General features: G+C 45.1%; 1 long non-coding RNA gene across 1 annotated transcript; it reads right to left on the bottom strand.

The window, feature by feature from the left end:
* Nucleotides 1–30,077: 30,077 nt before the first annotated feature.
* On the bottom strand, nt 30,078–55,421 carry LOC142835490 (uncharacterized). Its single transcript, XR_012907897.1, has 3 exons — nt 55,341–55,421; nt 35,583–35,798; nt 30,078–30,166 (listed from the first exon to the last, which is right to left on the bottom strand). It is a non-coding gene; the product is annotated as an uncharacterized LOC142835490 (long non-coding RNA).
* Between the last annotated feature and the right edge of the window lie 16,668 nt (nt 55,422–72,089).

Genomic DNA, 72,089 nt, shown 5'->3' with positions numbered 1-72,089 from the left:
GGTCTAGGCCCAGCAAGTAGCACAACTTGGCAGCTTCAGGCACATGGTTATGACTTTAGAGTCAAAGATAAAAGAAAAGCATTATGGAAACGTTCTCCATGACTAAGGAAAGGCACTGAAGGCAGGCATATGTCAGAGGTGTCCCTGAATGGAGACCCAGAGAGTCCATTGTGTGAAGCTGTGACGTTGAAACCGGAATTGTGTTGGAGACCCCAAAATGTCAAAGATCTCAAAGCTGGGATACTTCAGAGGAAAGTTGCTAACAGGCCTGGAAACAGCCCAAGAGAAAGAAGTGTGCTGCAGTTAACAGAGCTGAAAGGAGTTGGAGATTTGAAGAGCATTTTGACATCAGGCACAGAGATACAGAGTTTGGAGTTTGCCCAGCTGGTTTTTGGTCTTGCTTTGGTCCACTATTTCCTCACTGTGCTCCCTTCCCTATGTTTTGGGACAGTAATGTACATCCCATGCCATTATATGTTGGAAGAATGTGATCTGTTTTGTTTATTTTGATTTTATAGAGGATTAGACTTAATCTCAGACCATGTCCCACCATGATGATAATGGACTGAATCTCAGAAGCTTTAAGTCATCACCTCAGTTAAATATTTCCCTTATAAGAGTTGCCTTGGTCATAGTGTCTCTTCACAGCAGTAGAAACCCTAAGTAAGACACACATTATATCATTATATGGGGAAAATGTGCAAGAGATAGGTAAATAAAAATATAAAATGTGTATGTATATACATACAGTCTACATATACAGATATGTCAAATACACCTGGAAGGAATCATTTGTAATGAATGATTTGGAGTGGGGTAAACCCTTCACTGCTTTTTACAAGGGGTTATCAGAACTTAATGCTAGATTAGAGTTTTCCGGAAACTCTAAATTTTCCATTGGTAGATGGTTTAATGGGTATTTTAAATGTCAATCCCCAGGACATTGATTCTGCCCACTTGACAATATGGCTGAAGTCAGGAGAAAAAGGGATGTGATGTTTCTGTACCAACCAGAAGAGGGCAGTGTTAAGTCGCTAATCTCATTTGAACTAATAAGTTAGCAGGGCAGTAGACAGCCTTCCACCTCCTCCCCCATAAAAACAAGACAGAAAGAGGCTTACACAAAGATGAAATACAGGCTTATGGCCACAATGCTGAAGAGTGACAGCCTGGAATTCTGTGACATTTGGAGTAGGAACGGGGACATGGATGGAAGGGAGATGCTGGTGCAGAAAGGGCCCTGCATGCTCGTCTCTTCATTAGCTATAGGGGCTGGTTTTAAATTTGTTTTTACATTTTATTTATTTATTTATTTAGCGACGTGTGTGTGTGTGCGTGTGCGTGTGCCTGTGCCTGTGTCTGAGTACTGAAGTCTGAAGACAGCTATCTGAGTAAGGGCTTTCTTTCTGTCATGTGAGTTGAAGGAGCTGAGGGGGTTGACTGCAGATCATCAGGCTTATCACCAGGCTCCTTTACCCACAGAGTCATCTGGCTGGTCCAGCGGTGAGAGTTTTAAAAAAGCGAGGGTAAAAGCAGGTGATACATATCTCAGAGTCAGAATCTGTGATAGCTAGTCCTCATTGTCAACTTGACTACATCTGGAAGTGGCCCAAACTCACGCTGCTAGGTACATATGTGAGGCATTTATTTGATTGGCTCATTTGAAGCCAGAAGACCCACCCTAACTCTGGGTCACACCTTCTGCTGGCAACCTATATAAAGAACATGGAAGAAGAAAGCTCTCGTTCTTTGCCTCCTTGCCCTTGCCTTGGCTGGCAAGTTCATTCCTTCATTGACATTAGGCCCTGCTTCTTCAGGACTCAGGTGAATACTGAGACATCCAGCTTTGTGGACTGAACAACTATTGTGTTCTTGGATAGCTGTTGATGGAACAGTCGGACCCCAGCTTACATGCCGCTCTAATAAATTCTGTTTATATACTTATTCATTCTCTCAGCTCTGCTTCTCAATAGAATCCTGACTAATACAGATTTTAGTACCAGGAGTAGTTTTTGAGTAACAAGCATTATACGGATGAATTTTTAAAGCATCTGAGACAGGCTTTCCAATTTGCTGACACTTACAGTTACTAAGGCCTCTCCCCTAAGCTTGGACAGTACTAAACGCCTGTGCTGTGAACTGCAGCGCAAATTCTCATTGGTCTTATTAATAAAAACCCAGAGTCAGACATCGAGGTAAATGTTAAAATATCAGATAAGTAACGGAGCCAGCCACTAGAGAGACATTTTACCTTCACTGACTCCTTGCACCAAAGAGGGCAAGATTCTGTCTCCATGACTCCTCAGACTGAATGCAGTATCCTGTCTCTACAAACCCTCAGACTGAACGTCTTTAGCGCTTGTATCTTCCTGCCTTATATTTCTCTCTCTGCCCAGCCCTATCCCTTTCTGTCTCTACCTCCCTAGTATTGGGATTAAAGGCATGTGACTCCCAAGTACTGGGATTAAAGGTATGAGCCACCACCACCTGGCTCTGCTTCTCTTTGAGCCAGGGAAGCCGTGAACTCACATCTATCTGCCTCTACCTCCCGAGTGCTGGGATTAAAGGTGTGAGCCACCACCACCTGGCCTCTATGACTAACTAGTGGCTCACTCCACACTCTGACCCTCAGGCAAGCTTTATTTGTTATAGCACAAACAAAATATCACCATACTTAATAAACTCATTGAGACAAATGCATTTGATTATCATGATTCACCTATTGTGAGAAGCAGGGGATTTGTTGACTCTCTGTATAAACTTTTGATAATTTGTGAAAGATATCAATGCTGTTTGGCTGCTCCTGGCATCTCTGAATAAGTTGACAAAGGGAAAGAATGAGCTCGTGATAAAAATTAGCCAATTTCTAGCATCTCAGAATACAGTGATAAAGGAAATGAACTCGGTGATAAAATTTGACCAGCTTCAGGTTTGCATAAACAGTTCCAGGTTTCTAAGTGTGCCCTAGAATCTCCTCTTGAGCAGCCTTAGAGCTCCAGTTGGGGAAAATAGAAGGAAAGCCCTCATTATAAGCTTGACTGAATTACAGCTAAAATTCAAGCCTCAGCCTCAGCTGGCAGTTAAAGTAAGCATAAAAAATGCTATCTACCCTATAGCTTGAGATGGAGCTGTGTGGGAGGACCCCACTATTGACAAGAACTTTGAACCCTCAGATTCTCAAGGGTTTATCTCACCTGAGGAAATAGTCTCCCCAGCCTCAGCAAAAGATATACCCCCAGCCCTACAGTCTAAAATGTTGCCTTTTCTGCCTTTGTCTCATTGTCTGCTAGACTAGAAGCGACTTTCCCTGAAGGAGCTACCTGGGAAGACAATACTGATGTCCCCTAGAGCCCACCAGTAGTTGCCTCTAGACCAGACTTAAGGTTAAGCAGGCTCCTAGAGGGGAGATAAAAGGTGTGGTCCATGAGGAGGTGATGCTGCACCACTTAGGGGCTTAATGAGTTTACCTAGCAGATGTCTGGGGGAATATGTGGGAATGGATTTTAAGGCACAGGATAATGGAAGAAACATAAAACTGGATCAGGCTGAGTTTATAGATCCAGGCCCACTGAGTGAAGATTCTAGGCTTAATATGGAAGTTCACATGGTTTTCTTTAAAGATGTACAGTTATCGTCTTGGGCGGCATAAGCAATGCAATGTCCATAATGTAGGCAACACAATTAAAATGACCCTTATGTTGGTATGACTCGTATGGATCTTTGGTACTAGCTAATCAATCATGGTGTTCCCAACCATGAAATAGATAAGATGCCTACTGAATTTTTGTTTGCTCTGTATAAGTGGGAAAATTAAAAAAAAAGATAAGCATATTGGATCATGGCAAGAGGGAATCTCAGCTCGTGAATCAATTTCCAAACTTGGGCTAGTTTGCAGACCTAGAACCCCTTGAATGAAGGGGCAGCAAGATTCCCCTGAGAAAGAACACCCAAGAATTTTATTCTTTGCCTTTCTCCGGTCCTTTCCCAGGTAACTTTTGCAAGGGTAACTGCACAACGGGGAAAGGAAGCAATGAGCCTTTCCCGAGTCTATTGAATACTGGTTCAGAACTCACACTGACTCCAGGAGGTCCCAAGAAGCACGGTGGCCCTCTAGTTAAAACAGGTGCTCACGGAGGCCAGGTGGTTACTGAATTTTTGCTGAGGTCCAACTCACAGTAGGTCCACTGGGTGCCAGAGAAAGGCAAATAATAAAACTCTTAGGGATTTTGTCAAGGTCCTTCCTCAGTGGAACCTGGGCATCCCTTCATTCAAGGGACTCTGGGTCTGCAAACCCGAACTCTGCCTGTGATTATTTCCACAGTTCCAAAATGTGTAAGTGTGGTAGATACACAGACTTGGAAGTTGACAAAACTCCCGTACTGATTCCCTGACCTGTGGAGTGAGGGTTATTATGGCTGAAATGCCAAATGCAAGCCGTTGAGTTACCAGGGAAAACGGTGAGTAAAATCTAATGTTGCAGCCACTGAGGAACTCTGGAAATTAGTAGCCCCACCAAGGTCTTGAGAGATGCAGGGGTGGTGGCTCCCACCGCATCTCATTTGCCACTCTCCTAGCTCCCCCATCTGGCCAGGGCAGAAGGCAGATGGATGGTGGAAAATGACAGTTGACCTCTGGAGACTTAATCAAGTTGTGACTCCAGTTGCAGCTGCTGTACCAGATGCGGTGTCCTTACTCGATCAGATTAACACATCTTCTCGTACATGGTTCCAGCTATTGATCTAGAAAATGTCTTTTCCTCGGTATCTGTCCATAAGGACTGCCAGAAGCAATTTTTGCTTTTTTTACAGTTTTACATGAAGAATATATCAATTTTTCAACCTTATGTCATAACTTAGTTTGAAGGATCTTGATCGTCTCTCTCTTCCACAACATATCACCCTGGTCCACTATATTGATGACTTTATGCTTATTGGACTGAGTAGGGAATAGCAATCACTTTGTTGGTAATGTATGTCACACCAGAGGATGGGAAATAAATCCGACCAAATTCAAGGACCTCGGTGAAACTTGTGGAGCTCAGTGGTGTGGGGACTTGAAAAGAGCGTGGTTGGGAAACTGGCAGAGAAGTATGTGGATAGATCTCTACCAATGGGCAAAAGATGTGAAGATACTTGTGTTCCATTAAAGGTAACATCAGCTGAAGAGAAGCTCAGTAACCAAGTACATAGGATGACCCATTCCTGTCATTGCCCAGTGGGTCCATGAGCCAAGTGGCCATGGTGGCAGAGATGGAGGATGTGCATGAGCTCATCAACGTAAACTTCTACTCGCTAAGGCTGACCTGGCTACAGCTGCTGCTGAGTGCCAGCTCTATGAACAGCAGAGATGAACCCTGAGGCCCCCATGTGGCACCATTCCCTGGGGTGACCAGCCAGCAACCCTGATAACACTGGACCACTTCTGCTGTGGTAAGGACAAGACTTTATCCTCACTGAAGCATGGTTGAGTTTTTTCATTTCCTGCATATAATGTCTCTGCCCAGACCACCATTGTGGACTTACCTTATCCACTGTTATGGTAGTCCACATAGTGTTGCTTCTGACCAAGGAACTCACCTCACAACTAGAAAAGTGCCATACTGGGCCACGGTCATGAAATCCACTGGACTTACCTTGTTTTTCACCATCTTGAAGCAGCTAGCTCAAGAGGACAATGGAGTGGCCTTTTGAAGGCACAGTTTTAGGGTCAAAGTGTCCGCATGAAGGGCTGGGGCAGGTTCTCCAGAAGGCAGTATATGCTGTGAATCAAGATCCCATATATGCTATGATTTCTCCCACAGTGAGGAATCGAGGGGTGGACAAGAGAGTAGATCCACTTGCAATCGCCCCTTAGTGACCCACTAGGAAAGTTTTCTTCTGGTCCTGTGACCTGAAGTTCTAGTGGACTAGAAGTTTTCATTCCAGAGTGGCACACACTCCTGCTTGGAGTGACAACAAACATTTCATTAGACTGGAAACTTAGACTTCCTCCTGGCCACTTTAGGCATGTGATGCCAGCAGGTTAAGGAAGGAGTAACAATGATTGATCCAGATTGCCAAGTGGAAAATGAATTGCTTCTCCATAATGGAGGCAAGAAAGGTTATGTCTGGAGGGCAGGAGACCCTTTAGGGGGTCTCTTGGTGCTACTGCTATGTCCTGCAATTAAAAGTGGACCTATTTAATCAATGGGAAACTACAACCTAATCCAGGCGGGGTAACAAAGGGCACAGACCCTTCAGGAATGAAGGTATGGGTCACTACACCATGGAGGGAGCTGAAACCTGATGATGGCTTGCTGAGGGTGGACGAAATGCAGGCTGGGCACTAGAGGAAGGCAGTCAGCAGCCCCAGCTAATGGGACCAGGTGCAGAAACAAGGCTTATAATCGGCATGAGTGTTTCTGTCATGTTTTGTTAAGAATGTGTTTGTCCAGACGTTTGCATTTTCTTTCCTCGAGTTCTTTACCATGTACTATAACATCAATTAAGATAATATCAGTGGTTATCATAGTAAGTTTTATAATATTAAAGAATGTCCCTCAAGGGATATTGCCACTCTTTCTAAAACATATAATGTGTTTGTAGTTGTACAAGGGATAGTTATGCCGTGGTAGGCATAATTATGAGCTGGTTAAACATATAATGCGTTTGTGATAATATTTGGGGTTGTTGTATCATGTTATGTATAATTATGACCTAGCAATTGTTTTCTTTCTTTTTTATTGTTTTTATTTAGTTACATGATTTTTTTTGCTCCTTTCTTCTCCTTCCCTTCCTCTTCTACCCTCTCTCATGACCCCCCCCATGCTCCCAATTTACTCAGATCTTGTCTTTTTTTCCTTTCTATGTAGATCTATGTATGTCTCTCTTAAGGTCCTCTTTGTTTTCTAGGTTCTCCAGGGTTGTGGACTGTAGGTTGGTTTTTCTTTGCTTTATTTCTAAAAACCACTTATGAGTGAGTACATAATTTTATCTTTCTTTCTGGGTCAGGGTTACCTCACTCAATATGGTTCTTTCTAGATCCATCCATTCCCCTGCAGATTTCAAGCTGTCATTATTTTTTACGGCTGTGTAGTGCTCCATTATGTAAATGCACATCATTTTCTTTATCCATTCTTCAGTTGGGGAGCATCTAGGTTGTTTCCAGGTTCTGGCTATTATGAATAATGCTGTTATGAACATAGTTGAGCATATGTCCTTGTGGTATGATTGAGCATCCTTTGGGTAATTCCATCTTATACCAATCAGAATGGCCAAGTTCAAAAACACTGATGACAGCTTATGCTGGAGATGATGTGGAGTAAGGGGAACATTCATCCATTGCTGTTGGGAGAGCAAACTTGTACAGCCACTTTGGAAATCAGTATGGCAATTTCTCAGAAAATTGGGAAACAATCTACCTCAGGATCCAGCTGTTGGGTATATACCCAAAAGTTACTAACTATTGTTTTCCTTTTGAAATGAACTAAGACACAAGGAGATATTATCATGTGTCAGCTTGATAAGGGGTGGATTTGTAATGGCTGTTTTTGGTTGTCAGTTCGACTGCATCTGGAATCAACCAAAACACAACCTGCTAGGTACACCTGTGAGATATTTTCTTAATTGAAAGTGGGAAGACCTGCCCTAAATCTTGGCCACACCCTCTGGTGGTAGCCTATAAAATAAAGGTTGTGAAAGAAGGGTGCTACTTTTGCCCTTTGCTGGTTTGCTCTCACTCTTGCTGGCGAGTTCATCCCTTTATTTCGAGCCTTCAGGATTGTGGTATATTCTGAACACCAGCTGAGATATCCAGCTTCGTGGACTGAACAATCATTGGATTCTCGGACTTCCTGTTGGGAGACAGCCATTGATGGAACAGTCAGATCCAGTCTCCAAGCTATTCTAATAAATCCCATATCTGTCTCTATTATCTATTTGTCTATCTGTCTGTCTGTTTCATTCATTCATTCATTCATTCATTCAATCAGTTCCGTTTCTCTAGAGAACCCTGACTAAATCAGAATCTTTATTCCTATTATTGGTTGAAATGGTCTCCCAAATATTCATTTTAAATTGAGCATCACCCTCCACTGCTTAGCTTGCTAGTGGTCATTCTCTGGGCTTTCTCCTGCTGATCTCACACATGCATGGGACTGCAGGGCCCAGGCTTCATGCTGCACAATTATCCACTGGGTTATTAGGAGAATCTCAGGAGGTAGGGAACACAGAGGTATCGACACCACTGATAGCCCTCTCCTCATCTCCTCAAGGGCCATGCGCCTGCTCTCCATAATTCAAGGATTTGAGGGTACAAAGGCAGAGTGGAGTGTTTGTCCAAATCAAATACTTAACGCTCCAGGCGGTTTTATCCAGCTCTGCAGCTTTATTGCTCATTACCAAAGTGCTTTGTCTGCAGGGGAGGAAGGGTTTGGTTTGCCCCGCGGGAAAGGTTTTCACGTCCTTCTGCTGGTGGACGAGTCCTTCAGACTTAATGCTCTTTCTTCATCAAAGAACACTTTAAAAGGAGTGGGCTGCACTCAGTACCTTAAAATTACACTTAATGAGAAGGGCTCCCTGTTCTCCAGAGTGTACGGTCTCTTTTCACAGCCCCTGTAAAAGGAAGGAGGAGGCACACAGACCTGGTTTCTAAATTCCCTTTCCAGCCTCTCCTGTGTGTTCTGAAGGGTTTCCATTTCTTTTTCTCCCTCTCAGCCACTCAGCTAAGCACTGCTCATGGGAACTCCTCTCGCATGTGAGTGCCGCCTGCTGCAGCTTCAGATGTTACTTCTGTCCTTTTCGTACCACAGGCTCTCCTCCCAGACTGCCCCTCCCCCCCGTCCTCCCTTCTCTTTCTCACGCATTCCCCCTGTGTGCTCCCTACAGTGTGCCAACCCCAGGATAGGCATCTTCCCCATCTGGTAAAGTTTAATTGGTTTTTCAAACCTAGTCCCTCTCTCCCTCAGAAACCAAACCAAACCATTCACCTTTCCGCCCTCAGAGCTCTGCATGGTTTGATAATTCTTCCTCACATGTGGGAGCGATCAACCAATGGAAGAGCAGAGCTTCAGCAGCGCAGGCATGGGTCGTCTGTGACACCATCGTTGCCTTGGCAGGATGACGATAGCATCGCACAGGCAGCTGCCACGGGGGGAAAGACAACGAGTCCAGCAGAGAGGAGGCTTTTCTGCACAGCTTCTGAGGATGACATTGCTCAGCTACTGCCCCCGAGTAAGGGGGCCTATATAAAATATGTTAATTCCCTTTACAATAATATCAAGAGAAGAGCAGCTGTAGCCGTCATTTTAGAGCTCGTCTTCAATCAGTCAGCCAATCAATTGCTTTTCTTAGGTGGGGGTCTTGCTATAGAACCCTCGTTGGCCTGGAACGCATTAGGTAGGCCAGGCTGGCCTTGAACTCGGTGTGATCCTTCAGTTCCTGCCTCTCCCCACGTGCTGGGACTGCAGATGTGTGAGCTCACATCTGGTTCACAGAGCCTGTTTTAGACAGGACCCCAAGTGTCTCACATTTCTGTACTCAGTTCCATCGGTGTGGTAGTCATTAAGGGATGGGAAGAGCTAGTGTTCAAGAAACCTAGAGGTTCGCGTAGGAACTTTACGACTGCAGAGACAGATCTCTGCAGTTAATAAAACCACTCCCAGGCAAGGTAGCCTCTAATTTGACCAATCTACTGGGGGAAGAGGCTGGGGCATGGGCCAAACTAGACAAGTGGGCCTGCCAATAGCAAAAGCTGGCGCGAGTGAATCTGAGTGGCTCCCACCTTTGAGTTTCAAGACAGAAAGGCAGAGGGGCAGTGGGCATGGAGGACCATGGGATACAGCTTCGGGGGTCCAGCCCGCTCAGCTGGGAAGAGCCAGAGGAGAAGGGAGGACTTGAGAGTGAGGGTCTCTCTTCAGAGGGTGAGTGGGCACGGCAGCACAGGCGGAATCGTGGAGTAGGGGCTCTCGAGAAACAACTGGGGGGAGATGGGAGTGAGGCCAGCAGAGCTGAGGTACCTGGAAGTCTTAGTGTGGCTGGAATGGAGGTGGCAGGAAGAGCCTGCTCCTTGGCTGCCTTGAAGCTCCACTCCAGGCAGGTGGGCTGTTAGCTGCGGCTCCACCAACCATAGCAGAGCATGGCTTGGAGAAAGCCTCCCCCCTCCCCAGCACTTCACGTTTAGCTTTCAATGGTGAAACTTTCAGTGACATTTGTGACACTGTGCAACCCAAGTTATGCACGTTGTATCACCGGCACTAGTGTTATTTCAGATGAACTGGGAGAGCAAGAGTTCCTCCACATGGATTAGGCCTTCCTTTCCAGTCACATTCCGCTACGATTACTATTGGTGAGCGCTGGGCAAACTGATGTCTGTCGCCTTCCAAATGGCACGTGAGAAGACCATTCGGTGTGGTCGCCTGTAATAAGGGCACTTTGAAATTTGCCCTGTCCTACAGTGGCTAGACCACGAACGCCCTTTAGTAAGGTCTCCCTGAGCACACGTTCTGACCCAGGGGAGGGCTCAGTAGACATTTCATAAAGGTGCAGAGCACTGTCCATTGTGCTGGAGCCAATGCGCCGTGGTGAGGCTGTGATTTCTCAGGCCACGTACTTTGTCCTCCCTTCAGGCTCCAGCTGATGTGGGGGCACAGAATCCACCTCAGTGCTGGCATGGATGAACAAATCACAAGCTTGAAAGAGTAGGATCAAACAGGTATTCCATGTCCCTAAGGAAGTGACCCTGTGCCTCTGTTTTATTGAGTTAAAATAATAATAATTATAACCCTCTTGTCTTTTTTTCCTCTTTCCAGTCCCAACAGAGAGCCATAGCCATTGAACTAAAGTCCTAACAAAACACAGAAAGTCCATCTTTTTTTGTTTTTATTATTTTTTTTTGAATTTTCGAGACAGGGTTTCTCCGTAGTTTTTGGTTCCTGTCCTGGAACTAGCTCTGTAGCCCAGACTGGCCTAGAACTCACAGAGATCCACCTGCCTCTGCCTCCCGAGTGCTGGGATTAAAGGCGTGTGCCACCACCGCCCGGCTATTTTTGTTTTTTTAAGACAGGTTTGTGATGTGTAACAGCCCTAGCTGTCCTGGAATTAGCTCTTGTGGTCCAGGCTGGCCTCAAACTCACAGAGATCTGCCTTCCTCTGCCTCCTGAGTACTGGGCTTAAAGGTGTATCCCACCACCGCTCAGCAGGAAGTCCATCTTTAAGTATGACAAAAATTGCCATTTATTCTTTTCCCATTGGTCATTCCCAGTTCACAGACACCTTTGATTCTTTTGGAAGCATGAGTGTGGAGAGGTCAGCATCTCGCCTGGGCTTCTGGCTTCTTTAGCAGGCTCCACACAAGGACTGGATGTCGCAGGATGCCTTGGGCTGAAGTGGTCCTGAAGCTGGACTCTTCCAGTGACTGTACTACGTGCCCGGGTTCAGGCTGCTGCTCTCAGAGCGGAAGCCTCCTTTCAGGGACTGCGCCCCTTAGAGCCCCTCTTTCTCATGCCAGCCCCTTAGAACCCCTCTTTCCCATGCCATCCACATAGCGCCCCTCTTTCTCATGCCAGCCCCTTAGAGCCCCTCTTTCTCATGCCAGCCAACTCCCTTGGGTTCTAGCTCTGCTTTCCCAACTTGCATTCCTGTGGTTCGCTCAGCCTTATCTGGTGTGCCCACCCTCAACTATTCCATCACCGCAAAGCCATCTTCGAGGTTGGTAGCAAGCCCATACTTGCTGAGCCATCTTGCCAATCCACATATATATTTTAGCTACAAGGACAGTCAAATGAGTGAGTAGCTGTTATTTGGTGATAGCTGAATGAGTGAGTCGAACACGTATGTGTGATGATAATTACACCACCCTTCTCCCTCCTCCAGGCTTTGTGCTGAGCCTCAGTTCTGCAGATAACTTCAGAAACAATCTCAGTGTGAATTAACACTTCAGACGACTTGCGAAAATACTTAAATACACTCACTGTTTACTGATAAGTTTAATAGAAACACAGCAATGTGTAACACCTTTGCCAGTGAAAACGCCAAGGTGGGCTATTTTCATATTTTAACACCCTGAAGGGCAGTTTGACAATAAACAAAATCAGGCCAGTGTCATGCTCCTGCAATGGCATACATGGTCTTTACGCGTGTAATCTTGACCCAGCTCTGTTGCTTTAACTCGATTGCTGTTTTCCAAGGAACATGGCTAGCCAGGCTGGGAGAACACGGGTGAACTCCATGTTCATGATTCCCTTTTCCTTCGCAGCTGCAGTGTTGGCTGACAGCAAATGGGAGTAAACACCAGACCATGGTGGTGAACATGTTGGCAAGAACCTGGGTTCAAGGTCAATTTTCTCCTCCCTGTCACTGGAGCTTCTTCTCTCCCAGTCAAGTGTCTGCAATGGGGGTCATTAGAGTCCAGGAGAAACTAAGAAACAGCTAACCTGGAATAGAAGTAGGGTTTCTAAGGTAGGGTCTTCTCCAGGACAGTGCTGACAAACTTTCTGCACTGCTATAGGTAGCACACATGTAGCTTTCTGTTAGTAATGGCAATTCCCTAAACAAACCAAAGACTCCACACCATGGGGCCATTTTGTGGTGCATGCATCCATATGTGTGTGTATGTGTATGTGTGTGTGTGGTATGTAAGTGGTATGTGTGAATAAGTCTATGTGTGTGTGTACATGTGGGGTGTGTATGTATGTGTGTGTGGTGTGTGTATGTATTGTGTGTATGTGTGTGTGTGTTGCTGTGCTGGTGATTGAACATGTACACGCTAAGCAAGCACTTTCCCCACTTAGCTTTATCCCGGCCTCTCCTGCGGTGTTTGACGTCAACCTTCATTTGGGGACTACTTCATTCTTAATTAAATGGGATCACATGTCAAACTAACCATTCTGTGATAGTAATAGAGTTTTTGTATGTATAGTTTTATATAGAATCATGTCTATTGTAATTTTATCATGTCTTATAACCTAGCACGCTTGATATTCGAGCTTGTCCATCAGCTTCCAGATGCACACCTTTGATCTCAATGCCGTGTGTGAGAGAATCAACTGAGGGCAGATCCAAGTTCGTGTGCCAGCTTTATTGCTGTTCTGACTGTCCGTAAATGATCTTGCGCTTCAGTTCAACGGAACTTCTCAATACTGCTTACACTGATGTTATGAAGCTGTCCGGGAGCATGCGGAGCAGCTGGCTACCTTTCTGTTTGGATCTCAAATTCAGCACTTTCCATATTTTGCATCTAAGAATATGAAGCAAGTTGGCCACCCGCTTACTGTAAGAGCTTACCACTGTCGGCAGATGTCAAGGGCCATCTAGCTACCTGATGTAGTGTATGGGGCACAGCAGGAGTGCTCAGAGAGTCCTGGCCTCCATCCCCAACTGAGCTCCAGTTTGGCTATGGCTTTGGGCAAACCAGCCCTTCAGCCTCGTCACTTGTGGAACAGAAACTCTACTGCAATCAGAGTCAAGCATTTACAGCTAAACTGGACCCTCATACAGCACTTCCTAAAAGGTTCAAACTTGGCACAAGATGAGTGACATCCACTTGGCATGTAGCTCATGACCCATACTATGCCAGGCAAAGAGCGTCTCAAGGTGCCAGGTGTGTGGCTGAAAAATGCCAGCAGTCTTGGGCGTGCCAGACTCCACTCGGACTTGCACACTGCTCAGAGCAGAGCCCAGCCAAGCCAGGGAGACATATCTGTGCAGCCCTGAAGCCTGGTGGCATTTGTCTGTCAATTTCATGTGTGAGCTACATATTGACTCTGTGCCTTGTAAACCTGAGTGCTGAAATACAGAACCAGGGTTTTCCTGCTTCTTCCTCTGTGTCTTCATCCGGCCCCAACTCCATGTCCAGAGTCCCCTCAATCCAGTGAGAACGAGGTAGGACTGCCCCTTCCCTACCTTCCTGCTTTCTTGGGGGCATAGCTCAAGTATGTTTCTTTAGATTGGTGAACAACCCTCTAAGCATTTTTTCTACCTTGAAGGGGAGAGAACTGTTTTTCAAATGAGTACAATGGCACTCTATGGCTACTTTCTCCAGGAATTAGGACACCAATAGAATAGCATCCATGACGGGTCTTGGGAGAGGCTCTGACTTGCACGCTCCGTCACTAACGCTGGTTGATGTCATGTAGAAATGTTTGGGTTGAGAAGTAGACAGAGTTCCTCTCACAGCTAGCAAGACTCCACCTCCTTCCCCAGCCCTCGCCACCACAGCTTGGCTGTCCGGACTCCCTGCCATTCTGAATTTTCCCAGCCTGCTTCCTCTCTGTCAGTGTGTGAGAGAGGGGCCAAAGGTTTCTCAGGGCTGTCCTGAACGTGGATGATAGTAAGACTCTGTGGCCAGTCTTGAAAGATTACAAGAAAAAGCACCAGGGGGCCTGGGAAACTGGGAACATCCTTGAGATTCACACGAGATCCCTGTGGGTGTAAGAGGACACCTCAAAGTCCACAGTGTTACAGACAGAACCTAAGAAGGTTGGAGGAGAAAAACAAACCTCACTCCCACGCAGCTCCAACTCTCCCCTTCAGATCTTGTCGTTTTATTTCTGAAATAAAAGCAATATTAATGGTGACAGATACATAAACAGGGATGTAAAGTAGACATCTTTGGGGCACCAAGACTCGCGGAAATACTTGCTAGTCTGTCCTGAGATGTTTCCATTTCCTTAGGAGTCCTTTAACTCCATTAAAAATACTCAGAGTGGGCAGTTTAGTTAACGCAGTGTGGAATTAAGATAAAACCATTCAGAGGTTCATTTTGGTGCTAATTCTAGGAGTCCTTGTTAGTGTCTGTCTTGCTTCTTTGGTATTTTGCTGTTTTTAAGTCTAGTTCAAAGGCATTATGATTAATCACTTTTAAGAAGAAGTACTAGATGCTGTCCCTATATCTGCCCGGTCCCAACCTGAGAACCTGGATGTCCAAGCACACCAGTATAGTAGATGTCATTCTTGGGGACACCTGACAGCCCTAGGGAACATTCATGTGAACAGACAAGCTATTGAATGCCGTTTTCATATCATGATGAGGTTCTGCGTTTTTGGCTGCAGGGTGACACTCTGGATGTATGTTCTCTGAAATTGAAGCTGTCTATTTACAGACATAAAGGAAAGCCAAGCATCACTTCACGGCAGCCTTCCCAGCAGCTCTGTTCTCTTATCAACTAGTCCAGGTGCCACCCAGCACCCCGCACTTAGCTGAGGGTTGAAATGAAGACCCAGCTGGGAGAGTGACTGCTATATCCTGGGGGGATTGTGCCCAGGAGAACCTGGAGATTTTGCCCCCCTATTCTCAGCAAGTCCCCCAGTAAACAAATGGGAACAAGTCACATTGCCTGCGGGAGTCCTCAGTAGAGGCTTCAGCGAGCATCATTTGTCATGGTCACCTGCATATCTGTCAGGCAGCCGGAAGGAAGACTGAGAGACTTCCTCCAACAAGGTCACACCTTCTCCAAAATGGCCACAACTCCTAATAGTGCCACTCCCTGTGGACCTTTGGGGGCTCTTCTTACTCAAACCACCACAAGGGCAAACAAAAGAAAGCACTGGGGAGGAGAGGCAAGATGGCATATTGAGAATAGATGGCGAGGAGTCTAGGATGTAATCTAGCTCTGTCTAGAATCTGCCCTGTTAACCAGACTGGCAGCCCTCCAGTGTTATCCTTCCAAGTGTTAGGGTTACAGACAATAGCTTTCTGATCTCTGCGCTGAATCCCTAATGTGGGGTTATTAAGTAGACAGACTATCCTGGAAAAGGTCGGAAGAACTTTAATGGCCTTTCCTGAGCCAATAGTAGGTAGTCTCTTAAACACTTCATATACAACACTCCATTTAATCCTCAGGATAGCTAAGATGCTGGCAGAAAAGGATATAAAACTTGGCATGACAGCAAAATGTGGTTCCCTCTTCTTGCAGTAACATCAGGGAGCAAAGGTCACCCAAACCCTTCCTTGAGAAATTTCTTTGGTTCACCTCATTGCTTAATGTTGACTAATGTTCTCAGACATAGAGGAGTCGTGACCTAGTTTGAGTACTTTAGCCCAGAAAATTTACAGCTATTTTCTCTTCATTAAAATAGATAAGCCCAGAAGTTTGTAGTCATTTGGATACTATAAAAAATTGTATCTCACAGAACAATCTTTTCCTATAATTTCTTTTTTTTAAAAAATGTCTGCATGTTCCCTAACTTCCAGACTCTTCTTTGAGGGGTCTGTGCTGGTTGATTTTATGACAGCTTTTATAAACTCCAATCATCTGGGAAGATCAGCTTGCCACTGAGAAAATGCCTCCTCAGATTGGCCTAGGAGCAAGTCTGAAGGGCGTTGTCTTGATTGATGACTGACATGGCAGGGCCTAGCTCACTGTGGGTGGAGCTATCCCTGGACAGGTGGTCCTGGGGTATGTAAGAAAACAGGTTGAGTAAATGATGAGGGGCAAGCCAGGAAGCAGCATTCCTTCATGGCCTCTGCCTTGAATTTCTGTTCTGACTTCCTTTGATGATAGCCTGTTACCTGGAAGCGTAAGAGGAAATAAACCCTTTCCTCCTCAGCTTGCTTTTGGCCATGGTGTTTTATGACAATGTCAGGAACCCTAACTAAGACTGGGAGATACCTAATGAGTTAAAAATAATTAATTTTACATTTCCTCAAATTTACCTTGTGAACATTATCATCTACATTTTAAAAACGAACCAGTCAAGGCCTAGAAAGCTAAGGGACCTACCTGTCCAAAGTTATGGGGACCCCTATGTCCTAGAGTGGGAATTTGAACTCAAGGAATCTGATTTTAGATAACTCTCCCTACCCTTTCAGCATGCATTTATTAAATACATCTCTGTTCTTGATTTTTCTAGATCTCTCATTTATATGAATCCAACATATTTAACAATTATTTACTGAGCTGCCGAGATGTCACAGTTTCAAATTAGTCTGAATGGCAAACTGTATTAATGCTGCACAATTCCAGTTTTAAAATAAACTCTCATTCATATGTCTGGGATTCAGGAAAATACCTTCATATAATTTACTGTGTCCTTTCTTTGGTGTATTACGGTTGTCTGTTCTTATGGGGATCAAATGTATTTGATACAGGTAATTGGACCAGCCAGGCACTCTAACAATCAAGTTCTCTGATGAATGGCTTAGGGCTGCCACTAAATCCCAACGCTGTTTCTCCCCAGAGCCGTGATCCCATGCCTATCTTATTTGCAAAGCTGGACAGGTAAAATGGTGCCTGGGAAGGCTTCCTTTGGCCAAATCCACACTGTGTTTCAGAATGTTTGCTCTCCACCTCGCTCTCCACCCTGTTCTCAAGGAGCGTTGGTTCTTTGTGGCAGGATCTATCCAAGCAGGTGTAATTCTCAAGGCTGGATCCCTTCTCTGTTTATTTCAGTTGCCAGAAGGTTCTGAGGTTCCCACTGTATCTGCTTAAGATCAGGAAAATGTAGAAATATAGCCTGATGGACCTGCGACTACCTTCAAGCAAGAGGTGTGGATCAATGCTCTGCTCTTGGAGAAGCCGCTTCTCACGACTGTACTCTGAGGTGTTTGCCTCCATCCCGTGGGTGGTGACTCCAGCTCCTAGTTAGGAAATTCTGCTGCAGGCCAGGGAGGAAGGAAGTGAGATTGCAGAAGAGCCGACCCCAGGCCTGCCCCACAAGAACAGGAGTGGGTGGAGGTGCTTAGTTTATTGTTTTATATGGTAGCCCCTCAAATCACATGGCAGCCAGCCACTGACACTTTCTTAGGCTGGAACTGGGGCTGGAAGAAATGTCTAGCAGCCTGATTTCCAGATTTCAGTTTCTAGTGGGTAATGTTTACTACAGGAGCAATGGTTGTATTTATTTCCAATGCAGCAAAAGGCTAGGGGAGAGTTTTCATAGTTGCTATGACCTCCTGCAAAAAAAAAAAAAATCCAACTTTGGAAATGAGAGCAATACAATATGCAAAGCTATTTTTTAATTTAATTTATTTTTAGCGTATATATATGTGGTGTACATGTTTAAATGTGTGTTTGTGTATGTGGGAAAGTGTGTGCTTGCCTGTGTGTGCGTGCATGCGCATTTGTGTGTGTAGGCCAGATTGATATCTGGCATCTCCTTTGATTATTTATTGAGGTTGGGGGGGGTCTCTCATTGGACCTGGCACTCACAGGTTGAGTAGTCTGGCTGAGTAGATGGCCCAGAAGACGCCTCATCTCTGCTCCCTGAGGGCTGGGGCAACAGACTGACTACCATGACTACCAAACTTTTATGTGGGTTCTGTTAATCTGAACTCAAATCCTCATGTTTACACAGTCAGCACTTTACCCCCGAGCCCTCTTTCTATTCCTAGACACTGGTATTTTTAGCTCTGACCTCTTTTAGTTTTAGCCGAAATTCCTCTAAATTGGTGAAGACGTGAAGTGTCAGTGTCTGGTCCAGTTCCTGCTTCCTAGTGTTACCTGTGTGACCCCAGGTGACCTTGGGTCTCTTCCCAGTGATGCACTGTCATGGCTGGGTGGGTAGGGATGGCGTCTTTCAGAGGGACTGGGAAGAAGAATCTTAGCCCAAGCCACACTGTAGGTCACCCCTTGACAAACTGGCTGCAGAGAACCAGATTGTGTCTCAGTGACACAAGAGTATGGGGCTTCCAAAGGGCCTGATAGACCACTGACTGGTCATTCTTTCTCTGACTGCCTCTGGCTCGATGTCCCCATGGTCCCCAGACTCTCCTCCATTGTGGTGCTCACCCTTCAGTTTGCCTTCCGGCTTCAGGCTTGGGACTGACAGATCTATTGAACAGTGACTGACCTAGAGCCTCAGGACTTTTATGTGAGTTCAAACACGGAACATAACTTCATTGGCAGCACAGATGCAGAAAAGAAGGTGGGTCACCCTACAGCAAGTGAGAGAGAGATCTTCAAGATGCCTGGAGAATTCATGTTGCTTCTCTAAGATTACTGCTAGTATTTTTTTTAAAGTAGATAAAGAACAAGGCCCTACTGTCAAAGCAATGGCCATTTATTCTCTCTGTGATGACCTCCAGGCTGGGCCTGTGTTGGGGCATGGTAAGAAGCACTGGAACGCTGAGTTTCTCCTTAAGGGTGTGTCTGTTAAGAATATGGGACAGCTTCACTTTCTGCAGATTCCCCTCCTTCTCCTTGAAGGTGGTGTCAAGCTAACGGCAAAGAGGTCCCCAGGCACTCCGGGAGCAGCAGTAACTCTAGGGAATCCCAGCAGAAGGCAGAGGCAACTCCTGTAGCTTTGGATTTCACATAGGTGCCGGTTACATTTTCCCATTCATCTTTATGGGTCTCCAAGAAGCTGTAAAAAGCCCCTGGTCTCCATAGACTGATATTCGGAGGCAAGCAGCTAGAAAAATCCTTCTTTAAATGCTCTGAAATGAATTCACGATGGCGAGGGAAATGTGTCTTCTAGCACGAGCTAAAGTAAATAATAAAGCAAACAGTGAGGCTCTCAAGGCACCTCCAGTGGGGGTTTGATCAGCATCTCCCAGCCCAGAACACATTGGGACATTCTCGGAATCCAGGTGGCACAGAAATCCACCCACAATGGGTGTCTGGACTGAAGTTTTGCGAGGACACTTTACAACAGGGCTTGGTACGCTCTTAGAGACTAGGAATGCTAGGGCTGGATCGGTGAACAGAATGTGTGCTGCACAAGGGCATGAGTTCAAATCTCCAGAACTCACATAAAACCAAACACACTAACGCAATGCTAGATTCCCTACAGTAAGACAGGAGATGGAGCCAGGGAAAAGCCAGTCATCCCAGCAAGTCCAAAACACCAAGCAACCATCCCCTAGATCAGGGTGTGGAGTTACACTTGCTGAAATTCTCTTACCTTCAGACCAGGTGAAAATAGCCTCACGTTTTTGAGCCTCCACAGTTGTCTTTTAGGCTGCCCCGTGGGCATGTTCTGTGAGTGTCTTGGTTGTTAATGACCTTAGCCAACTATGGGGGATACCATTCCCTGGGCAGATGGTTCTGTACTGCAGAAGGAAGCTAGTTAATTGTGAGCCTGAGTAAGTCAAGGAGTGGGCCAGCGAGCAGAATTTCTCCTTGACTCCTGCCTCCAGGTTCATGCTTTCGGTTTCTGCTCCACCTTTCCTTCATGACGGATTGTGACTTGGAAGTAAAAGCCAAGTAAACCCTTCTCTCCCCTAAGTTGTCTTGTTTGGAGTGTTTTATCTTAGCAGAGGAAAGCAGACTAAAGCAGGCAGTAAAAGGAAGAGGCAGGGGATATGGAAGAGGAAGAGAAAGAAGAGGAGCTCTAGGGTTGCCATCTTACTACGCCCTGAGAAACCAAAGGGGGAAAGGTGCTTTAGAACATTTGGATGGACAGACAAGGATGTTCGGTCAACAATTCCCAGCCTTAGCTGAGATTTTTCCACCTAGAGAAGGCACCAGGGAGCATAAAGAAGCAGGGAACATCCTTACCAACCTCTACCCTCCCAGAGTTCTTTCTGCATGGTTACAGGTTCCATCTCCGTGAGATCAGTCACATGCCTCCTCGTCTTGCTCTGCCCTGGGTTTGATCTATGAGGCAATCCTTCTGGGTAAGGACCAATGCTGACTCTACTTTTCTGGGCTGGTTTTATTTCATCCCAGCAGGCACACAGCATCAGGATAGTGTTCCTTCCCCAGCACCCACATCCCACATGTGTGTCTATGACTACATCTCACAGAGGCAAACAATGCACACATTTCTACAGAGGTTCAGTAAACATTAGAGCTTGTTTTATGAGGAGGCTCCTTAGTTATCCTTTGATTCCCACACAATGATGTGCTGCCAATTACTTGTCAATGCTCTTTTCCAATAACCTGCAAGTAGAAGTTTGCTCTTAACAAGTGAGTCACCAGTAGAAAACAAGTGACCCTTCACATTTGGGAATGCTGATAAAGTCCGAGTTTGAATAAAAAAGTACATGTTGTAAGACCACTGTGTTAATCTACTTGAAGCAGTGGCATGTGGTGTGCAGGAACTGCTGCCTAGGAGGGATGCAGACAGAGGAACACAATGAGATCATGCCATCCGCATAGCCCAGATTGGCTCAGAGTCTCCACCAGGGCTATGCATATAAATTTGCAGTCTGGAAGATTCAGACCACATGCCTCTGCCAGCTCTCCTCTGGGTTTAGCACAACCGTGTGCTTTGCAGGAAAAGCCTTGCTACTAGTAGCTAACAGTTGACAGATTAACGGTCTAGTGTGGCTTTTTTTTTTATACTGTGCTCAAAAGCACATACTAGCTCTATGAGGTAAGGGTGGAGGTATGTCGTGGTCAGAAAATAATTGTCCTAAGATTCTGTTGCAGAATCAGAATCATATCAACATTTAAGTAGCTCTGAAAAGCCTTCCAGTAAAGACCCCACTTACATCAAACTAAGCTGGTTCTAGGCATCAGATACTAGTACACATAATTCTAAAAGTTTCCATTAGTCAGGATTCCCCAGGAGACGGCATGCACTAGACGAGATCAACTAGGAAGACCTGAAAGAACAAGACAGCACATGGAAGGAAGATATTGTCCCTACTAAGCACAGAGCCACAGGGTTCTCTAGAGTGACCGTGGCGGCATGTCTGTGTTCACACATAAGTGTGACCATTGCTAAGGGACATGTGATGGCAGCAGAAACAGTGCCTCTTCTGTAAATGTATACCAGTGTGTCTGGGCATCACTTCCCACCTTCCTGCTTCATTTTGGTCCTGGCTGCATCATTCCTGGCTGTGCTCCCAGGGAATGGCAACAATTATTATTACTAACATGTTGTTATTATGGTTTCTTTGTCACTTAAGCTACATAGACTGAGTTCAGACCATAACTAAGACTTGACTGATCCAACCATGCAGAGTTATTCAATACTTATAGATAGCCCATGAACCACATGTGGTGTGGGAAGTCCTTCTGTCTATGTGTTGCTTTTATTGGTTAATAAATAAAGAAACTGCTTTGAGCCTAAAGCAGAGCAGGGCATAACAGAGCTAGGCGGGGAAAACTAAACTGAATGCTGGGAGAAGGGAGGCAGGGTGAGAGAAAAGCCATGTAGACCCACTGGAGCCTGGTGGAACTTTACCTGATAAGCCACAACCATGTGGCAACACACAGATTACTAGAAATGGGTTAAATTAAGATCTAAGAGTTAGCCAATAAGAAGTTAGAGCTAATGGACCAAACAGTGATTTAATTAATACAGTTTCTGTGTGGTTATTTCAGGAGTCATAGCAGCCAGGAAACAAATAAGCAGTCTCCCACTACATACATAGGTTATAGATAGAAATGCTTCTCTTCAAAAATAGCACTTGGGGGCCTGCTAGGTGAGCTCAAGGCTACCTAGTATTCACATAAAAAAAGCTGGGCATGTCTGTTCATATCTATAACCCCAGCACTGAGAAATAGGGGAGTGGTGCCCAGTAACCATCTAGGCAAACCAATTATGTGCTCCAAGTTCAGTGAGAGACACTTCTCAAAATTAAGTTGGAACATGACTGAGGAAGATACTTGATATCAACTCCTGGCCTTCATCCATACATGCATACCCATATGCACCTGCCTTCATAAACAAATGCATCTCTGTCTCTCTCTGTCTCTCTCTCTGTCTCTCTCTCTGTCTCTCTCTCTCTCTGTCTCTCTCTCTCTCTGTCTCTCTCTCTCTCTCTCTCTCTCTCTCACACACACACACACACACACACACACACACACCAGGGCTTGGGGGAAGATTCCAACTCTTGACTCAATGGAATATGGGCTCTGAAGAGCACAATTCTAGACATTATACCAGGCAGTATCTGTCAGATGGATGTGGGACCCTATCCGGGCATGCACCCTGTCATTTACCATCTCTGAATTGGAAGGTCATGGGGAACTTTCTAGATGTACAACTCCATGAAAACATTAGCTAGAATAAACATCTGTTCTTTATTTCACACCGTGCTAGGACTTCATGAGAAAATAACAATGAGTAAATGGTTTGATTGCCCACTGGGACTAAGGAGAACTGGAGATTTACACAGGAAATCATTAGGGAATGCGAAGGATGTAAACTTAAGTGCAGCCGTTCAGAATTTAATATATCCAACTTATTAAACACATAAATCAAAACCAGCTCTTCCCTTTATCGAAGATTTCTTCCTCTAAATTAGTGTCTTAAATTGGGTCCAAAGACATGTTTTATTTTGCCCACACAAGATTTTGTTTAAGTTTCCAAAACTGGTAAAATTGGGGCTCTTTTTCTTTAAAAATTAAGAGATGGGACTATGGGCAGAGGTAATGATGTACATTATTTCTTGGTTTTGTTTTGTTATTCTCCACAATGAGCAGGGTGATCTTAGAAAGCTTTTCCTGAATTGTAAAATTTTCAAAATGCAGTTGTTGCCTTGAAAGCAGCTCACTGGCTCAGTGGAAGAGAACCATGGAGTTTCTTCCTATCTCACTGCGGTAGCAGCAGCGTGGATGGCAGCTGGTGTCTGAGAAGGAGATGCAGACATGACCTTTCTGGGGATGGTAGATGTGGCCAGTAAAAGCCAGGTCTGCTGACAGAACACGGGTCTGGTTCTGCCCACTGTGTCCCCCAAGGTTTCCATCTAAAGAGAACAAATGCCTGGCTTGGTGTTGGAGTATGTATGCACACCTGTGTGTGTGTGATTTTTGTTGTTTTGTTTTGCCTAGATAGGATCTCACTATGTGGTCCAGATGAGCCTCAAGCTTATGATCATCCTACCTCAGCCCATCAAGAGTTGGAATGATAGGTGAGGGCCACATCTGAGACCACACTTTAATGCACAGAGGAAGAAGCCTCAAAGGCTAAAAGGTCTGCTGAAAGGCTAAAAGGTTGCAGTCATCTCTATCCATCCTAAATGTCCAGCAGTTTGTTGCTTTTTAAAGACAGCCTCTGTCAAACAAATAATTCAGACATCAAGAGGAAGCTATCATGTTAAAGAGAAGATAATGAGGAAGATGAAAAACACTCTTAAAGAAGAGCTGGTTTAGTGAGAAGTTAAGCATGAAAGTCCAGCCAAATGCCTAATGGATACAAACATTTACTCTTTCAGTAGCCAGCAAGGGAAAGTAGGCCTGGGCCTCTATAGGGTGCCCCAGTGATCCTGGATGTCCTGGAGTGGTATCTCATTCCCAAAGCCATCACTGCATTTCTGGGAATCACCGCTGCATGAAGGTGCAGCTAAGCATTGCCTAAAAGTCACAATTCTAGAGAGGATTAATAACTTAGGTTTGAGCCCAGGAGATGGTGGCACATGCCTTTAATCCCAGCACTTGGGAGGCAGAGGCAGGTGGATCTCTGTGAGTTCGAGACCAGCCTGGACTACAAGAGCTAGTCCCAGGATAGGCTCCAAAGCTACAGGGAAACCCTTTCTTGAAAAACAACAAACAAACAAACAAACAACAACAACAACAACAAAAACAGAAAAAAACCCTTAGGTTTGTATGTGAAGTGTGTGTGTGGGGAAACCCACCAGTTTGTAGTCTCTTTGTAAAACACTCACTTGATCAGGCTCCTTACAAGTTTTATTAATAGGGGATCTGTGTTTTACAATACAGTATGGCAGAGAGAGAGAGAGAGAGAGAGAGAGAGAGAGAGAGAGAGAGAGAGAGAGAGAGAGAGAGAGAGAGAGAGAGAGAGAGAGAGAGAGAGAGAGAGAGAAACACCTACCTTTAACAGAATGTGCAGTAATTGTAAATAATAAGTTTAAAAATGCATAGTTAAGCACTCTGAGGAGAGAGATAAAGTCCTTCACAGTGACCCGTGAGCTGGTGCTATGACTACCTGCATTTGAGGAAAAAGGCCTTTCCCATTTTGGTAGCTGAGAAGTTTAGGTTTTAATGACTATTTTTAAAGAAAAGTAAGATATCAAACATGCGGAGGCTCAAAAAACATGTATAGACCCGGGACTCCCTAACTCTTAAATATTTAACTCTTATTAAAAGGAAAAGCTACACACACCTACACCCCCCCACAATCCCTACCCATTGACATAAACATACATCAAAGAAATGACTATTTTAGCACAGATGTTGGTTGGAAAAATATTAATGTATAGGAACTGTTCTGCTTTCCTTTCTGGTTCTGTGGTAAAACACTAACCGCAAGCAACTTAGAGGAGGACATGTTTACTTAGCTTATACTTCCAAGTCATAGCCCACCATTGACAGAAATTGGGTCAGGAACATGAAGCAGAAGCTCTAGAGAAATGTTGCTTGTATATACATAGGCTTTCTTATACAGCCCAGAACCATTTGTTCAGGGAATAGTGTGACCCATAGTGGGCTACATCAACTAAGACAATCATGACACCCTCATGGATCCACCCACAGATCAACCCGATGAAGACAATTCGCTGTTGAAGGAGCTGTGGGCTGCATTCCTGCCACCCAGCTCCCGGCCGCCTGGCTAGCTTATGCCCTAAAATAACAACACACAAATTGTATTCTTTTAAACACTGCTTGGCCCATTAGTTCTAGCCTCTTAATGGCTAATTCTCACAATCTTGCCTAACCCATATTTAGTAATCTGTGTAGCACCAGTCTTACCAGGAAAGATTCAGCATGTATGACCTGGTGGCTGGTGGCATCGCGTCTGCCCTGGAGAGGAGTGTGCGTCTGCTTCACATCCTCTTCCTCCCAGCATTCTGTTCTGTTTACTCCGCCTACCTAATTTTCTGTCCTATCAGGGCCAAGGCAGTTTCTTTATTTAACCAATGACCTTCCTCCATCAATTTGCCAACTGACACTTTGGTGAAGTTTTTTCTCAGAAGACTCTAGGTTGTGTCAAGCGGACAATCAAAGCTGATGAGACCAGAAATCCTGGAGCTTAGAAATTTTTGAAGACTATCCAGGCAGTGATAGCACAAGACTCCTGGTAATTTAACATAAAACTTGTCTGAAGGGCTGTGCCCTTCACCAAGGACAGTAGATCGCCTTCTCAGACAAAACATTACTGTGTATAAATTCAGATTCCAAAGTCTAGTAGAAAACTGAAGCACACACTGTCACAAGCCACCATGAGTAGAGGCCAAGTTGTGTTGACCCTCCAAGATACAAAGGTCATAAAAGTGTCAGACAGAGACTGAAAGACAGGTATCATTGACATGACAAGATAGTTCAAAGGAGAATTGGAAACGCAAGACAAGAATAATACCCTTGTGTAGTGGCAGCTCATAAGCCTCACACAAATTCTTCACAGAATTCTAGAAGTAGAAGGTATGGCCACTGAAATGAAAACTCCATCAACAGATTCAAGTCAATGAAACAAACCTCAGAAGAGAGCTACCCTATGGAAAGACATATGGGATGGAACTGTCCAGAATATACCCGAGAGAAAACAGATGGGAATTATCAAAATGGGTAACAGAGGAGAATCTTTGGATGTTAAGTATCATAAGCTTTGAGAATGAACATAAATAGAATATGAGCCAATCTCCCCCAGTTGGTACAGATTTGACCCTCCTGTGCTCACATCAGTCTGAGGGTCACAGCACTGGAGCAAAAGGTGGCAAATCCATGGAGGTTAGGAAATGGAAGATGGAATTTGGGTCTGTCAAAGAGACTTAAACTGGATGTCACACGCCTTTAATCTCAACACGATGGATGCAGAAGCAGGTAGATCTCTATGGGTTCAAGATAAGCCTGGCCAATACAGTGAGTTCCAGACTAGCTAAAGCTACATACCAAGACTTTGCCTAAAAAGAAAGAAAAAGAAAACAAAAATACAATTTTCCTAATACTGAAAAAACAAGCATTTTCCTGAGATTTATTATATTAAAAATGATAAAACCAAAAACGGAGTAGAGATTCTGAAGACAGGACAGTAGGAATGAACCTAAACTGAGTGACAGAGAATTTTAATAAGAAGACTGCCATTGAGCTTTGGGATTCTCTCCAGGTTTTTATTACACGTAAGAAGGTGAAGATAGTAGAAATTATGTGGGAAGCATACAACTGTGTTAGCTGAAATTCCTCTAAATTTGACCCCAAACCGCCACCACACATCCGTGAAGCCCAGTCAAACCCAAGCAGACACTTCGAACATCAGGAGCAAGCGAGGCACTTGCGGCTGAATTGCCGTCAACCTGTTGGAAACCAGAAGAGCAGCAGAGGAAAGCACCAAAAGAAAAGACAAAGACAGGGGAGAGAGGTGGGGGAAGCAACAGCTGGCTTTCAAGGGAGGAAAAGGCCTTTCGGAGTAACACAAGTGGAAAGAAACTTGTTACCAGATGACAAACAGTCCAAGAATTTTCACAGATGTTCAGGCTACCCACAAACAGATGGGAGCCAGGGCAGGGCAAGGAAGGACACGTATTAACAACTTGGTCAAAATTAGCATTTGTGCTGTGAAACCCACAGCTAGGGGAGTCAAAACAGATTCTAAAAGAAGAAAGTGTTTGTCCCCTGTGACCTCTGCCACCACCCTGGTCTGGGGCTGGCCAGGAAAAGAGGGAAGAGAATGGCAATGGAGGGTGGAGGCTAGCTCCCCTGTCTGGATCTCCCTCCCAAGTTGGCCTGAGAGGAATCTGCAGGCGTCTGAGCTCTTCCTGGCATCCATTGCCAGGCTTCAGCTCTCATTGCACACAGGCTGGGAACCTGGGGGAAAGGTGGAGCTTATCGGCTGTCCAGTGGCTCTTTGATTCCCAGTTTTTATTCCTTCTCTTTAACCCACCTGGTAGACAGAGCTCTTCAACTCTTAGGGCAAGTGTGAGAAAGGTTGTCCTCTAATAGCTGGCTCAGTAGCTGGTTCAGGTAGCTCACCACAATGAAAGACAGATTCTTTGATTCCCTGGTCTCTGTCTTATGAATTGCATTCTCTGAATTCCACTTCAGACGTGTTAAGGCTGAGGAACCTCTAGGGGGAAATATGTGTCTGAAGCCTTGATGTAAACCAAGGACAAGAGACAAACATCTCAGTCTTCAATGAACAGTTATTATTATTATTATGCATAGTACTGACAAGAGCCAATAGGGAGACTCTACAGAGTCTTGGGACCATCAGAATCCAAGTGGTGGGTCAGGTAAAGAAGATCAGATGTGCAGGTGAAAATCAGACTCCCGTTCTAGTTCTTCCCTAATGACATGCACCATGCTTTGGTGTGTTTGGCTGGTGCCTTCTCTCTGCATCGCTTATAGCAGGACTGTGGGGGGAGAGGAGTGTTTAAAATGCTGGTGATCAGACTCAGCCTGGCTCTTAAAGCAGCTTTCATTGGTGTGATGTGTATCTACGTGTCAGCTTCACAGAATTTCGGATCACCTAGGAGACCCCTCCGGGTTGTGTTTCCAGAGAAGGAGTCACCATGAATGTGAGCATCCAGTGCGGATCCTGGCCTGAATAGAAGGGGAGGAGCTGAGCACCGCCACCCCTCATCTCCTTGTGCTTCCTGTCTGTGAAAGCAATGTGACCAGCTGCGGCATGTGCTCTGTTTGCAAGGCTTACCCACCATGATCGACTGTACCCTTTCTTTACAAGTGATGAATCAGGATAACTCCTCCCTTCCTCCTTTCCTCCCTCCTTACCTCCCTCCATTCCTCCTTCCTTCCCTCCGTCCCTAAGTTCCCTTTGCTAGATGGTTTTGTCTTCAATGGCAAGAGAAGTAACTGATACCCATGAGTTTTGCTCCAAAGGTTGAAGAATCACTGTTTAGACCAAGGGAGGATGTAGCTGAGCCTGTTACCAGAATAAAGAGAAAGAGATAGTACCTAACACACACACACACACACACACACACACACACACACACAGAGAGAGAGAGAGAGAGATTCCCAGGATTTGGGAAGTGACATTGAAAGAAGAGGAGGAAGAAGAAGAAGGAAACCCTTTGGTTTTATCATTTCATATCCCAAGTGGCCACACTTTGAGAAGCTGATCTCTCATGTCTGCAGCTTCTCAGGAGCCACAGGGCTGTTGGTTGACTGGGGGATGTTGAGCTGAGGGTAGACAGCAACTCCTCCCGCTATCCTAACCACAGCGGGGGCAGGGAAGCAAGATGTAGACTAAGCAATTCTGTTTGATATTTTCTCTAAAGCAATGAAAAATCCTTTACTGCTCTTGTATGACTAAGTCAACATAGGTTCATTGGTGAATTTTATACTAAATCCAGTGGTCATGTTTTATGTAGCTCTGCTATAGCCAAACAATACTTGTTTGGGTGGGACATGAAAGTGACTAAGATGCCAAGTGTGGTGGTTTGAATAAGAATGGCCCCCATAGGCTCATCTATTTGATTGCTTGAGCTTCAGGAAGTGCCACTACTTAACAGGGTTTGGAGATGTGGCCTTGTTGGAGGAAATATGTCACTGAGGGTGGGCTTTAAGATTTCAAAAACCCAAGCCAGACCCAGTGACTCTCTCTGTCTCTCTGTCTCTGTCTCTGTCTCTCTCTCTCTCTCTCTCTCTCTCTCTCTCTCTCTCTCTCTCTCTCTCCTGCCCATAGATCTGGAGTAGAACTCTCAGCTCTCTCAGCTACTTTTCCAGCACTATGTCTCCTTGCATGCTGCCATGCTCCTCACCAGGATGACATTGGACCTCTGAAACTGTAAGCAAGCCCCAGTTAAATGCTTTCTTCTATAGGAGTTGCTGTGGTCATGGTGTCTCATCCTCTCTCATGCCCCATGCCGGAGTTACTGCTTTGTACCATCATGGCTAGTTCTTTATTGGTATGAGGCAGACTGGTACCCTGAGGTCACAAAAGATGTGATCAAGTCCTCCTGGCAATTTCAAAGAGAATAGTACTCCACATGGCTTCCAGTCATACAACCATCCACTGAGAGTCTCTGCTGCATCGTGTATGGAGAGTATACAATGGATAGGGCATGAACCAGAAAGGGAGGGGGAGATGTTGGGTTCACAGGCATGCATCTTAACATCAGTGCCTTAACGCGAGAGGAGATGCCTAGCCTCACTGCAGTTTGATATAGTATGGCAGGCTGATATCCATGGGAGGTCCACCCTTCTCTGAAGAGAAGCAGAGGAGGAGTAGATTGGGGGGGGGGAGAGAAGGACTAGGAGGAGAGGAAGGAAGGAAGGGAAAGAATGGATGGAATATAAAAACAAACAAACAGACAAAAAACATTGTACTTATTTGAATCCACCATTACTTTGAATCTTTGAATTCTTTGTAGTTCACAGGTTTCTGAATAATGCAGGCTCTTGGACCATTTGGAGAATCCGCTGGTGAATATTTAACTATTTCTGCAAATGAAAGGGAGAGGGTGAGAATTAGACCAGCATATTTTCCTTTCTGAAGACAGTCTTGGAAAAGCTGGGCTCCTGGGGGAACCGGGTTGCTTTTCAGGAGGAAAAAACACAAGGTGGAGCCCATGTTGCTGAACCTCTTCTCTGAGCACCCATCGTCTGAGTACAGTACTCATGTGTAAAATTCTCAAAAAGATTAATGCTTGTAGGTTCATCTGTCAAAGAGCTAAAACAGACCACTGCCCCAGAAAGGTATGAGCTTAAGATGCTGACTAATGGCTCAAAAAAAGAAGTATTTCTTTTCTCTATTCCCAGCCTCTATCATCAGCGCCCACCCCCCCACCAGATCCTTTTTCTGTTCCATAATGAAGGAGAAAAAAATCTCTTAAAAGGTGGGTGGGGACCCAAGGAAAGACTGTCCCAAGAGATTCTATGAATCTCTTCTTGTTTTTCTTTCCTCTTTAGCTGCACCAAAACCCACAATTCATCTTTCAATTTTTTTTAACCTTTAGAGTCTCATTCCAGGCAGGCACAGAGTTTTAAAAGTTTATTTTCCTCTCTAACAGTACTAAGCCACGAGCCCCATGCCTTTCATCATGAAGAGACAGAATGCATCTGTTTTCCACAAGTGCAGTTTACCAACAAGCCGAGAACACTTAAAAATACAAAAGTCCTACCGAGCGGCAGGAAGGAAAAGGCAAGACTCCTGTGTTGGCCAGCGTCGGAACCCACGACCGAGTTCCTGAAAACCTATACGAGAGAAAGAAAGAGAGGGAAAAGGGGAGGAGGGGCAGAGATGAAATGATGGTGAGGAAGGAAAGGCAGATTTTCCACACACGTGCAGCTGTTTGAATATTCTCTGTGCTGCCTCAAGACACAGCTGTATATAAAACACTCCCCTTTCTCCTTCCTAATGGACCCCTATTCATTTCTATTTAATGAACCACAAATGTTATTCCGAGGCTGCTTGATTTTGAAGAACACTGACTAGTTGGGTGCTTGTTAGGCGCTAGTTGGCATGGCCGTGCCCGCCTCATATAAATGTCTGTGGCCTTTCAAAGGTCTTAACAGGACATCTTTGAAGCACGCCAGTTGCCATGGTCACCGGTGTACCCATTTGCAAGGAAAATTGGAAGCCATGCTCATTACGTCAGAAACGACATCGGGTGATAAAGAGAGCAGGTTTGCTTCAGAGTTGGCAACTGACTGTTTGTTAGCCTCCCCGCCCACACGGTTCCATCGAACAATGTCCCATTCAACTGCTGAAGTCAAAGTGTACAGCTCCCATCTTTCCAAATGGAGCAGGGGTGTGTGTGTGAATACAAAACCATCACTAGCAGACACCCAGCTCAGGCGAAGGGTGACCTATTCTGGTGACTGTAAGAGCGACGGAGGCAATCATATGAGGGATGGAGCAAAGCCACAAAAGCACACATTCTTTTAAAAGATTTATTCTTTTACGTGTGTATACATTTGCTTGTGTGTATTTATGTGCACTATAGGCAAGCAGGTGGCTTTGGAGGCAAGGTGAGGCCGTCAGATTCTTGGGAACTGGAGTTACAGCTGTTAATTGCTCGCCGAGTTACAGCTGTTAATTGCTCGCGTGGGAACACAACTCAGGTCCTCTGGCAGCTGAGCTATCTCTCCAGCTAAAATAGCCTGTGTTCTAGAACTATCTAGCATGAACTAGATGGTTGTGTTGGGCTCTAACACTTTTCAATTTCTTTAGCCATAAACTGAGGTGGGTGAGAGAGAATACCCTGTAAAATATCTTAATCTAAGTCAGGCATAGTGACCGGCACTTTAATCTTGGCATTTGGGAGGCAGAAGCACACAGATCTCTATGAGTTCAAGACCAGACTGGTCCACACAGTGAGTTCCAGGCCAGCAAGGGCTGTATAATGAGAACCTGACTAAAAAATAAAACCCCATAATTTCCCAAGTTCTGTGATTCTAAAGCACCCTGAGTTCATGCTTTCATGTCTTGAGTTCAAACACATGTACACTTGTGCGCGCACACACACAGACAGAAATAGAGAGGACCTGCAGAGAATGCTTTCTTTCTTCTAAAAAAATCTGAAGTTGAGAGTGTCATTAACATAACTGACATTTTTATATAAAGTATCACCCCTTCTGCACACCACCCTTATCTGTAATACAGATGCTCAACTTGAAAACAAGTTACATAGTTCCCCAACCTCCGACTTGAGAGTCCTCGTGAAAACACATGACTTAATTATTTTAGGTGCGGTAACTTAGGGCCAGAAAGACAAACATTGCGCATTCTCTTATATGTGGCTCTTGGGTTTAGCTCCGTGTTTAATTTGGAGTCTCTGTCGAACCCGGAAAACTAGAAAGGGGCCACTGTGGGAGGAGGAGGAACAAACTGTCGAGAGACTGATCATAGCACACAGTGATGTGGGGAATAACGGGGAGGGAGCCTAAGTGGGGAGAGGGGGGGAGGAGAGGGAGGCAGGGGGAGTGAAGGAGAGACCCAGGGTAGGGCTAACTACCGCCGAGGATGTTTGGAAATACACATGGAAACCCACAATTTTATCAACTCTCTATCTCCCTATCTAATATGTTTTAATTTACATAGGGACTATGGTCCTGTCAGAAATCACAGATCAGAAACACAGTGTCAGATGTGGAATGCTTCCCCTAGAGTATACCTCTGGGGTCTGTCTTAGGTAGGGTTTCTATTGCTGTGAAGAGACACCATGACCATGGCAACTCTTGTAAAGTAAAAACATTTCATTAGGTTGGCTAACATCTTCAGAGGTTTAGTCCATTATCATGGTGTGACATGGTGGCGTGCAGGCAGATATGGTGCTGGAGCTGAGAGTCCTACATCTTGATAGGCAGGTAACAGGAAATGGTCTGAGACACTGAGGGGTATCTTGAGCATAACATAAAACCTCAAAAACCACCTCCACAGTGACACACTTCTTCCAACAAGGCCATACCTCCAAATAGTGCCACTCTCTTTGGGGGCCATTTTCTTTCAAACCACCCTAGGGTTCCACAGGACCTCCCACCTCCCAAATTCAGGGTACCACCATGGAGCTCTTGGTTGCCCACTGGAACTTGATGGTAAGACCCTACTGCCAAAGACATCAGTCAGAGAACATGGAGAAATCAATTCGGTACTGACTGACCAAGAATTTCTGCTTCTGGTTAGCGTTCATAGGACTGTAAGACCCTTTATGGGATGCTGAGGGAGAATATTTGGTAGTAGTCTTACCTAGCTGTGAACTCTGGGAACGGCAATAATATGCCCATGGGTGTAATACTGGAACGAATATTAGGGGGTAACTAACCAATTTCTGAGGAAATGCATACCTGGTACTATAAATCTGGCCAATAACTGGTAGCTGGGGTGTTCATAGGCTCTAGGAGTGAGGCTATTACTATTTTTTTTTGCTAACTGGACATAGAATTAAACTATCTTCTAAATTCTGAGTATGTACACTCTACCCATAGGATAATGTTCCAAGATCTCATCAGGGAAGTTTCTTTGTACAGTAGACGGTGTTTGATGTAGACTCATATCTAGCCAAAGTGCAGAAGGACAAGTATCTGTGGAGTGCTTGACTATCAATGTGACATCTGTATCACCCCTCTTCTCCCAAGGTTCAGGATCACCATGGGAGAGGGGATTTAAAGAGTGAAAGAGCCAGAGGTCCCAAAGAATCTATCTATAGAAAATAGTGGTTTCTGGACATGATGGAAGTGCGGCACTCCCGAACTCAGAGCAGCTGTGGTTGGGTACACAAGACCTGTGCAAAGTCAAGCCAGTCAACAACTCATGAGCACCCACCCCTAGATGGTGGCTTCAGGGGGAAAGAGAGCCAGTTGTCTTTAAGGGCGTGGCCTCTGGTGTATTGATCAAGTTCCAGTGGATGGCCCAAACCCATGAGTTTATGAGCAACACAAACTGGACTAGGCAGGTCATAAAAAGAAAAAGGAGTTCAGGAAGTTGAGAGGGGTCAGGGTGGATCTGGAGGAGCTAGCGGGAGGAGTGGAGTGGAAATATGATCACAATACATTACATTCTTATGTGAAATTCTCAAAGAATTAATAAAATATTATATAGAAAGGCTGAAGCCAATGTGCTATGCCCTCCATGAAGTTGTAGGTAGACCTCCGAGTTACAGAGCATGCCTGAGAAAGAATGAGCTATACAAATTAGTGAGAAAGTTCCACTATTTGGTTATTATAGCTTTATAACAGAGCTTGACATCAGGAATCGTAAAACCTCTGGAAGTTCCTTTATCGTACAGGATTGGTCTAGCTATTCTGTGTTTTCTGTTTTTCTATATGAATTTGAGTAGTTTTCTTTCAAGGTCTGTGAAGAATTGTGTTGGAATTTTGATGGGGATTGCACTGAATCCATGAGTTGCTTTTGGTAAGATGGCCATTTTTACTGTAAATCCTACTAATCCATGAGAATGGGAGATCTTTCTATCTTCTGATATCTTCTCTAATTTCTTTCTTCAAAGACTTGAAGTTCTTGTCCTACGGCTCTTTCACTTGCTTGGTTAGAGTTACTCCAAGATATTTTATGTTTGTGGCTATTGTGAAGGATGGTGTTTCCCTGATTTCTTTCTCAGCCTGTTTATTATTTGAATATAGAAAGGATACTGATTTTTGGAATTAATCTTGTATTCAGTCATTTCACTAAAGCTGTTTACCAGCTGTAGGAGTTCCCTGGTAGAATTTTTGAGGATATATATAACCTATACCACTCTTGAGCATGTACCCAAAGGATATTTAATCATATCACAAGGACACTTGTTCAACTCTGTTTGTAGCCATATTTGTAATAGCCAGAGCCTAGAAACAATATAGATTTCCTCAACCAAAGAAATGATAAAGAAAATGTGGTAAATTTACACAATGGGGTATTAAGCAGCTGTTAAAAAACAATGACATCATGAAATTCGAAGGCAAATGGGTGGAATTAGAAAAAGTCATCCGGAGTGAGGTAACCCAGACCCAGAAAGACAAATATAGTTTGTACTCATTCATAAATTGATAGAAGTTGTAAGGTAAAGTATAATCGTGGATCCATAGATCCACAGAGGTTAGATAACAAGGAGGGCCCAAGATGGGACACATGAATCTCCCTGGGAATGGAAATAGAAGAGATCTCCTGGGCAAACTGGGGGAGGGTGGGAACATGAGGGATTAGGTTGGGGTGGGATAGAGGTGGAGAGTAATGAAAGGGATGTCTTGATGGGGGGCACATTTCAGGGTCAGCTTTAACTGGCTTCTTAGTTTTTCTCTCTTGTATTTTTTTTTTTTAAAGTCTTTCCTTGTTGGTTTTCTTCCCTTATAAACGCACGATTACAAAGCCCATTCCCTGAAACAGAGAGAAGTTGTGGAACTGGTAATACGCCTCATGACTTACCCTTTAATTGCATGCACAGCCAGGGGCCTGTCAGTTCATGGAAACCATACTGAGGGCCGGTGAGGCAGTCAGAGGATAAGGGTGCTTGCAACCAAGTCTGAAGACCTGAGCTCCATCTCTAGAAGCCACAGAGTGGAACGTGACAATCAGCTCCAGAAAGTTGTCCTCCGAGTACCACACACATCCACTATGGGACATATGTGCTGTTCTCTCTCCCTAAAAAATAAAAACAAGAAAAAAAACCCCAAACAAATAAAAGACAAAACAAAAAGAAACATATATAAATGATTTAAAAAAAAAAGAAAAAAAGCGTACCAGCAATTCCTACAATTTCAAATAAGTCTAATAAGTACCACTGATCAGATGTTAGGGAAGCAGAAGCAAACAGGAGAAACGGATAGAGCAGAGAAGGTAAATTAGAGAGTGTGGGAGGACGGTGTGGGGTTTTCTCTGCTGTCTGTGGGTGTCTGTGAGCAGCAAGGGTGACTGGAGGGCAGAGTACTGCAGACACATAGATGCCGCCAGGACAAGGAAGTCTGTATGGCTATGCTGACGTCACAGGAGGCAGGTAGGAACCAAAGCACCTATCCTTCATCTTTCCCTAGTCTTCCAGCAATCTGCGCCTTGGCAGAGCCTCATAGGCAGCAGCTGGTGAGGGAAGACAATGTTGTTGTTGTTTTTTTTCTCTTGTAAGTGTCATCCCCGGTATCACCAACCCAAAAAGGACAAAATTGGTTTGCCACTCAAATGTAGTCACTACCCACAAGTACAAGCACCCAGCTCTTCTCAACTTTCTCTCCTTAGAAGTGAGAAATTGTCCATATTCAGAACAGAAACTCTGCAGAGACACCAGTGTGAGAGGTGCTTGAGAAACATGCTGAATGAAATGACCAGAGCAGGAGAACGGAATTCTAAAGCGGAAGCCTGGTGCCATGGGCTTTGCACTCTCTTCTTCTTTCTTCTGGGACTTTTATAGCAGTTTGGATGAGAAATGTTCCTGATAGGCCCAGACATTTGAACACTTGGTTTCCAGTTGGTGGCACTGTGGAGAGAGGTTTAGGAGGTGTGGCCTGGTTGGAGGAAGTAGCTGTTGGAGATGGGAGAGTTCATAACCCTGCCTGTGTCCAGTTGGCTCTTTCTGTTTTATGCATATGTGTAATGAGTCTTTCTCTGTTCTGCCAGACAGCTCTCAAATACCAACACAGACTTCTTATTAGTGACGAAAGCTTGGCCTTAGCTAAGGTTTGTTTCTCGCTAGCTATTGTAACTTAAATTAACCCATTTCTCTTAGTCTGTGTGTTGCCAGATGACTCATGGCTTTTACCTCTCCCCCCTGCATGTCCCACTTCCTCTGCTTCCAGTCGGCGACTCCCCTTTTCTTCTTCCCAGAGCTCTCCGTCTGGAAGTCCTGCCTATACTTCCTGCCTAGCTCTTGGCCATTTAGCTTTTCATCAAAGTAAGCACAGTGGCATATCTTTACACAGTGTAATCAAATATCTTTCAACACATATGTTTGATATATAACCTTTCAGCTTCCCGCTCTGGCTGCCTGCTGCCATGTTGCCGCCACCATTATGGCCTCTAACTCTCTGGAGCTATAATCCAAAGTAAACCTTCCTCTGTAAGCTGCCTTGGTTGAGATATTTCATCACAGCAACAGTGTATATAGCAGCTAGTACTGCTTTGGTTGTACTTTTCATTTCTAGTTGATATCAAAATATTCCATTTACTGGACATTTATATTATAGAAAATATTCAAGATCATTTTATTGCTTTTACATATCTTGCAAGGAGAGGCATTCTTATTACATTTTACAGAGGAAAACACGGGGGTGGTGGATGAAGCAGTGTGCCGAAGATCAGTCAGTGGCATCTAAATCTTGGCTCCCAGACGCCTGCTAGTTTAGTTGGTAGCGCAGCAGACTCTTAAATTTTAGCTCTCATGTTTCCAGAGTCTGCACTCTGCTTGCCAGGTACTTTACAGTATACAGACCGCTGCCTGCAGAGACCTCGTTACTATCTCAGCTGCCCTGTCAGCAGACCCCTTCTGCCCTGCAGGCTTGCACAGACCATGCCTGCATAAGCAGCTTCTATCTCCTGAGAAACTAATTCTTCTTCTCTCTTCCCTTCTCTCCCTTGCCCACCCGTCCCTCCATTATGTCTCCACTTCCTTTCCCACCAACTCTCTACCTCTCTGTTCTCTCTCTTTTTATCTTAATGATTCTAATAATGATTCAGCTACGGGAATATTTTAAAGGAAGATATTCACCATGAGAAGCCCCTTTAGGAGCATCTCATGAGAATTACCCTAAGGTGAAGGAGTGCATCTGGACTCTACTGATGTCCTAAGCACAGATTTTTTTCAGTGTTGACCACACTGCATGCTGGGAATGTCAGCCCCTGGTGACTGATCTGCTGTTATTGGGCATCTGTTATTGAGACACAGCCTCACTCTCTGTGTGATGTGTTGACGATGGCTGCCTTCATACACCAGTGGACGAGCCACAACAGGAATCGTGTGGCCTACAAAGACCAATTCATTTCTGGTCTGCCTTTTTCTGGGTAGTTTACCAGCCCCCGGGCTACCCTGACTAAGGACCTAACTGACCCCAGCTACTCCATAGCTGCCTGCAAGTGCACCATCTTCATGCTTTGGGTCGGAAGACTGCAAACCACACCAAATACGCAGAAACTTCGGATCCAGAGTGTGGCTTCCAGTGGTAGCTTTTAAACTGTTCCTTCCTCCAACAAGCATATACTCCTTGGGCCAATTGAAGGTGTTGTTTGTTCTTTAAAAACTCTGAGTTGTTTGTATACGTCATTTTAGGGTTTACACACACACACACACACATGCAAGGTACAAGTCTCTTTGATTTCAAATGACACACAAGAACATAAACTTTAGAGCAAACACTCTTACAGAAAAAGGTTTAAGAACATTAAATGTTTCTCTTATATTGGTTCATTGATTGTACGGAACTACTGTCATTGCGCCAAAAATCTCCTAGCCGACCCTGCGACAACTGATGTAAATCAGAACAGAGAAAATGTTGCTTGAATTCACTTGAGTAGGAATTGTGTGCAGAGCGAACGTCTATGTGCGGTCACCGCGGCCAGTGCTAGACGCGATCATTCCGCTGCTACCGTGTAACAAAGTCATAGCGCCGTAGTAAAGAAAGTGCTGATGGTTTGCACACACTGTGTGGTGCCCCCGTGCAAGCCCTAGGGCAGTGGTTCTCAACCAGTGGGGCTTGACCTCACAGATCATATATCAGATAGCCTGCATATCAAATATATACACTGTGATCCATAACAGTGGCAAAACTGCAGTTATAAGGTAGCAATAAAATAATTTTATGATTGGGGGGGGTCACCATAACATAAGGAACTGTATTAAAGGGTCACAGCATTAGGAAGGAAAGGGGTAAAATTTGGGCAAAGAAAAAGTTATTGTGCTTGTTTAATTCATATGAAATTTAAATACCCAGTGAATGTCTACTTCATTGATTTCTCCCCATCTCTGATGACAATACTAGTTCTTTTATAATATTAAATGGGAAACATTGCTCAAATAGAGATATCATTTAAAATATAGAGCAAGAATATCGTTGGGGAGTTTTAAAAATATGAAATCTCGTCTTTACTCTCGGGCACTTTACAATCCTGTTGGGAAACAGCAATAAAACTAGAAGAATGTAAATACTAATACAGCTAGCTCTGCCAAGCTTTCATTGAAGGAGCTGTTCCTCAAATTCCTTCGGGCATGAGAGCTCTCCTGGTGAGCAGGGAGCTTACACATTCCCGACACATCGTTTCTGATTTTGAAATCTGGGTAGGGCTCAACCCTCTTCATATATCCAGGTACTTGGCTTATTGGTTTGGGTTGTTCACAAACCATGCACCACATGCTTGCAAAAAATACCTGCAGAAGGCAAGGAGCTGGTTCAAAGAGGGCGGGATTGGCCATCATCCTTAGAGGAGAGTTAGGGAGCCTGAGAAGATTCCTTTCCTCACGCCTTCTCCCCGACAGCTTTCTAACCCTTGTCATTGGGAAACAAACACTTCTGCTGCAGGGTAACATGTTTCTTTGATTTGGAGCATTGTCCACAACGAAGCCAAAGCATATAATCAGTGAGCTGATAGGTATTGTGTATACATCAGTTTGGCTGACTTGATTCATTCTTCCTTGAGGGAGATGTTGATGGGAGAGCGGCAGGCACCGAGGGTCGTGTTACACAGAGTGCTGGGATAGGACTACCCAAGCATCTCCACGACCTCAGGAAGAATGGAGAAGTAGTGGAGATAGTGGACAGGGACACATGGTGTCTAGTGGATTTTTACTTAAGCATTGGTATGGTACAAAAAAAAGATGCAGATGTTCATTTACTTGTACGATAGAAGTTTGATAAAAACACAACAGGGATTCTCAGTAAAATTATTTTTGCTCTTATTCAATCTGTGCATATTTAGAAAGGTCCCTAAATTTAAACATTATAAATCCCGGGCGTGCCTTTAATCTCAGCAGTCAGGAGGCAGAGGCAGGTAGATCTCTGTGAATTTGAGGCCAGCCTGCTCTACAAAGTGACTTCCAGGACAGATGGGGTTATGTGGGAGCTGCTGTCTCAAAAAAAAAAGTTATAAATTGATATGCTTCTGAGTTGGGGGCTATTGCTTTGTACAGGCTTACTTCGCAGCTATAGATTTTAGAGCAGTATGTCTCAACATGCACTTTATGGCCCCCTCAGGGGTCTAATAACCCTTTCCCAGGGTCACCTGAGACTGTCGGAAAACACAGGAAAGAATGATTCATACAGTAGCAAAATTACAGTTATGAAGTAACAATGGAAATAATGTTATGGTTGGAGGTCACCACAACATGGGAACTGGATTAAAGGGTGGCAGGATTAAGAAGGTTAAGAACCACTGTTTCAGAGATTAGCTGTGGTAAACTATGGGGCTGTCTTGTTCTAGGAGAGCAAATAGATTTCGACTCTGGTACAATCTCAATTGATCGGTAGTGATGGGCCTGGTGGAATGAGTCGTGGGGAGTGAATAGCAGTGTCTGCTTAGTGTGTCATGGGACTCAGCAGGGCTCCAGTTGTCTGGTACCCTAATTTTACAGCTATCCAGAAATTAAAATTCAGACTTAGTTGACAAGAAAGCCAATGGGAAAAACTGAGAAATTTGTAACTTTGCTGCGGCCATGAACACAAAATGACTTGATTATCCCTTATTACAGAAAGTTGCCTACAGGACTCCCAGTGTTGAAGAACAATCTGCCGCTGGGTGACTAGGTCATTGTGTGTATTGGGTTAGAGTCCATTGTTCACATAGTCACTTATCATTAGAATGGAATGTGTCAAGGGATCCAAAAACAGAAACTTAAACAGTGCAGGGCTAAAGTCTGCATGCACACACACGTTTGGCAGAGCTTTGAAATTGCAAAGCAGGCCCCCACGTTCCATCAGGAAATGGGGCAGAAATGAACGTGGTCTCGATTACAAAGTCTCACCTCCCTCCACTTCTCTCTGCTCTCCGTGCCAATCCTTTGGGGGAGCTCTGCATACTCTGGGGTGTTAGAGTCACATGATCTACATATTTGGTCATAAGATGCAAAGGTAAGGCTGCTCTTTGTTAGTGAGAAAGTGGAAAGCCTTGGGATTCTGACCAGAAACCAGTTTCGGCCTTTTTGGGGTTGTAAAATAGCAGAAAATGAACACCATTTAGAAGCTATCCTCACAGATGTAGCTGGTGAGAAGTTTTGTTAACACTTTCTCCATCCTTCCTAGAAGACACAGTTCACACCCACTTTCCTGCCGGCCAACTACGAGAGCCTCTGGAGAGCTGACTTTAAAAATTCCATTAAACACTTGAACACCAGGAAATGCCTGACACTTGCATCCTTTTGCCTTTTCGTTCCTCCTCCCTTGGGCTTTTGACTCAGAGATTGGCTTCCCTCTATTCCTTCCCATCCTCAGTTCATATAACACGGTGAGACGTTCCCACCCTTTGCCCAATTATGGATTCATCTACTTCCCTGCATCTGTAGGTTTTATTTACCTGGCAAATATTTGTTGATTGCCTCCTGCATTGCCTTGACCTGAACAGCTTGGGTCCTGGAACTCTGACAGAGGTGGTGAAGGAATGCATACAGGAAACACACACACACACAAACACACACACACACAAACACACACACACACACACACACACACTCACACACACACACACACTGCTAAGAGCAGGTGGAGTTCTAACAGCTGCAGCCCAGGACCTTAGCATGTGTATTAGGTATAGCACAGGGAGATGGGTTGATAGTCATTGTGGGTGAACGTCTCAGGCTGGAACATCAGGAGTTCTTTATAAACTCTCTTTCCTGGGGAAAGCTTTGTCATCTTTCTTGAACCTGGCCCATGTGGGTGATGGCTTTGCCAGTGTAGCATGGGCCAATTGGTCTCAGAGTCCTAGGCAGACTGTGCATGTGTCAAAATCACATTCACTCAAGACTTGACTCACTCAGGGTGTCCTCTGCTCCCTCCAAGGGGTTACTGTCAGAAACACATCAAATATAGATCCCGATCACATTAGATGATAGCTAGATTTACACAAGAGAAGAAGGATTAGGTTAGACGAGATGGGAGGAACCTTCAAGGAAGAAGGAACTGCCTGGGGAAAGCCAGAAGGCAGGAAGGAGTACAATAAAAACAGGAAGTAGACTACTGGTGTGTGTGTGTGTGTGTGTGTGTGTGTGTGTGTGTGTGTGTACACGCGTGCCGCATGCTCAATGGCCATAGGGTATGTGGTTTGAATATTTGTCTGTTCTAAACCTTCTGTTAAACTTGAATTGCCATAACAATTGCATTAAGAGGCAGGAACTTTCATAGGTGGCTGGACCACAGGGTTCTACCTCCAACAGGTATTAATGGCATTGATTCTGGAGTAGGTGCTTACACCTCTTCTATCTCTCTGCCATGTTCTCTCTCTCTCTCTCTCTCTCTCTCTCTCTCTCTCTCTCTGTGTGTGTGTGTGTGTGTGTGTGTGTGCCCATCTTTCTTTCGTTCACCTTTCAACACAGGATAATGCCATAATAAAGTCCTGACAATGCGGAACCCACCCACCCAATCTTGTAACCCAGCTTGCAAAGCTGTAAGAAGCAATCCTTTGGTTCACTGTGACCCTGCAGCATTCTGTCTGCACAGAATAAGACAGACTCAGCAATACACTGATGGTACAGAAATTTAGACGCTATCAGTTCACAGAGGGTCTAGGCTGTGGTAAAGAATTTGAGTCAGGTGGTGGTGGCCTACACCCTTAATTCCAACACTTGGGAGGCAGAGACCGGTGATGAGCTCGAAACCAGCCTGGTCTACAGAGCAAGTTCCAGGACAGGCTCCAAAGCTACACAGGGAAACCCTGTCTTGAAAAAAAATCAAAATCATCATCATCATCATCATCATCATAATTAAATAAATAAAAATAATTTGGACATGAGCTTATGAACAATGGGACACTCGCCTGTGGGAATTTCTGAAGAGTATACCTTAGGGATGACAATTCCCAAGAAGCTTTTCCATTTTCTTAGTGTGTTATTTGAAAATCTATAACCGTTGTCTTGTGTCATTATACTATGTTCTCCTTGTAGGCGATAATCCTGTCTCTGTCATCATTGTGTAGCTGGTAGTGAAGCTAGCAGGGCGGTGTGTAATGGAAAGGGCTTGGGAACCAGGCATGTCTGGCTTGGATTCTTGTGACTATGCTTTGGTGTACCAAGAGAATATAATGAGAGGGCCCACCCTGGGTGTAGGCAATAAGGGTGTGTGTGAGTTGCTATTGAGAATGCAGAAACAATAATACACTCAAATAGAAGTTGATCTGTTTTTTATTATCACCATGTGCTGGTGATGCTATACTGTGTGTAAGTGTCAAATGGAAGAGTCATCGTCTGTGGATCTGGATTCTAAACAACTGAGTGGTTAAGGTTGAGGTCTGTGTATTAGGAAAAACGTAGACATAGAAAAGTTGACCAAAGGAAAAGTCACCATGGAGATTCTGTCATCAGCATCCTGAATAGCCTCAGCTGACTCTCCGCCTACCATCGATCAATCTTTCATCCATCTATTACCTATACTCTCTCAAGTCAGATGCAATCATGAAGACACTGTTCCCTAAATACTTAAACTTGTGTTTTATTGACTGGACTTATTACTTATTCATGGGCGTCCAATGCTTGTTTGGGGATATTTTTATTTCCTGTACAATGAATTTGGATGACATAAAATGCATCAATCTGAAGGCCGTCAATTGATCAGTGTTCACAAATCCATACACCTGTGCCCCGACACCACGATCAAAACACACAAAGTCACTAGAGCCACACCGAGTTCTCTATGTACCTAACCAGCAATCCAACCATCTTTTCTCAAGGTACCACTCACTGTAAAGACTTTTGTCACTACAGTATGGTTTGCCTACTCCAGACCCTCACAGAAGTGGTGTCTGCAAACATGTATTTTAGCCATTTCTCTCAACATATTTCAAATTTAACCATATTGCTTTGATAGGTTGTTCTTGTTTAGTTTTCATACCAGTTATATTTTTGTTTTATTAGTTTTATTATCAGTTCAACACAAAACTAGAGATACCTGGGAAGAGTGAACCTTCTTAATTGAGCTATCGACCCCATCAGATTGACCTGTGGTCATGTCCATGGGTAAATGGCCAACCCACTATGGACAGCACCATTTATTGGTAGGTGAGCCTGAGATGTATTAAGAATTTTGTTTGATCAGGCCAAGGGAAGTCTCTGAGTTAGGGTTTCTATTGCTGTGAAGAGACACCACCATCATGGTAATTCTTATTAAGGAAAAATAAACTGGAGTGGCTTACATTTTCAGAGGTGTAGTCCATTATTATCAGGGTGCAGTATGCTGGCATGCAGACAGACATGATGCTGGAGCTGAGATTATACATCGCGATAGGCAGGCAACAGGAAGTGGTCTGTTTCACTGGGCATGGCTTGAGCATATATGAGACCTCAAAGCCCACCTTCACAGTGACACACTTCCACCAACAAGACCACACCTACTCCAACAAGACCACATCTCCCAATAGTGCCACTCCTTTGGGCGGTCGTTTTCTTTCAAACTACCACAGGGAGCAAGGCAGGAAGCTGTGTCCCTCTGTAGTTTCTGCTTCAGTTCCTGACTGAATTCCTGTTCCGGCATCCCTTGATGGGTGTACTATGACCTGCAAGATGCAATAAACCCTTTCCCCCACATTGCGTTTGGTGATGGTGTTTATCACAGTAGCAGAAAGCATCTGAATGTACCAGTTTCTCAGGAGCATCTGAATGACTATGCTATAGTTCATCTTTTTTCATTGATGCGTATTTAGGTTGTTACCCGGGTTTGGTTGCTAAGCAAAAAAGGCGTGTTTAGCTTTTTTTATACAGTATATTTTATGAATTTATATTTCCTTTCTCTTGAGAGCATGTTTACAAGAACTGTCAGGTTGTAAGGTAGGCACAGTCTGATTTATCAGAATCTATAAGACTGTCCTAGAAGGGCTTTCCTTTTCCGCTCTCTCACCAACAAAGCACAAGAGTACCGGTTGTGCTGCTGTTCTTTGTCATTCCCTAATATTTAAAAAGTTTAGCTATGCTAGTGATTATGTAAGGATATTGTGGTTTAAAATGGAATTTCCCTGATCAGCAGATGTTAAATGCCTTTCCATGTGCTTATCAGCCCTCCCCCATAGCTCTTCCTCAGCATCTGCTCAAACCCTCCCCCACCACATTTTTATTGGGTTGCCGTCTTTATATCATTCTGTGTGGTAGTTTAAATGAGATGTCCCCCATAAGTATCCAGAATTTGAATCAACTTGGTCCTCAGTTGATAGAACTGTCTAGGAAGGATTTAGAGGTGTGGCCTTGTTGGAGGAGGTATGTTATTGGGGACACGGGCTTTGAGTTTCAAAAGCCCACAGTATTCCCAGTGTCTCCCTTCCTGCTGCTCGTAGATCAAGATGTGAGCTCTCAGTTGTACCTGCTGCAATGCCTTGGCTCTACCATCATGGACTTTAGCTTTCTGGAGCTGTCAACCCAACTGAATGCTTTCTTTGGTTGAGCTCCCTTGGTCACAGTGTTTTGCCACTGTTATAGCATTGTATATATCCCAGAAGACAGTGTTTTTTGGTCAGATACATATTTGAGATTTCTACCATCTGTGCTTGCTTATTCATTTCAGAAATGCCATGCCTTTTATGAACGTAGTTTTAATTTTGATGAATCTAATTGATGCACTTTAGCTTTTACATGGTCTTATCTAAGGAGTCTTTGCTCACCCCTAAGCCACTTCCTGTGTCTATTTCAGACTGCTCCGTCTTTCCAGCTCTTACGTTTGCCCGTGACTGTGACTTGGTTCTGCACCAATGCTACACGTATACAGTGCTGGGAGATAGGATGTGCAAGTATCTCTGCTGCATTCTAACTGATTCTGTGCATGTACTCAGGACTGGTACAGCTAGGTCCTATGGCGGCTCTGTCAGGGTTTTGCGGGGCATCCATGGCTACCCTGTGGCTGTATTAACTTGCTCTCTCACAAACCCTGCAGGAAGTTTTCTCCCCCTGTATCCTCTCCAGCATTTGTTTTCCTCCTTCCTTGATGAAGGTCCTTCTGATGGAGGGGAGATGAATCTCGGGATAGTTTGTTCTGTCTCAGCCTGTCACCCAGGATAGCAAACTCTCCATGTGCCTGCTGAGCATCCACACTTCTTTGAGAAGTGTCCCTATGGCTCGTTCCCCATTTACTGACTGCATTACTTGTCCCCTTGATATTTATATTTTTGAGCTGTTTATATAGTCTGGATAGTATGTATGTGTGCATATGCTACATGGTTTTAATGTCAGTTATTTTTTTAAGAATTGCTTTAAGGTTAATAATAAAATCTCTCTGATGAACATGTGCACTGGAAAAAAATGTTTTTTCTTCTGCTGTTTGATGATGTGATCTATAATACCAATTAAGTGAGGTGCTTGACTACGATAGTCATATCTTTTGTCTTAATGAGGTTTTTGTTTGATTTTCCTGCAGATGTTTGAGATAGAAGTGCCAAGTTTTCAGAACATGGGATTGGCCATTTCTTCTTTAATTTTGTCAGTATTATTTAATTTTTTCAGACATTGCCAAGTTCTATTATTAGCTGCATGCACACCAATGACTAGAAGATTTACTTCCCTGCGGGCATTTTATCAGCCTGAATTTTCCCTCTTGGCTATGATAATATTTTCTGTCCTAGGTGTCCACTTTATCTGATTCTCATACAGCAACCCCAGCATTCTCAGATACCACCTATAGTCCCTATTTTATTGTCGTCTTACTTCCAATCTATTTTTAACTTTATGACTTCCAGGTAAGGGTATGATGCCTCTATGTTTGCTCTGCTTAGAGCGTATGGAGCTGCATCTGTCTATAAAAGTATATCTCCTACCCCGCTTAGGATTGCTTTGTTCTCTTCATTTTAGGATTCTAGTGACACACACTTTAGACGTGTATCCCTGAGACTGTTGCTACAGATGCTGCTGTTTCTCTCCCTGCCCCTGCTCCCTCATCCCCCACCCTTTCCCTTCCTTCTCCACCTCCTACCCCTGCTCCCTCATCCCCCACCCTTTCCCTTCCTTCTCCCCCTCCTCTCCCCCTCCTTCATCCCCCACCCTTTCCCTTCCTTCTCCACCTCCTCCCCCCTCCTTCATCCCCCACCCTTTCCCTTCCTTCTCCATCTCCTCCCCCTGCTCCCTCATCCCCCACCCCTTTCCCTTCCTTCTCCACCTTGTCCCCCATTTGCCTCTTCTGTCCCCATTTATCCTCCCCTCCTCTTCTCTTTCTTCTGTTGCCTTCTCCCCTCCTTTTCTCCTCCTCCTCTCCTCCTTTTTCTTCCCTTCCTCTTTTGTCTTCTCACCCTCTTTTTTCACCTTTTCTTCTTTTCCTTTTGTTGTTTTTTTTTAATTAATTTGTTGGGGACTGTGGAACCCCCAGACCCTGAATTTCCTGTAAACAACTATGTTTTCAGCTGCTCTGAGCAAACAACTTGTTTTCCTATGTTTGCAGCTGCTCTGAGCACGAGACCCTCAGGAGTTCCTGATGGCAGGGAAGTGGCTTCTGGTGGGCTTGCAGCTGAGAGTTAGGGTGTGGCCATTTGTTAAGGCAACCCTATATAAACTTCCCTGGACCACAATAAAGTTTGCGTTCTTGATTCAAGGGGCTTCAAGGATGGCCGGTTTCTCTGTGTCTGTGTGTGTGTTTTCATATCCAGCCCCTTGCCTGGCTTGCCAACCGTCCTATAGTACAGGCACTACAGGACCATAGTACATGTAGTAGTACGGATAGTACAGTAGTTCATTTTGATTTATCTTTTTCAGAGTTTAAAAAAGTTACTTTTTAATGCTTTTTATGTAAATAAGCAAATAATTATAATTTTAGTGTGTTTGGGTCCCAGGGAGATAGAATGGTACTTTTTGGGGGAAAGAAGTAGAAACTAGGTGTGGGAATAGCCACAAAAATGATAGTAACAAAAATTGGTTTGTCAAAGCTTTATTCAAATTCGTTTTGAGGGTGAAATGAACAGAGTCAGGCCAACAGGCGGATTAAGTGAGGAGCGGCCTAAGCCAGGACTGGAGGAGTCTTGACTTCAACTTAATGTGAATGAAAAGTGTCCTGGAGAGTAGAAAAGTGTGTCTCTGGGGGTGTCAGTGAAGCAGCTTCCAGAGAGGATTCACTGAGGGGAGAGAAGGTAGAAAGGGAAACTCCGGAATCCAGGCCTGCTCTCTCGGCTTTCTGTCTGCCATGAGGTGAGCGGCCTCTGCCTCACAGCCTTTGCCTGTGTTGTCACAGGGTCTCAGTGGCGCTTAGGACTGCAACTTCCTGCTGAGCTATTTATGGTCAGGTATTTTGTGACACTGTCAGACGTGGGAGAAGATGAACGTATCCTGGGAGTGTGCCCATTAATGGTAACCGTCATCCATTAGCTTTGCTCACATTTTAGCCGGGCAGTGGTGGTGCACATCTTAAATTTCAGCAGTTGGGAGGCAGAGGCAGGCAGATCTCTGTGAGTTCGAGGTCAGCCTAGACTATAGAATGAGTTCCAGGGCAGCCAAGGTTGCACAGAGAAACCTTGCCTCGAAAAAAACATGTGTTTCTGGGGATGTAGCTCAGTGCTACTGTGCTTGTGCAGTACATACAAGACCCCGAGTTCGATCCTCAGTGTCACAAATGCACAAAAAGCATGTTATGTGTGTGTGTATGTGTGTTGTGTGTTTTGCTTTCTATCCTATCTATGAATTATAGTATAGCAATCATTCTGAATGGTCATGATTGGAGTAGACTTACGGTTCTCAGGAGACAGAGTTTAAACTAACTTTTATTTCTGCCCAGGCTGGATCATCTAGACTGGCTACTTCATTTGCATGGCCCAGAACAAGATGAAGATGTAAACTCCTTGTTCAAGGAGTAAGAGTTTCAAAACTATGACAGACAGCATCCAGCTGGTGGGAATCACTCTGAGAACTCTGAGTTGGGACTTCTGGAAACAGCAGAATCTTTAAGGTTGAAAAGGCCTTTGGTACAAGCCCTTGGGGTCACAGAGAAGATATTGTATTTTAGGAAATCATTAAAAATCCAGAGGGGTTTGTAATGATGGTGAAGTTGAGTATAGCCAAGATGTGTATGACACAGGCAGCAGGCCAGCGTAGAATAAAGTGAGATTTCCACATCAACGAGTATATATAATGTAATTTTTATTTTATGGAAATTAGTAAATTAAGTATTATAAGTAGTTTTTTTTCTTTTTTACTACACTATCTAAAGTTTTACATGTTGGCAAAGTTCAAGTTGGCAAAACAAAGGTTTTGTCTTAATTTTCTGTTTTGGGAGATGGCTTTGTAACCGGGACAGGCCGTGTTCCAGTGTGGAAAGCCCGTGGATGGTGCTAGTCGAGAAGAACAACAAACAAAAGCTTCCGTTTCCTCTGGGCTGCGTGTCTCTTGCTTTGCTTATTCGTGGGCAATGAGGTCTTACTGCAGTAGCTACAGCAACTACATTGCCCTGCCAGCTCTGATCACCAAAAAATTGGGATGTGTGTCCTCTCACAATAGAAGGATGATTCGTTATTTTTGCCATTTAAAGCATATTTTTATTTTACCTGTTTGGCCGCTTCAGTGCATGTACCACACGTATGCAGTATCCACCGAGGCCAGCAAAGGGTATAATATTCCCTGGAACTGGATTTATAATGCCTCCATAGGCTGGGTCCTGAACCTGGGTCTTTTGCAAGAGTAGTCAGTGTTCTTAGCTGTTTATATTTTTATTTTATTGTTTATTTATTTTACCATTTTTAAGTGCAGTGTTTACTGTTATGCAGCTCATAAACCCATCCATCTCTAATCCCAGGTATTCAGGACCACATAAGAAACACACAAACCCACAGGCTTCGCTTGCTCCATCTCTTCATCTAATCCTCCCAAAGAAAGCCAACAGAGTTCCAGGGTGCAGCCACTGAATAGATTAGGAGCTTCTCTGCCTACTGCTTTCAGTTGGTAACGTGGTGAAATGTTATTTCTTGATTACTCACAGCAGAACTACAGAAAACCAAAATTGTAAGCCTCAGTCTGAATTCAAAAGAAAACCCTGTGGTCTCCCAGGGAGTGTTATCCTCACTAGGTACAGGAACCAGAGAAACCATTGCCCTCCTGGTCCCCTTGTCCTGTATTCTCTCTGCCTACCTTCTTAGGTGCTTGAATCTCAACCATCTTAGGCTTATTGAGACAGACTTAGCCAAATCAGTCAGCTGGAAATTTCTTATAACAAGTGACCCGGAGTGAGAGAAACGTGTTTCTTCTGGGGGTTTAAAGCCTTGCCTGCCCGTCCTCTTCTTCCTCGGCTCCTTCCGTTTACATGCAAGGGACTCTTAGTCTTCACCTATGGAGATGGGCCGATGTGGTCGTGGTGCTACAGTATTTAAGACATTTGAAAGAAACATCTAGCATTTGTTTAAAGGAATCTATAGGCTAGTGTTTGTGAACTCATCAATACGGTTCAAACTGCTCACATGATCAGGGAAAGATCTAGAAAACAAACTCTTCCACCATGTTAGCTTCAGAGATGGGGAGGAAGACTCGAGAAGCTCAGTGATGTTGATTCCTGGTGCTGTGTCCTAGGAGCTGAGTGCCAACAGAGCCTTTTTGTCCTGTTCGCCTCCCTGGGGCAGGGGAGGAAGATAAGGGAGGATTCCTGGAAACTGCTTTCGGAGAATGTTTCCTGCTGTATGTTTGTCTCCGAGAGATATAATCCACATTATCTCATTAAAGTCTCTAAGAAGCAACATACTAAACCACATGTAATCCATGTTTAGAGTCTATATTGGAGAATTCATTCGAGCCTAGAAATACCTTGTACACATAGTTCTCACCCATACCTTAGAGGGCCAACATTCCCTGGAAGATGACCAGGGTACCGAAATGTTAGTTCATTGCAACTCTTGTTTGTCTCCAGAATAACCAATTCCGTATTTGTAATAGACAAAAGATGCAACGCTTCCTGCCCGCCCACCCCATCTCTCAACAAAGCCCAATACAGTGTTACTCCCTTCCCAAGGAAGGGCTGGTATCTCTCAGGTCCTGAGCGAGTGCCGTGGTCAGAGGTCAACAGGATGATACCCAGGGCTTAGCTGCAACTTCTAGAGCCCTCAGGGGCTTTGACTCCCTGCACGCCCGCCCCCTTAGATGTGCCTGTTTGTCCTGGACTTACGTTAGAAGTCAGACTCGGTCCCCATGTGAAAACTGTTAACGGAGAATTTTTATTTTAGCAAGACCCTCAGAACCTTGCATGTAGCAGGGCTTCCATTTTAACGCAGCCAAAGCTGTGTTTTTTGGTTTGCTTTTTTTATTTAACTTAAATTTTCCTTGGACATACATCAGGCTTTAAATAAGGATTAAAATTGCATTTTCAAATCATGAAAGTTTTGGCCAAAATTTAAAGATGTTTGAAAAGACCAGGTCAGGAGGCTCTCTAGAAGCAAACATCAGGTTTTCTCATCTGCGGTCAGATTCATGGATCACGTGTGAGCTCTGCTCTGTCACGTGCGGGGATCACTGTGCCAGAAGCGTGCTGGCTGTGCCTTCCATTTCTCCAGGCAGGGGCACCGCACCCTGGAGGAGGGCTGAGTGGCTGTTCCTAATTACAGCTGTGGTCTCCGATTCTAATTACCAAAGCTAGCCTCGTCTGTTTCAGAAGTGTGATGATCAGGGTTCTCTTACCATCTTTAGCCTATCCCCAAACTGGAAAAATAACTGCTTGACTTGGTGAAATGAACAAAATGCTGCCGGGTCAGGGTTGCGCAAAGAAAGTCCCGCTCTCTTTCCTTCATCTGTGCAGCCAGATCAACACAGCTAACGAACCTGCAGACTCCAGGCAGAGGAGCCCCGCTCCTTCCTTTCCTAACCACTGTCCCACTCCTGGCGTACTTTGTCACACTCTCAATTCTGCTCTCTCTTGGTCTACCACGAAGGCATCGGCTGGGCTTTCCCTTCTGAATCTCACGGCTGGCCAGTTCCTTTGTACTCATAAGCCTTAGGTCAGAAACACACAGCTGCTGCCCTGGCCTAGGGTGGAAGCTTGGCGGCAGACAGGAGCTCTCTGAACACAGAACCTGTCCTGGCTAAAGGAGAGAACACTCAACCCTCGTGTCTGATGCAGCGCAGTGTCTGGCTCCCCTAGACTTGGTGAACTAGCGCCCACACGCACATCCCAAGGAGCTGAGCTGGCTAGGGCGGGAAGGCCTGTGAAGGCTTCTTTGCTATGTCAATCATGCCCCGTGACCATGTACCTCTCTGTCTGAAACCTAGACGCCTCCCTCCTGAGGCAGCAGGCTTCCTTTGTTTGTACTTTTAGGCAGTTGAAGCAGGGGAGCCCACAGGTGACACAAGGTAGGACTCGGGAATGCTGCAAATGGACGCGGTGGACATTGGACACTGGCCTGTATATGTTGAGTGAGCCTAGACTGTGTCTCTTATAGACAGCAGTGCTATTCAAAATATATCTTCAGATCTCTCTCTTTAAGCTTGTTCTTGAGTTGGGTGGGAAAGGCTACACAGTTACAAGGAGAAATGGTGTCTCTATTTCTATACCAGAGTGTGGGATTGTTGATCTGGGACCATGCAGGCAGGATGCCTTTTTGTCCTGGCATGACAACCAATGGTGTTTGAGGCTGTGGCTGTGGAACATGGATTCCTGAGCCAACAGGATAGGCAACTCCATTCCAATGAGATAGACACATTGGGCAAGAAATTACCAGAATTTGGGAGCTAGTTGTTACTACAGCAAAGTCCTGATTGACTGAACTCCCAGGATAATGTCAAATCAACAACCCTTTTCTCTGCACTTGTCTTCCTCGACAAGAGAATGTTCCTTAGTTTGTGGAGGGATCATTGACGTTTCTGGCTTCGTTCCTTTAGGTATTTTTTGTGCCAGTCTTCACTCCAGGAGACTAAGAGATGAGCCATATAAGAAGTGTTGTATATACTGTCTCCTTCCAAGATCTGTTTTTAGTGACAGCAGAAGTAATGGAGGAATCTCATGCCTACTTTAACCCAGAACTCAAGGGAAAAAGCATGGAAGAGTGGATTCATTTAAAAAAAATAAAAGACAAAAATACAGATTAAAAATAGAATATCAGCAGAAAAGATTCAAGTTTATGAGAATTGTTTTGAAAAGGAGCTGGAGACTGACAGCCACTATAATAAGGAACAGTAATTTTCATTAGTTTTATAGGAGTTTGCTTGAAAGAATGTAACTTACAGCTATTTTCTCTGTTGCCGATGGGCTATATGTCACCCAAAGCTTTCTACTAACAATCTCATCCCTCTTCTCTCACAAATGAAGGCCATCTCTCTGAGTTTTGTCTTGGTTTGGTTTGGTTTTTTTTCAAGCCAGGATTGCATCTCTCTGTTTTAATAATCTAGTGTTTTATAAATATGAGTATAGGATCCGTAAATCAAACTTGGAAAACAAACACAAATCAAAGATGCAGAACTTCATATATTCTGGCAATCAGAAATTACTATTGGCCATTGCTTTCCTGACTTTGGAGATGGGAACTCTACCCCCCATCCCAGTCTGTAAGTTGGTTCCAGAACACTGACCACCAGTGTGATGGTCCTGGGAACTGAGTGCTCAGGAGAGATGTAGGCTTAGACGAGATCATGCAGGTAGAGCCTTGGGACAGGACTGAGGTTCTTGAGGGAGAAAATCAGTTGTCCCCATTCCTCCCCACATAGGGATAACCAGACCCACGCGGTGCAGACACATTCCCATTCCTCCCCACATAGGGGTAGCATGCTATCTCAGAAGTTATTCCTACCAGACCCGTGCAGTGCAGACACACTGATGTCAGATGTCTGCCTCTCAGATGGAGTGGAATAAATGACTCTTCTTTAGAGCACCTGCTCTGTGATATTTGGTACTGGTGGCTCGAGATGACGTGTGGATATACGTTATTCTTCCATGTATAAACAAACGCCCCACGTTTAAAATTTCAGCACAGAGGCGTGCTGCACAGGGGTGGTTAACAGACGCAGAGGTCAAAAACATTTGTCTTTACTTAACTGAGGGTTGTTGTCTTAGTCAGTGTTCTATTGCTGTGAGGAGACACCATGACCACAGCCACTCTTCTGCAGAAAAACATTTAATTGGGGTTGGCTTCCAGTTCAGAGGTTTAGTCCATCATCATCATGGTAGGGAGCATGGTGGCATGCAGGCAGGTACGGCGTGGAGAGGTAGCTGAGAGTTCTACATCTGGATCCTCAGGCAGCAGAAAGAGAATGAGACACACTAGGCTTGACTTGAGCTCCTAAGACCTCAAAGTTTGTCCCCAGAGAGATACAATTCCTCCAACAAGGCCACACCTACTCCAAAAGGCCACAGCTACCCCAACAAAGCCACACCCACTCCAACAAGGCCACACCTACTCACACAGGCCACACCCACTCCAACAAGGCCACACCTACTCCAACAAGGCCAGACCTTCCTTTAGTGCTCCTCCCTATAAGCCTCTGGGGCTATTTTCATTCAAACTACCACAGTTATTAATGTATTTGGGGACAAAGGACTAAAACTTGCCGCGCACCGCCCCCACCCCCTCTGCACTCTATGCGCTAGAATCCAGTTCGCGAGCTTCAGGCAAGGGGCTGGAGGTTGAGAAAACACACAGAGACAGACACACGGATGTCCAATTACTGGTACGAAGCCCTTTTTTTTAATAGCACCATGGAGGCTTAAATACCCAGCAGTCAAAGGCCAACAGGTGAAAATCCCATCCTCTGATGCTCTAGGCAAGGCACAGCTTGTAGTAACTTCAATTAGAAGGCGCTAGCAGGGAAGAGCAGCTGAAGGCCAGGACTCCAATTGGTCCCAACAAAAACTTAATTATTAAATAAATTAATTTCCTTGTAGGTATCATTTATTTAATCTAAATCAAGTAACTATTATTTGAAATAAGTAAATTCTTTGACACCATATTTCTAAACCGCTGTTTTGGTTTTCATACCTCTGCCTAGTCCCTTTCCACACAGCCATTGATCCTCATCAGGGATGAGCTGAGATCCTTTTGTGTATCTCCACAAACACGGATGGTTTCTGCATCACTCAGAATAAACAACGGGCTTGTTTACCTATGTCCTGAAGACAGCACATGGCTTGTCTCCCTGCTTACCTCTGCTTCCATCTCTGGCCTTTGTCCATCCCATACTTCAATGGCACAGCACATGGGCTGCTTGCAAAGGCATCAGGCGCTGCGCTCCCTCGGCCCCTGCACATGCGCACACTCTCCCTGTTGCCTGCCTTGATTTTCCTCCTCAGGACTGAGGCTGTGCCACTTCCGCATCCCTCCAGCTCAGTGTCAGCTCAGGAAATAGGAACTTGCTTGCTTTTCCTTTGTGAGTGACTGTAACCTCCGGGCACAAGGTCGGTTCCGGCGTTTCCTGCCACCTCACTCAGTGCGCACTGAGCCTCCTCTCTGGTTCTCATTAGGCGAAGTCTGTTTGAATAGGCTCACTCACACTTTCACAGAAACGCCTGGCAGAGACCCTCGGTGTCACCGTCATCCTGGGTCTCTGTTGCCCTGCCAGCTGAGTTTCCTTTGTCTCCCCCTCACGAGGCATCAAGATCTGGGATAAGTTCCACACTGTCACACGGAAAGGGACAGTGGGTGTTTGTTAGTAACAAGAGGGAAAACAGAAGCCGGGTATGAAATAGAAGGGAAGGCCTGGTCCCGGGATAGAGTCCTGGTACCCTCCCAGAGCCAGCCTGCCAAGGCCCTGAACACCCTGTTCCACACCCCGGGTCATTCTCACTCACCTGCAATTTCCTCAGGGGCCTCGATTTCATTTGCTGCTTTACCCAAGACCTGGAAAATCACCGTAGTACAGTCTCAATTTCTATCCCATACGCGGGAAACCGATGAACAAATGCTAACCCTTAAGACTTTGCAGCTGAAACGGGCCTTTTGTAAGTTTACGTTTCTCTCTTACTGGCTAAGATTATCGATCATATAATTGGATAGCACCCATTTCCTGTGCTAAAATGCTCCACCTTCCAGCCTCTTTGGCACTTCCTGCTCCAGAGGCCCAATGGTGTGGCTGCCTGAGGGTGGCTGGCTTCTCCTCAACATTTCTCCCGGGGACTTCTTTATGACTTTGAATTATTTTTATTTATTTGGCTCATTATAGTGACTTTTGGTAGTAACGTAAATATTATAGCATCAACAATAAAACAAATAATATGCACTTTCATCTGTCGTGTGGATTAAAATATTAATTTCCTGCTGCGGATTATCTACTTTTGTTTCTTCTATGGTGGTCTGGAGTATACAAATGTTTTAAATTTACATATAGCCAAAGCTGGAAAGCTTTCAATTGGGGCTTCTGCCTTTGCTGCTCCATTTCCTAAAAAGGGCTTCCTGGCTGTGGTTTATTCAATTATTTGCTCATTTGTTTTTAACATTTTAGGGAGTTGCTATTACGGTTTGCATGTGAAATGGCTCTCGCAAACTCAAGAACGCTTAGTCCGCAGCCGGTGGCGACTTCTGTGGAAACTTCAGAAGTGAGGCTTCAGAAGAGACCCACACGTGAGGTGGGGCCCCAGGGACCGGTTTGAGGGCTTCTAGGGCCCCATTTGCTTCTACTCCTGCTTGCAAAGAATTCTCAGTTTCGGAGGAGCTCTAGTTCAGAAGTCATCCGATACTGCCAACTCCAGCTTGCGTGGAGCCTGCCACTTCCACCATGGTTTCCCCTATCATGATGGATCATACCCCACGAATAATAAGCCACAATAAACACTCCTCCCTGCAGACTGTTTTTGTCAAAATATTTTCCTACAGTGGAATTCCTCTTCTCCGTCTTTAGAACTTCCTCATGTCCAGTTGAGGAGGCTTTGGTATCTAGAGAGCATGCGAGCGGTTCTTCTCCTTCCCTGTCAAGGAATGAATGAGAAAATGGTCCACAGAATGAACCGGTGGTAGATACAAGAGTGGAATTGAGTAATTCACTACGTTGACTATATTGGCTCCTTTCTGTGAGGTTGGCACCAAAACTGTCTATCATCTGGGACGATTTGGGACTGTCTTTATAAAACTCAGGGTCATGCACCTCTCACATACGTACTGCCTGCTGCAATTCGATCACGTCCTCACATTTCCTCCATGTCTGAGACCCTGGGGTGGCAGGTGGCAAAGTGCTAAGTCCCAGAAAAGATGCTCACATGAGATTCCAGCTTGATCATTCCATGACCCGATCATTAGGCTTGCTAAAAATCCCAGTTTTATTAGTCTTATTAAGTATCCATGACTCACCATCAGGTATATGTTACAGACACACGCACACACACACATACACACCAACACACACACACCAAAATCAACCAAACAAAAAGCCCAGACTAAGACAGAAATAAAAGAGAAAAAAATAAAGAAAACGAAACTAGGAAAACTTTTGATGAATAATGCTGGCTGCACAAAGCGAGAACCAGAATGCCATTTTTTGGTCTGCTTGTCCAGCACGCTCCTCTAGGCCAGAAGGAGTTTGTTCCCGGTGACTGTGCAGTTCTCATTTAAATGCCCTCTTGATGTCCTGCTAATGTGAGTTTGAACTTCATAACTGTGCCGCATGTGAGCTCCTAGCCACACCGAGAGACGGTGGCACATTCACCGAGCTATGAACCAAGAACACCTACAAGGATGGGTCAACCCCAACATGGCTGCACCTAGGCCCGCTCATCAGAAGGGATGAGGAGCTAGTTTCCTTTGTCAGTCCAAGAAGAGACCCAGTTGACAGTTCTCATAAAACAGCTGCCCCATGGTTGTCTAAGCTTGCCAGCTCAGAACTCAAACTTTTATTTGGTCTGCATTTCAAAAATAAAAATGAAAAAAAGTCATTACCAGTTTCTTAATTGTTTTTGTTGATTGCAAACTTTACTTCTGATAAATGAGCATTGCTTAGGGAGTTGAGATGCTGATTTAAATAAGTCAATTTTCTTTCTCAGAAATGTTGTCTTTGGTAACAGAATGTCTTAAATCACACACACACACACACACACACACACACACACACACACACACACACACATGCCACAAAGTGTGACCCTGGTTTGAGTCCCTTTACTCTGTATTGCTATGCAGGTATTTTCCAAGAGAAATTATCCATCGCAATACATTTTAACCAGGACTCCCTTCAATTGAGAATGGTGAAGGTCTTTCACTTTTTTCCTCCTTTTTATTATTATTATTACCAAGGATCAACATGCAGAGAGAGGCAGCCGCTGGTTGCTGATAACTTCTCTTTTCCGGCTGTCTCCTGATGGGGCAGGCCTGAGCCTTCCTGCCGTGGGTTGTTTTCGTGTTTCTGAACTGCAGTGAATTCTTCCTTGAGAATCACTCATGAGAGAAACCTGAGCAAAACTGCTTAGCTCCGCCTTCTTGGCCTTTGGGTTCACACTATAGCCCCAGGCGCAGTCACTCTGAGTTTTGTTAAATTCTGCTTGATGCATGCAAGGAGCCAAGTCTTTAGTTACTTTCAAGCCAAAATTACACACAGGAAATGCTAGACACCAACAGAACCAGTCAAATTTCTTGGCTTTTGTCTGTCATCCACACAACCCCGATGGTCACACCTGTTAGCTCACACTGATCAGGCGGCTTGTCTTCCTCGACAGACGATGAAATAAATGCCTCGGTAGAGGAAGTCTTTCAGGAGGCCACTGGGATGGATGAGGAAGCAATGAAAGCTACCCTTGTTGTCAAAAGGAATCACTGACTCAAAAACCAGACAACTCTGTCACGAAATTCCTGGGTTTTAAGTGTCCTAGCTTGTGAGTGGGAGTCCCTCATTGCTGGCGTCTAGCTTAGACTCTTTCTCCATTAACTATCCCCTTGTCCTCCTGGGGACCGGAATGAGACCCTCAAGTTCTTCTTGACTCAGTCAGTAAGATCGGAGCCTCCATCTCCAAGCTGTTTCCTCCTCATTTTCCTCCTTAAAGCCCTAGTGCCCCCTAAGTGGTCCCATTGTTCCAAATCCTTTCCTTTGGGAAAAATTACTCCTGCAATGTATTTTTGGTTCAAACTACTAATTCTATTTTCTTAAGAAATGGCCAAATGATTAGAGAAATGAATGCTGTTTTTCATTGCTGCTTGTCTTCTCTCTGCTCTTCGGTCCCTCTGTCCCTCTGTCCCTCCACTTCTCCCCTCCAGCACAATAACACTTTTAAATCAGAACTCACCCCTGGACCTTCACTGCATCACCCTGAAAACTGGGCCTTTTGATTACACAGGTATGAGAGGAAGGTCTGAGAGTCCGCCCTGGAAATAGGCTTCCCAACATACTATGAAACTTGCTGAGAAGCTCACACTTTGAGGAAGAAGATATCAAGTTATCTAGAGCAGTTTCAACAATAGCACCCAAGGTGTCACTGCATGGGTGAGCATTCCTGCATGGGAGTTGCAAGGGTCCTTCTAGGTGTTTGCTCCATCACAGATCAACAGAATGATGCAACAGCATTAAATGCAAAAGAGAGACACAGTGTCTGGCTGCCCTGGGCATTCTCTTAGCAGGAATCACAGTCTTCAGGGGTCTTCATTTTAACAATCATGCTATCGGATTCTCTATCTTGGCATTGGAGCAAGGTGTTGCAGCGTCCCGTAAAGTCTCTGATTTATGGACTCAGTGCTCCTTGCCATAAAACAAGGAGAAATAATACACTTGAAAAAAAAATAAAACTTCTACAGGCAAGCTAATGAGATTTCAAGTTATTTGTTACTTAATAACATGAATATCAGAATAACTCCACATGTAAAGTGCATGTAGACATTCTGGAAGCATCGACAACCGAAAGCGAGTTACACGATATAACGGGTGCAATTGCCTCTCCCCAAACTCGCTCTGTTCTCCCCTGGCTGGCTTGTTTCTGGCTCCCCCCGACCTTTTCCACTCATCTGTCACATGATCCATCAAGTCTCTGGCATCTTCCCCTTACATCTGTGTCCAACATCCCAGTGAAATCAAGAAACTTTCTAACATCCAACATCCCACTAGCTGTATCTTTGTGTATAACTCATCCGGGACTAATAGTCATAATGATGACCTCAGGACCAACGCCACTACCACTTTCCCAACACTTCCAGGTGCCAGGTTGTGCTCTGGTTATGTCAACTAAATTATCTCATTCAACCCTGAGACATTAGAGCTCTTGAAATGCCCTTTTACAAGAAGATTAGATTAGGTTAACTGTATTATTAGCAATAAATATATCTTCTTTCTTCAACTCTCAAGGGGTTTCTTAAATTTTACTAGTGTTAATGTATATGCATGGTATTAATTTAAAGGCATAAGAAAAAAACACAGTGAAAAGTTGGTCTCCCTTCTTGTCCCTCTCATCGAGACTCTGCTCAGAGGCACCTTCTCCCGCGCAATAGGAAGAATCCGTGAAAGACAGTGCCTTAGATCCCTTTAACATGTATAATGTTGTAATGCTACATAAATGCTCAGCAATGTGTTCTATCTTCTTGTAATCACAGATTACAATGTGGGAGGCATAGTCACCACCCTCATGTCATCTGATTATCTCCAGACTACTGGGAGTCAGGCAGCAGACAATCTACTGCACAAGAAGAAACTGAGGCCCAGTGGGACAGAGGATTTTCCTATGTGTCACTCATTGCCGAGAGACCTAGTTGCAGAATCAAGCCCTGACGTCCTTTCCATGACAACGTGGAAAAGTTACCCCAAAGATCCGATATTAAAAAATAATAAAGAACCCCCCTCACCAGCCATAATACCTTTCTTATTTACCAACAACTATCCAACAGGTTATAGTTATAGTGCTTAGTAAGGATAGCCAGAGGTCCTTATTTCATCTTTATAGTATATTTCATAAGATCTTAGTGTTCTGGCCCTGTGGCGATGGCTCAACCATAGCTAAGCATTTAAGCTTAGCCAGGATCTAAGTTACATTAATGGAGATGGGTTGCCCTCTCCTGGGGCTGCTAGACAACGGTGGGGGTGATTTATGCATCTTATACATGAAACAAAAAAGAGCAGGCAGAAGGCCGCCTCAAGTCCTGCGTCAGCTGCCATGTGAACTTGCTTCCCTGTTTGGGAATGAGCCTCTAAGCCAGTGCTTTTCAACCTTCCTAACGCTGAGACCCTTTAACACCTTATGTTGTGGAGACCCCCTCCCCCCACTTTAAGATTATTTCATTGCTCCATCACAACTGCAATTTTGCTGCTGTTATAAATTATAGTGTAAATATCTGATGTGTAGGATGTCTGACATGCGACCCCCAAAGGGGTCGCAGTCCATAGGTTGAGAACAACCGCTCCACGCAGATCCACAGCCTTTGTTTCAAATACTAACAAATGTCATGCTTTGGGGTCTTGCAACTCCTGTTCTCTCTGTCAATAAAGGTCCAGGTGCTCATTCATTGGAAAGCTTCGTCCATTCTCCAGCTAGGGAAAAGGCAGGGGAGAGGGTGGTGGGCTCTTCCCTCCCATTCGCCTTCTCATTTCTTTAGCTTTTGTGACCTTCGTAGCTCCGTGGAATCCATGCGTGGAAGACAGGCTTGACTGTAGCTGGACAGTTTAGGGAGCAGGGGGTTGCTTATCGCTGATGCTTTTCTAAGTTCCCCAAGAGCACCCCACTGGGGAACTCCCACGTGTTCTCCCTCACAGAACCGTCCCTTACAGCTAATGCTACAGCTTTCTCTCAGCCCTCGCCTCAGGAAGCCTGTCTCTCACTTTCTCATGAGTGGAGTCCTATTCCAAGTTGAGTTCAGCTCCCTTCTTGGATGCTATCTGGCTCTGGTACAATCCATAGAGGAGTAGCTAGCTCCGGCCACCACGGCCTCTTCTCACTCAGCCAACACGGGCTCTCTGTCTACTTCCTGCCCTTTGACGTGTTCAGGTACCAATATATCTGTAGTAGGATGAAAAACTCCTCCTCAGAACCTTGCCTAATCCCTGGAAATTGTGGCATTTACATTACATAGCCAAAGGGGTTTTGCAGATGTGGTCGAGGTGACAGATTTGGAGGTGAACGGATTACCCTTGAATATAGGGTGGGCTCAACACGGTTCAGCCTTTCAAGGTGGGGAACATTTCCTACTGAAACTGGAGAGATGAGACAGCGTGTGAGAAGGACTCCTACACTCTTGTTGGCTCTGAAACCGGGGCCTTGTAAAGAACCAGAGAGAGGCTGCAAGGAGCCAAAAGTGGTCCCTAGCTGACAACCCACAAGGAAACAGGGGACCCATGTCCAGCAGCCTAATGGAACTGAATTCTGCCAGCAACATTTGCTAGCATGGACATGGATTCTTCCCTGAAGCCTTGGAAGGGAGTGAAGCTGGACCAACACCTTGACTTCAGCCTTCTGGGGTGCCAAGGGGAAAACAAGCTGTGCCCATGGGTCTTCTAACCTATGAGATGGTAAATGTGTTCTTTTCTCTTTTGCATGTAATGTGCATGTTTGTGTATGCATGGGTACACATGTGTGTACCTTGGAGCATATGGAGACCAGAGATTGATGTTGGGTCTACCTGTCGACCCATTATCCCAGTTCCAGATTTGCTATTGTTTAGAGGTTTATTTTGTTTTCAGGCACATACCTGTACACATACAGAAGTGCAAGCGCCTATTGAGGTTAGAAGTGTCATGACCTGTAGAACCAGAGTTACTGACAATTGCGATCCTCTGATGTGGGTACTGGGAACCAAACTCTGGTTCTTATGAGAACAATACATGCTCTTAGCCACTAAGCTCTGTCTCCGGTTTTCTAAATTTACTGTGTATAAGCCATGAAGTGTGTGCTAATTGTGCCTACAGTGGTAGAAACCCATGTATCTTGTATTTGCCTAAGTCCACTGGTCATGAGTCAGCCTTCAGGGTGGTTCTTGACCCCACCCTCATTTACTTAAGAGGAGAGGAAAACGTAGTCAAGTGGAGAAGCGCTGGGGCGCATCTACTCCTATTCTGCCTCCCTCTTGTTGTGTCCTCTTGTGGCTGAGACTTAAGGCTTGGGATTGCTGAACCTTTTGGGGGCACCTTTGAGTAAGTCCCTTTTCTGTAGAACTGATGGGCACTTATCAAAGCTTCTTTGCAGCTCCTGGGTCTCTGCTGCCACTGGGACCCAGAGTCAGCTCCCATATAATACCTCTTACACATCAGCAGAAGTGCCTTCCCCTTAAGGGTTAACATTGCCAAAAATGTGCTCGGGGAGAAAGAGCCGAGGCCCAAAGAGAGAGAGTTGACCCCAGAGCAGGAGCAGAGGTTAAAGAATAAAAGGAACCTCGGTTAAGACTTTATGTAGTATGGAGGAAACCGCGGTTCTCGCTCTAGACATTAGGCACAGTAGAATCCAAACTGTAGAGGGAAGGGACCCTGTGTTGGGGCTTTTGTGTGAGAAGTCCTTAAAGGTTAGCAGGGTTGCCATGTCTTTCTCTGTGGTCCCTGCTAACCCGCTATGAATGGGGACTGTGGGAACGGGACATTGTGATCTCACAGCCTGGATTTCCAGAGAGTGTAGAGATAAGGCAGGCAGGGATGGAGAGGGAGGGCTATGGTGGTACCACAGGCTGGGACGGAGCAGGGCCACTGGGGCCTGCTGTCGAGTGCAACAGCCTCTTCTTGGGCAGTGTTAGCCCTTTGGGTGTCTGCTGAAGGATGTGGGGCCCAGGAGGAGGCTTCCTCTGTTTGCATCCTGAGTTCCTGTTCTTCAAGAACATTCTAGAGGTATTACCTCATGGCCTTTAGCTTTACCCATTCCTTGCTCTGCTTGGCCAGTCAGTGTGCGTTAGCTGAATGCTGGCTCTCGAATAGCTGATGCCTCACGATGCTGCTGACAGTTAGGGATTGCAGATTGAGCATAGAATCCCCTTCCTGCCAAGGCTTGCCGGTTCCTCAGAGGCAAGAGCAGCTTCAGAGTTATTTCTAGACTCTTTCCCCTCCTTTACCCACTTTGGGGAAAAGAAAAGAAGCTAAAATAAGTAAAGATTTTGGTAAAACACAGTAAGACACAGAAGTATAAGAAGATTATCATAAAGCATATGAATGGTGAGGTACAGGAAAGCCCTCTTCATGAATCGCTTACAGTTCCAAATCAGGATCTTCTATTCTATTTCATATCTCTCATTTAGTCCTAGAGGGCAGCCCAGAGGTGTGTGCGATTCCACACCTTGGCATCCCATGGTGCTCCTGGAGTACATAGTATGTGTTTGCTGAATCCCTGCACACGGAAGAATGGAAATATCACGCAGCATTTCTGTCTGCTTCAGCTTTCGCCTGATGAGTGAGGAAGGTCACGGAGAGAGTGTGGGGGCCATCAGGAGCTTCGTGTTTCAATGGTCGGTGCCAAATTCTTCCTGCCAGATGGGACAAGATGGGATGCTAAACTGCTTCTCATTACCGCGTTATTGGCCTCCATCGCTTCGGTATTATTCTCCAATCACTTGGTCTCTGTGGAGCTCTGAGTCCTTATTACCTCCAATTGGAACGCAGCACAAATCATCCAGCCTTCTTTCTTTCCACCTCAAAGCCAGCCTGCCAGCCTGCTCCAATCAGAGCCCCTTCTATTAGGATGATCCAGGCACGTTCTCTCCCTGCCTATCCACACGGGCTCTTCAGGACCGCTCTCCGCTGGGAACCCAGAATGTTACCGACACTTTGCAAGATATGCTAAGTCTGCTGCAGGTTGCCTTTGCATGGATGAAGGCTCCAAGTCAAGAAGATAGAGGGCCTGAGTGTCTTTCTTTGACCAGATGGAAGTCATTACGTCGGAGTGCTGATGAGTACAAAATCGCGGACATATTGTTTTCACAACCACGAAATGGCAAACAAAGTTTCTCTCCGTGATGCCAGCGTGCGAGCTCAGCTTCCATTTGCTGCCATAAATTCTGTTCTGTTGCTGCCAGTAAACATCAGCTGTTCAAGTGAAATAGTAAATCCAAATGTGTCTGTTGGAGGAGAGTAAAAAAAAAAAAAATTACATGCTGCGTAAATGCTGACGCAGGATTTTCAACACAGTTCACCGGGGTAAGGAGGAGAACAGAGCGAGCGGAACTGAAAGCCGTTCCCACTAAGAACCCCTTAGCCGAAAGCGCTGGACAGCCCCCGGATCTGATGTTCACTTAACATAAATAAGCGCAGTATCGCACTCTCGGCCTCAGGACATCAGCTCAGAGGGTGCATGGGGCCGAGCAGAGAAAACATACGTAGTTTATGCAAAATAAGGAAGGAAAATGTGCAAGTTCCCCCCAAAGCTGGCGGAACACAGGGAGAAGCTGTTTGCAGCCAGTCAGAGAGGTCAAGAGCAAGGAGAGTAGCTGGAGTTCTACCGGACAGACCGACCGTGGGGCTTGCTAGCTACGCTTCTTGCTGCCGTGATTAAGCCCTGATCAGAAGCAACTTATGGAAGGAAGTTTTATTTGGCTCTTGCTTGGGGTGTGATCGTTCCTGGCAGGGAAGGCCATGCTGTGGAGTGGCTCTCAGCAGTGGTGGCAGCAGAGGCTACTTGTTCACGTCTGCGCAGATCTGAAACAGAGATGAGATGGGAAATGCAGCTCTCACTATTCTGGAAAGAATCCTAGCTGAAAGGCTGGAGGTCATTGTGTGACTTGTGATGGTGGGGGTTTGCCCCTTCGTTTCTGTTCTCCAACTTTTCTGCTGTCTCGTGACCCAAAACGAAAACGAAGCATGCACAATCTTACAGATACAGAGTTCTTAACAAGCAGTTTAGGCTGAATTCAGTCAGAGAGAAACAATATGAAAAATTAACACCATGTCATGTCCTGGGTCCCAACTTCCCTGAATTCAGAAATAATATAATAATAAAAGAATGATGAAAACCAAACACGCACAAACAGAGGCTGCTACAGGAAGAGACCATGACAGGTTATACCAAATACTATATCTGAATATTGGTTAGATTCTGGATTAAACAAAAAAAAAACCATGAAGGTCAATGTGGGAAACATTAAGATGCTTAAGTAAATTAGAGGGTACCACATTTTTTATGACAGTGAAAAATATTGATAGGTAGTGCGTAAGAAAGCATTTGTCTTTAAATGTCAAGACTATTACTGGAGGAGAGAGAGAGAGAGAGAGAGAGAGAGAGAGAGAGAGAGAGAGAACAAGTTTAAAATGTTATATTTTAAAGCTTCAAAAATCCTAAGGTGGCTTTTAATCTAGGTCACGTAAAGAGCTAACAGGTCAATTTAAAGCTGAAGTGAAAAGACAAACCCACAGTGAGGCAGGCCTGGCCCCGTGGTTAGTCAGCTGTACAGGTATTTCCAAACAGGAGTGTTTTTGAAGCTGTAGAGCTCTCTATGCTTCTGAAATCCTAAGATGTCATCTGTCTCTGAAATAAGATATACGTTTGAAAAGCCATTTTATTAATTGGTTGGTTATTTGGGCTTCCTTTTTCATTGTATGATAAAACACACCAACTAAAGCAACTTAGAGAAGAAAGGATTTGTTCGCTGTGTGGGGAAGCTACGTTATCAGGAGCTTTGAGGCATCTGGTCTTATCACACCTCAAGTCGGGAAGAAGAGAACTATGAACATACGCGTGTGTACTCAACTCACGTTCTCTGTCTTACACAGTCCAGGGGTCCCTGTCCAGGCAATAGTGTCACTACAGTTAAGATAGGCCTCTACATATTAAGTATTGTCATCAAGACAAGTCCCCACAGGTGGGCCCTGAGGTCCGGCTCCCAGGTGTGCTTCCGTCTTGGTCTCTTTCTGTCGCCCAGGCTGACCTTGAACTCTTGGCCATCATCCTGTCTTAGCCTCTCAGGTGTTAGAATCACAGGCATGTCCAGCGAGCCCTGCCTTAGAAAGTAACTTTGGTTGTTGTATTATAATGGAATACGTATGACTGAAAGACATTTTTAAAAATGATTTCCTATCTGTTCAGTTCTTTGAGACTCTCACCAGCTGCCATTTGGAAATGATCACCGGCTTCAGTTCTTCATTTCGGCAGTCCATCCCCACAGTTTAAAACATAACTGAACCATATGAATGTCTGCACATGATTTATACACAGATCCCCTTTTCTAGGCCCATGTGCTTATGTAGTGCACTCGGAGTCCTGAAAGGCCCGGGGGCAAATGTAGCTTTGAGTTGCTTCTACTCCTGCTTCTTGATTCAGCTCATTCCACAACGATGCTCAGACTTGGTCTCTGTCCTAAGGAATTTAAGGTCTCTCAGGAGGCTGATGGGTAAACAGCAATCCAAGTGATGTCTGAGGAGAGAGAGGAACAGAGTGTGCTGGCAGAAGAGAACAGAGATATCTAATCCTAGGTGAGAGCTGGAAGAGGCACGAGGGAGAGGCAGCAGCCTCCGCCCGCAGCTCCCAGGGCTGGAGAATGGTTGTCTTCTTAGTGCCAGGTTGTATCAGTGGTGTCCTGGTGTGGATTATTCTGGTTTGTTGTTGTTATTATTTTAGATGCTGGTTTGTTTTCTAATTAGAAAGAGCAAGAAAGGGTATGGATTTGAGAGGGGCAGATCCTGAATGAGCCGGAAGAGGGGTAACTTTAATCAGAATATGAAAAAAAAATCTATTTTCAGTATTTCTATTCACGTGCCACCACAGTCTGGTCCCCTTGACTTTCCTGTCAATCTCAATGTCATTCCTACAGACAATCGAAGCTTGCCGACATATGGATATCTCCACCCACAGTCCTTGATGGAAGGACTGATGAGGACAGGAAACGCCCTGAGCTGCTAGAAGGCGAGCAGGAGGGTTAGAGAGCGCTCCACCTTGCCTCACCCCTACAACAGCTACCTAGAGTGAGGCAGTAGATGCAACCAGTCCAGCAGCCGGCCAGTCGTCTCCAACCTTAGGACTTCCAGGAGGATCGATGTGCATGTTTCAAACAATTCAGGGGCTTTATCTTGCGAAAGTCAAGTACCCAGTCTGAATAAGTCTGACCCATTTACAGGCTCTTCCCAGCGGTTGTACTCGATGCTCTCAGTTCTACAGCCCCATCCCACAGGAACCTCTCCAGCCGGCCCCTAACAGCTTGTTGTTACAGCATCACCAACCAGAGCCTCTTTGTTTAGGGTCTTTTACAAGAACCAGAGCCACTTATAAACTCACCCAAGCTGAAAGAGGCACTTGGCAGAATTCTAGCGTTTGAACTCAAGAACAGTGATGTATGGGGGCAAGTACCATTTAATTGTAGGAACCCACGCCAAGCGCGGAGCCAAAGTAACTGCTGGCAAACTGCATCGGTTCGCATATTTTATAATCCCCCGAAACTAATCTGAGCTCCAGTTGTTTCTGTCCTGCTTGCAGGGCAAAGTCGCGCTCTCTCTCTCTCTCTCTCTTTCTCTCTCTCTCTCTGTGACAGAGTCATTGCAATAAACTTCAGCTCACTAAAGAGGCCACTTGAAAGATGCTGCACGGCCAGGGGTTTAGCTTCTGAAGTGTTTTTCTAAACAATAAATCTTTACATGTCTACTGTCATTTTAGACATTGTGGAGACATGCAACCCAAATGTGTACCAACAGGCTGTTCAGCTTGCACTTGGTAAGAGGCTCATATGCAGGTGGAAGGATCAGCATGCTCCCCAGTGAGAAAGAGGAAAGCTTTAGGTGAGTCCCAGTTGGAAGTCATTGGCACAGAGCAGAGGAAACAGGCACTCTAGAAGCGGGGCATTCTGCGTGATGTGGGGGATCTTCTCTGACCTTCCGAGTGGTCCGTGGTTTTCCATTTGAGGACACTGGTGATCACTGACCAAACCCTAATTGTCCTCGGCCGCTTTCTGCAGAGATTGAGGCTCAGAGATCTTTGACATATGAACTGTTATAGTTCAAATATTGTGTGCCCTGAAAGTTTGTGTTTTGAAAACCTGTCCCTTAGCTTGGTGGTGTGGGTGATGTAGTCTTTACGGGATGGGACCCCCCAGGGGAATCTCTGGGTTGTGCTGACCTCAGAAAGAAATTCTGGAGTGAGCTGTCTTGAGAAAGTTCCTCTAAAAGCACCTCACCCATTACAATGCTCAGTGACTATGATCTCACTACCTAGGTTTCCCAGTGCTTCACCTTGCTCTTGCTGTCTTCCTCTCAACAGTCCTTCACATTCTGGGGAAACATTCTAGTCTCCCACAGTCCATTTTCATCAACACCAGCCAACTCTAACCTATCACGCAATCACGTTTTCCCTGATTTAAGTTTCCTATAGATTTCCTAAGAGAAAGTCAGTCTGCCAGATCCAGGAGTCCCCAACTCCCCGAAGGTTGGCCCCAGAAAGGCTGTGGTTTGTGTTGTCTTTCTATGTGGGGCTCCCCAGGCTTTCTCTCTAATATGCCAGGGGATGTTACCACGCCTTCCTGTGAAAGTTCACATTTGTTTTTAAAGTGATATCACTTGTAAGCAGTGTACCCCTGCAGTGTGGGCCTGGACGCTCACGAGACATGACAAGAGCTTGTTCAGGTGATCAACGTCTCATAGATAGGGTAAGGCAGATTCATTTTTCCTTTGAAAGGAATAAGCAGAGCAAGGTGGGTGCTTCCAGGGGCTTCCTCACAGATGTCCTGTATGGATCACTCATTGTAGGTGCTGAGTTTCTGGTTTCCCATGCTGTCATTTAACCCTGACTTCCATGCTCCTCCTCTTTCAGAAGGTCTAAGGCTCAATGATCCTGCAGCTGCGAACACGCTCTGTGATCAAAGGCTTGAGGAGCAGGCTGCAGATGGAGGCTGGACAGCTTCCTCTTCAGCAGAAGCTCCTACAGAGATCTGCCATGTGACAAAAACAAGGATGGGAGTGGTGGAGGAGACGGCTTAGACTGACTGCTCACCCCCACTCTCAACCTCACAGATAATTAGAGCTGAATTGTCCAGGAGCGAAAGGGAGGGGGTGGGAAAGCTCAGGGAGAAGCTGCTGGTAATGCAAGGACCACAGATGGCTACAGACCCGGGCAGCCCTTCTTGACCACCCATCCTGTGTCCTGAAGGAGTTTTGGAGCCCTAGATTTGGGGTGCTGGGGATGGGTGAATGAATGTTCAGAAGGTGTCCCCATCTCTTACCCCTCTCTCTTAAGTTCCTGATGAATCAGATGAGGGCAATGGGACAGTGTCCCTCTCCTTCCTTTTCTTCTCTCTCTCTTCCTCCCTCCCTCCCTCTTCTCATACTTACCTTCCCTCCTCCTCCTGTTCTCCACCCCCTTATATGGCTGATTAGCAAGACATCGCTAGACTGATCTGTCACCTTCCTCGGCTCTGCCATCTTCAATCTCCTCTCATCTCCCAACAGTGCCACACGCTGATGAACAGAGGCCAGAATCAACTATTTCCCTGTGGGCTGGAAAACAGGGATTCATGAATCCTTCCGCTCCTCCTTCAACATTATTGGATAGCATTCTTCCACAAAGAACAGTTCCTTCATTTGAAAACAAGCAAAAGCCACCACAAAAAGTCTTTATCTTTATCATGTGCTGGCTGGGGAGCAACTAGCCTCTTGATGGTCCCGCAAGCATTGACCACTGCAGGTGGGTTAAGATGCTAAATGTGTGCATTTTCTAGGCCATGGTCAATGTTTCTTCACATGGTTTAATATGCATTTACCCAACGGGGGAGTCTTCAGTGTCGAGTGTGTGTCAGGCACTGTTCTAGGAGCTAGAGATACAGCAGTAAAGAGGAAAATATCTCTACCTTTATATTACTCACTCAGGAACAGCAAGGCAAGAGACGAGCATGTCAAAGGAACAAAAGAAAGAGCTAGGCAGTAAAGGAGGAAATACCTTGGAAGGCAGTTTGCGGTTTTGAGTGATAGGATTCCCGAGAAGAAGAGTTCAGCAAAGACTCTTCCAAGTTAGGGATCCAGGTCGTGCAGATGTTGGGGGAAGAGAGAGAGTGTGACAGGATGCCTACAGGAGAGCTTCAGAATAGGAAAAGTCAGATGGGGGGACGGGCAGCAGAGCCTGAGGAGTCTGTCTTGGGGACCACCCTCAGGATTATAATTTACACTTCGCATGGCATGGCAGCCATTGAAGGCTTCTAGACAGTCTCTCCATCACCAAACCACACCTCCAGCATCCCTCTCGGAGGGTTCTTCAGTGAAGGAGGGACTTGGTGTGACTTAATGGGAACTCTTTTGTGGCTGACTGCCTCAGTCCCCAGGGAGAAGGCTCACATGAGAAGGACCAAGGACCGGCAGAAGTTAGTAAGTGGTGTATCCAAATCACTGTCTATTAAGGAGTAAAGCCTTGATTCAACCTAACCCATTCATTCACTGTCGGTTTACAAAAGACAGCAGACACAGATGAGAGACGAGGTGGGGTTGGGGGTTATCTGTGTTGATGGATGCTGCAGCTCCCTGGCTTGTGGCTTCAGACGGCTTCATCTCCATTTTCTCCTCTGTTTGGCAAAATAAATGCTAGCATGCTTAGCGCCATGCCAGGCTCTGCTTTTAATCTTGTCTCTTCTCATTGAGGTGTCTCATCTTTCCAAAAGACGACATTTCGAACATTGGGAGTGCAATAAACTCAAGGTCGTGGAACGGGGCTCTTAAGAAGACAGTTTCACGAGCTGTAAAAAGTCAGCACGATTTGTCAAGTCAGCAGATCTTTCTGCCTGCTAAGGGCCAGCAGCACTAATGCCTTGCTTGGAGAGCTGCGCTATTGTTCTTGTCCTTTGCAGAGCTGTTGGTGGGAAGAACTGTTTTACACAGAGGACCTTGTGTAGCAGCCTTAGCCATTGGCAACTCAGAAGATAATTTTCCTGGATAGTTTTGTTTATTCTGTTGCCTTCTCCGTTGCAGAGATAGGCCCTCGGCCAGAGAATTCCAATAACCACTAAAAACATGGTAAATTTCAGGGAATGAGGTGAGGAGAGCCCAGTTTATTTTTATTCTATTGGAATGACTGTGGCAAGAGAAAACATTTCTGCGATGTTGTCTCTGTTGTGTTTAATATAATT

Source organism: Microtus pennsylvanicus, chromosome 15, assembly GCF_037038515.1.
Source record: "Microtus pennsylvanicus isolate mMicPen1 chromosome 15, mMicPen1.hap1, whole genome shotgun sequence".
In the NCBI taxonomy this organism is placed as follows: Eukaryota; Metazoa; Chordata; class Mammalia; order Rodentia; family Cricetidae; genus Microtus; species Microtus pennsylvanicus.
Note: the sequence above shows the minus strand (reverse complement) of the source record. Positions and strands in the feature narration are given on the sequence as shown.